At 35.5% G+C, this 72,089-nt stretch overlaps 1 protein-coding gene and 1 pseudogene across 1 annotated transcript; both read left to right on the forward strand.

The window, feature by feature from the left end:
* The first annotated feature begins 5,875 nt into the window (after nt 1–5,875).
* Nucleotides 5,876–29,950, forward strand: LOC122753338 (annotated as a pseudogene).
* A 3,049-nt stretch (nt 29,951–32,999) lies between these two features.
* On the forward strand, nt 33,000–34,387 carry LOC122753348 (pyruvate dehydrogenase (acetyl-transferring) kinase isozyme 2, mitochondrial-like). The gene is given in 2 exon segments (XM_044000710.1): nt 33,000–33,107; nt 33,110–34,387. Coding segments are annotated over 2 exon segments (1,386 nt in total).
* The last annotated feature ends 37,702 nt before the right edge of the window (nt 34,388–72,089 follow it).

Consider the following 72,089-nt stretch of genomic DNA (forward strand, 5'->3'; position numbering starts at 1 on the left):
TTTAAAAACTATTTAAATAGAAGTTCCCATTTTCATATAGTAAAAAAATAGCCTATGTTAGAAAGACTAGTGAACATTTTTCAGAACACTGCAAATGATAGTGAGCAATAATATATTGTTAACTGAGTTATAATATTGAGTAAAATATTGAGTACTATTCTAATCAAAATACCAATCACTACAGAACTTTTTTTTTGCAGGGCAATGAGGGTTAAGTGACTTGTCCAGGGTCACACAGCTAGTAAGTGTCAAGTGTCTGAAGCCAGATTTGAACTCAGTTACTCCTGAATCCAGGGTCGGTGTTTTTACCACTGTGCCATCTAGCTGCCCCACTACAGAACTTTTAAAGAATTATATTATAGAGTCCATAAAGTAAGTAAAATAAATACAATTTAAAATAAGAAAGAAAAAGGCTAGGAAAAATGAATAGAGTACAAAACTCTTCACCAAAAAATCTACAAAGGGAGGGAAGACCAAAACATAAACTCAGAAGACAACAATGTGAAAACAGCTACAAGAATAGGCCTCAAAGAAAAATGCAAACTAGACCCAGTCCCCCAGAAAAAGAATTCCTAGAAATTTTAAAGAGATAAGAGAGGGAGAGTAAAAATTGGAAAAAGAAATGGCATAAGTCATGTATTGTTTCATAAATGCAGATGAATGAAATTAATCAGCATTTCTCAAATTTGGGAGAATAAAGACCCTGAAATCTACTTGAACCCCTCCCAACTTGATTGAAACTCACCCTTTCCCTCTCCCAACTTTTAAAGCTCCTAATTTTCCTCCAATTGAGAATCAGGTTGCTTAATTTTGTATTCTGGTTTGTATCCTGGTTAACTGTTTTCTTTTAATTAATTGTTCTTATTTGATCATTTTTAATACATGAAAATCTGTCTTAGTCTGTATTCAGGGTCTTTTGGCTGCCTGGGAATCTACTGCCTCATTTATTATGCCTGATTTGCTAATCAATCATTTTGCTCAGTTTGCTTCCTTAGTTATTATTAATTAGCCACCACATTGTAAAGGTCAAAAGAAGCACTAAATTAGAAGTTGAAAGATGAAAAAAAAAAAAAAAGAAAACAACAACATAGTAGGATATTGTTTGTCTAACTTCATCAATTTTAACTCTCCACAAACACACTTTGCTATACATGCATATATGTAGATGAGTATGGGAGATGAAAGCAAATATATTGACATAAGTTATCACAATTTCCTATAAAAGGTTAAATTTTATAAATCACTAGCCACAGCAAAGCAGGGGAAGAGTCAATGGAAGTGCCTCACTCCAAAAATTTGACCTCTTTGGCAAGACAAGAGATGTGACAGCCACATACAACACTACTTCAGAGTATAACATCATTAAAATGTTTTAGAGAAAAAAATAAATAATAAATAAAAAATAATAATAAATGTTGTGGAGGAAGATGTTAGAAGATAATGAAGAATGAGTGAAGAACGATGGAAGGGAAAATAAATATGAAGAATAAATGAAATTATCTGATATGCGATCCAGTCCAACCAGATCATCCCCCAAAGTACACAAATGAAATTGAATAGATAAAAAAGAAATATGCCTGCTAACCTTTCCATAGTGAAATCATCATGATTGGATCCTTAAGGACTCAGTGTCTGATGTGTCCTCTACAGAAATAGAATAAGTATTAAATACAATTTAGTTTTCAAGAGCAAGTGGATCAGACTACATAAGCACTAAAGATATATGTGCTTGAAATGAGACTATTTTGAAAGAAATAAGTGATAAGGTCTTAAGATTTTTTTAAAAATCTAAAAGAGAAGAAAAAATGGATAAAAAATCACGAACACCATTAGTCCAAAAAAGGAAAATGGTGACTGTTGATGCTTCTGCTTACTTAATCTTCTCTATAAATTTTACTTGTGCAAGCAAGGGTGAGGGATAACATATGGGTTCTTCAATTTCTACAATGAAAAGGAAGATCTAGATTAAAGAATAAGGACCTATTTCTTTAGGAGGATGTATGAAAGAACAAGGGAGAAAATCATACAAGATTTTTTAAATAAAGCATGGAGGTATGTCTATCTATATCTTTTAAGGAAGATTCCTGGACCTATTGAATAATTCAATATTTCATACATATATGTATATGTGTATATATATATACATATACATACATATATGTGTGTATGTATGTGTGCATATGTCTGATATTAGAATGGGGTCCTTCCTTCTACTGTTTATATGGTCTTAAACAGTGTGTATGGCCCCAAAATTCATCATAATATTTCCCATCTAGTAATTGGCAGCTCTGACCTTACCTAGCTTTGCCTGCAGATATAAGACCATGGTTAAAACCTTTCTAAGTTTTGTAGCATTTGCAGTTTTTTGTAACCAGCAAATCCAGTCCAATAAGACAAGCTTTGAAAACTCAGGGCCATTACCAAAACAGCATGATGTATTACACCAAAAATTTAGGGGCAGTTTCCACCAAGATATTGAAGTTAATTTCAACTTTCTCAACTGAACCCACAATGCCAGGATATTACAATCCTTTTAAAACACATCTCTCAATCAAACCTAGTGGTATTATGTAATGAGAATCAGGGTTAGTCCTATGATTTCATTATTATAGGGGAACTGCCAAATGTAGAAAACTCACTTTATCAAGTCAGGGCAGTATCTTCTCTGCAATTTATAGCCTTGGAGATTCTCCTGTGACAGTGAAATATTAAGAGACCTCTCCAGGATTACAGTCAGTATGAGTCTGAAGCAAGACTTGCAGTCAGATTTCTCTGTCTCTGAGGCCACTTCTCTAGTCCCTATGCCATGATGATTCTCTCTACATATCATGAAAAATGTCATAGCCCCTACTCTTAAGGTGATAAGAAATGGAATTAGTGAGATAAGGCATGTAGAGAGATAAGAAAGATATAAGATCTTTGTCTATTATTGCAGGGAATTAAGAAAGTGCTTTAAGAATCATTAATTCCGTTAGGGGTGATGATGATTGTCAAATAATAATAACTGACATTTACATAGTATGCCATACATCATTCATTGCAATCTACCTCCCTTTGAGACAAGGGCTTCAGGTATTATTTCCATTCTGCAGATAAGAAAACAGCCTGAAATAATTCAAGTGAAATACTTCATGCTCACAAAGATTGTGTAAGGAGCAGTTGAATCTTGGCCTACCTGTCTCTAAAAAAGGCCACATGGAAGACATGGCAGCTGAGCTGAGACTTGATGGAAGAAAAGGCTTTCAGGAGAAAAATAAATGCAATATTGGGAGGTGTTGGGATTTTTAATTCATAGGACTTCCTGGTTCAGAAATATAATTATTTTATGAAAAACATAATGATCAACTAAGTGGTGCAATGGATGGAGTAATAGGCCTAGAATCATGAAAACAAATTCAAATCTACCATCAGAAACATACTAGCTATGATATCATGAATGTCACTCAATCTCTTTCTGCTTCAGTGTCCTCAACTTTAAAATGAAAATACTAACAGTTTTTACCTCCAGGCCTTTGTTATGAGATTCAAATGAGAAGATTTGTAACATATGAAGCATAATGCTGCATGTTTTAGGTGATTAATAACTGCTTATTTCCTTCCTTTTGCTGGGCCTGGAGTCCAGAAAACCTCAATTCAAATCCAGCCTCAGACACTTCTTCACTGTCACTAAACAAGTCACTTACCTCCATTTATCATTTTCTTTAACTGTAACATGGAGATAATAATAGCATGCACCTTGCCAGATTCTTTGAATATTAAGTGATATAATATTTGTAAAAACATTTAGCTTTTACACAACTTTTTACAGTGGCTATCACAAAGTAGATCCTATATAAATGTTTCTTTCCTTCCTTCTTTTCTTTCTTCTTTTCTTCCTTCTTTCCTTCCTCCTTCCCTTTATTCCTTCCATCCTTATTTCTTCCCTTTATTCAAGTAAAAGCAACCTTCAAGGAGGCTCCTTGGAAAGCTTGGAGGGGCCCATTTCAAGTCATAAAGTGACTTTCTCTCAAAGGGTCCACAGCTTCTTTATAGAGAATTCTGCCTGGAGAAAAAGTTAATTTTCACTGTATCAAGTTTTCCCCACAGTAACCTGACTCATAACAACCATGGATAGTGGTAGGATGAGAAGGTTAGCATAAGCTATCTGTGGAGTCTGTGTCTGGCCCAGAAAAGGGTATTGAGCTTACTGTGGATGCCCTACATCAATCAACAAGCATTTACTGTGAATATATAAGCTATAGATGGGAGAGCTTGTGATAGTATCTAGAAATAACTATAAGTCAAATTTTACTGGTTGGTAGAAAAAATTTATAAATTGTAATAATGTGAAATAATCCTGAATATAGTAGATATTAACAGAACCCAATTATAGTAGATATCAATAAAACATAACATCTATACAGAGCTTTAAGGCTTATAAAATGCTTTATGTATATCATCTTATTTGATTCACACCATAATCTTATGAAGTAGGTCTTATTAGTATATCTATTTTAGAGATGAGTAATTGAGTCAGATAGAGATTAAGGAACTTTCTAGATTCACATAGTTATTAAGTCTGAGGCAACATTCAAACTCATATCTTTCTGACTCCATGTCCAACATTTTCCCTAATCCTGCCCGAGGTAGAATAAATACCAAATAAAGGAGCTTGGATATTATATCTAAAGCAATAGAGAGATACTAGAGGATTTTGATCATAGCCCTCAGTAGTTCAGTCACACAACTGATATGTATTACATGTTAAATTTTAACCCCTGTTCTACCAACTCTCCACTATTCTGCATAGCTTTCTAACTTAGTACATAGTAGGTTCCTATTTTGTACTTAATTGAAATGAGGCCCTGATTGCAATGATAAAACACTTTAAATGTTTTCAAATTATTTTCATTGATTGTTTATTTATTTTCTGTTTCTTAAGTTGCTCCTCATGTCCAAAGCTAGACTCAAAATTTATTAGTTGCTTCCTGATTAACCACACCAGGACACATTATGCCACTTTGACATTGGGCTAGACTGTGAATTGAAAATGGATCAACAATGTGTAATATGTTAACCTTATATGGAGAGGAACTTAGAGCAGGATTTAGAGTCCTGGGCCTATAATACCAAGATTTAAACTCAAATATAACCTCAGGCACTTCTGAGTAAGGTGACTCTGGGTAAGTTTCTACATCTTTGTCTGCCTCAATTTCCTCAGTTGTAAAATAGTGACAACAGCACATATTTTTCAAGGTAATTGTGAAGATATGTGAGAAAATAATGGGATTTGGCAGATGCCCAGGGGCCCCACCTGAAGATTGATTTAGAATTGATTGAATTGGGTGAGATTGACTGACAACCTACTTAAGGTTGATTAAATTGAGACCACACCTGGCCGGCCCTGAGTGGGATGTTGTTCTTAGAGGCTGGGGACTATGACATCAACACGAGACTACCCTCAACCAATCAGCTTGAAGGACCTCCCCTTCTGGGGGAGTGGGACCAGAGATGTAGGAAGTGAGACTGGTTTCTTGGCTCTGGTCTTTTTGGTTGTGAAACCTCGAGTTGGTTGCAAAAAGGAAAGAAGAAAAAGGAAGATAGTCTGAATCCTAAGGGAGATAGACTTTTCTTTCTGTATTTTCTGTACTCCACGTGTTCTCTCTTTACTTTTTAATATGTGCTTAATGCCAAAAACTGGTGCTGACATTTTTAGCTTATAAGTAAACCTTAGATAGTTCTCCCCCACATTCTGGGTAGAAACAAGGCGACCACACATTAGATTTTAAACTTCATAGATAAAAATGTCATGATATGACTTCTAAACCATAAAAGTACTTTGCAAATATCAGTTACTTCTACTATTTCCACCACCACCACCACCACTACTACTACTATGACTATCACTACTACTAAAACTCCTGCTAATACTCCTGCTATTTCTACTACTAGTACTGCAGTTGGTGCTACTGCTATTATTGTTGCCAGCAGTGCTAATATTATTATTACTGCTATTGATACCACTACTGATAATGGTACCAGTGCTATTTCTACTGTTGCTGCTGGTGGTGGTGCTTCTTCTACTACTGTTACTACTACTACTGCTATTGCTACTACTACTATTGTAGTACTCCTATTGCTGCTACTATTACTACTACTTCTGCTGCTATTGTTGCTGTTTCTATTTCTACTAAAAATAAGCTATAGAACTAATGCAATATTTTATATAACTGGTTTTATGTTATACATTGCAACCATATTAAACATATTTCCACATTAGTCATGTTTTAAGAGAAGAATCAGAAGAAGAGGAAAAAATCACAAGGAATAAAAAACAACAACAAAACTCAAAATAGTATGCTACAATCTTCATTTCCGACTCCATAGTTCTCTTTTTTGAATGTAGAGATCATTTTCCACCATAAGTCTTCTGGTGTTGTCCTAGAGCATTGCATTGCTGAGAAGAGTTAAGTCTATCACAGTTGATCATCACAAAATGTCATTGCTACTGTGTACAGTATACTCTTGGTTCTGCTGATTTCATTCAACACCAATTTCTGTAAGTGTTTCCAGTTTTTTTTTTCTGAAATCCATTTGCTTATCATTTCTTACAGCAAAATAGCATTCCATTATATTTATATAACACAACATGTTTAGCCATTTCCCAATTGATGGGCATCCCCTCAATTTACAATTCTTTGCCACCACAAAAAGAGCAGCTATAAATAGTTTTGTACATGTGGGTCCTTTTACCTTTTTAATGATCTCTTTGGGATATAGAACTAGTAGTGGTATTGCTGGCTCAAAGGGTATGCACAGTTTTATATCCTTTTGGGCATGGTTAGCATTTGCTCTCCAGAATGTTTGGATCAGTTTACACCTCCACTAATAATAAACAACTAATGCAATATAGAGTTATTTTGAAAATCATAGATTCTAGGATAAGTGGTGATACTTCTATTCTATTCTACCTTTGTCAGGGAGTCATGTAGACTACATTTGCAGAGTGGGGTTCAATTCTGGGTGTCTCAAATTATTTGTAATAATCAGAAACTAGCTTTCTTATGAGGAAGTTAATTTTCAATTTATCTATAATAAATACTATAATAAATTAAGCACATAACTTCCAAAGATGTCTTAACCTCAATTTTTTCATCTGTAAAATGGTGGTAATGAATATGTAAACTACATAACATTGAGTCATGTATTATGACATTGGTGTGAAGGATGCATTTTCTATCCATTAAAGTTATATATAAATAAGAGCAAAACACTGGGTGTGTAGAGGGGAGAGAAAAGAGGAGAAGAAATTATGTCCAGGAAAAATGGGGATATTAAAAAGCAGTAATAAAAATTTTAAAATAATTATAAAAGGTGAGGTATTATAATAATAAGGCCAAATTTAATTATTCATATGGATGATGGTGACCATTTAATTTCATGGTAAATTTTATCATTGACTTCAGGCACCTTTTCTTTGGCAACTTGCCCTTCTGCATGATTTCCTCAGGAATCACTGCTGTCTAGGGCCCACTTATTTCTTATTTTCCTAGGTGGTGCCTTGTCATACAGATTTTTCCTACCTTCTTCATCCCTCAACAATTCATATTCATGAATACATACCTATTCTCATTTCAATTTTCTCTTTGATTCCAAATGCAACTAACCAACCTGATAATGTATTTGGCATTAGTATATAATAATATATTAATAAGAGAGAATTCACTTATCCCTTCTATTCCCTAACTCACACTAGTCTAACTTCCCCATCTCTTTCCAGCAACATTCTAAATTGGGGCACTTTTTCTTATTTCATGAGATTTTTTTCCCTCCTTAAAATGAAAATAGACTTGATCAGTTATCCCAGACTGTTTTAATTCCAACACTTAATGGTCAATACCTCTCCAAATGAGTGATTATGTGGTGAATCAATGCCCATGCCAGGAAAGGGAGGAGGATATGTGTACAAATAAGTAATACTGAAATGTATTCTGTTAACAGAGAGCTCCAGAGAAAAAAAAATGGGAGACATAATATATCTGCAAGTCTGTACCAAATCAAAGAGACTTGCAAGAAGGCACTAACAAATATGGCTTCCCTGGCTTTCTCCCCTTATATAGGAAATGTCCTACCTCTAATTTATTCCTTGCTTGCCAGAGAGACTATTTGGTAATAATTAGTGGCAATGTGAGGCATTATCTTTTACTTCTGTACCCAGCTATGTGCTTGGAGGTTTTAATTGGTTGCTGGAAAAAAGGAAGGAAAGATTGATTGAATCTAGATGAACATGTCCAACTTTGGGGTACAGATTTTCATGGGATCACAAAGAATAAAAGTACCAAAAATGCATTTATGGCCTGAATTTCTGATTAAATGCTTAACCCTTCTGAGTTAGTTTTCAGAATCTCAAGGATGAAACAGGTAAAACAAACAGATTAACAACAGTCGCTCAGAACGTTTTTGTTTTGTACCCCATATTCTGGCATATGTACCCCATATATATGGCATACCATGGCTAATGGTAGAGGTCAACTGAATCCATCAGTCACTTTACCATACTTGAATAAATGAACAAAAATCTCTAACCCTGATATCTCTGCCTGAGGAGAAAATTTCTATTAAATCAATTAATCAAGGATATTGTACTAAATGTTACCAACAAATGATGTTGGGCAGGAGTAGAATGCTTTCAGCCACTTGATGAAATGAAAGAACACCATACAAGGAGGGCATTGATTATGTTTAAAGAGACTCAGTGGTGCCTGGTGTATTTTGTATGAAACAGCAAATTAGCTAGGTGCCCAGGATTTGCGTCTCAGGATAGTTCAGTGATGGAAACCTTTCCAGGTAACTCCCTAGAAGGGAATCACTTAGGAGAGAAGGAAGAGAAAAACTTTGTGTTCCCCTGAATTTACAAGAGAATTTTCTTATAAACTTCAAAGGGGTGGGGGATTTGAGTTATTTAGTAGCATCCTAGGCATGTCTTCAGGAAAGGATTGGCTGGGAGAAATTTCCTCAAAATGGAGCCAAGAACAAACTATACACTCCAAGGAAAGGAAGGTTAGTGACTTTACAAGAAGCTCAGAGGAGAATTACACCATGGTTAAAGGGAAATAAGAAAAAAGAACTGGCAACCAAGAGCTGTCAGTTACTCATTAGTTATATGTACTCCCAAATCTCTATCTCCTTTTCAATTTAATGCTGTATATACTTCTAGGAGAATTCACAACCTAGTTTGGGGAAGTTGTTTTGTATCAATTATTTTATATCACCTCAGTAAATACCTATTACCAATTTAGTCTGATTCACAAACTGACATCATCTGTTAGGTAACATATACTAGTGATATGCATATTAGGATCAATAACTTTCAGTAAAGCCAAATTATAAAATTCCTAAAAATTCACAATAAAAATTCACATGAAATTATAAAGTCTCCAAAACCATGAAAAAATATAGGGAATATAGGGAAAAGTCAATTGGTGGCATTTATATGCATAATTTTTCATATTTTTGAAAGAATTTAAAAGGTAAATAACAACATCTAGCATTTATATAGCACTTGAAGGCTGACAAAAGATTTTACAAATAGGATCTAATTGAATCTTCACCACAACTCAGGGAAGTATTTACTATTATTATTTCTATTACATAAATGAGTATATTGAAGCAGGAAAAGGTTAAATGATATGGTAATAAGTCTATGAGGATGGGTTTGAATTCAGGCCATCCCTACTCCCAGTCCAGTGATCTATCCATAGTTTAGCAGCTAAGCATATCTTAAGTAAAACTAGATCTTTGTCAGAAAGTGAGATTATTGGTAGTGATGTTAGAATTTTTGCAGGTTTTTGAATTTGTACACATAATATTACTGTTCAAATAAATGCTTATACTTTTGACAAAATACAACACTCATTCCTCTTAAAAAAAAACACTAGAGAGCATAGAAATAAATGGAGCTTTCCTTAAAAGGATAAGCAGTTTCTACCTAAAACCATCAGCAGACATTATCCATAACAGGGATAAGTTAGAGCATTCCCAATAAGATCAGGGGTGAAACAGAGATGCCCATTATCACCTCTATTATTTAATATTGTACAAGAAATGGCAGTTTTAGCAATAAGAGAAGAAAAAGGAATTGGAATAGGCAAGAAGGAAACAAAACTATTACTCTTTGCTGATGATATAATGGTATACTTAGAGAATCCTAGAGAATCTTCTTGAAGCAATTAGCTACTTGAAACAATTAACAACTTCAGCAAAGTTGCTGGATATGAAATAAATCCACATAAATCATCAGCATTTCTATACATGACCAACAATGATCAGCAGCAATAGAAAGAGAAATTCCACTTAAAATAAATGTAGACAATATAAGATATTTGGGAGTCTACCTAAACCCAGAAACTATATGAACACAAATACAAAATACTTTTCACACAAATAGAATCATATGTAAATAATTGGAAAACTATAAATTGCTTATGAATAGACTGAGATAATATAATAAAAAATAACAATGCCAATCAGATTACTAAAATTTATTTTATGGAACTAGAAAAAATAATAACAAAATGAATCTGAAAGAAGAAAAGGTCAAGATATCAAGGGAACTAATAAAAAATGCAAAGGAAGGTGGGCTAATTGTATCAAATCTAAAGATACAGTATAAAGTGGCTGTCATCCAAACTATTTTTGTACTGGCTAAGAAACAGAGTGGTGGATCAATGGAATAGGTTAGGCACAGAAGAAATAATAGAAAATGCCTATAGTAATCTATTGTTTGATAAACCCAAGAACCCAGCTAATGGATAAGAACTCAATATTTGACAAAAACTGCTGAGAAAACTGAAACATAGTATGGCAGAAACTAGACATAGATCTTACAACATATGTCCAAATGGGTACATGATTTAAACATAAAGGGTGATACCATAGACAATTTATGAGAGGAAAAAAATAGTTTATCTCTGAGATCTATGGAGAGAAAATGAATTTATGAACAAACAAGAGTAGAGAATATTATGAAATGCAAAATGACTGATTCTGCTGACATTAAATTTAAAAGGTTTTGTGGAAACAGAAGCAATGCAGCCAAGATTAGAAGGAAATCAGAAAGCCAGGAAACAATTTCACAGCCAGTGTTTCTGATAAAGTTCTCATTTATAAAATATATAGGGAACTAAATCAAATTTATGAGAAAACACCCATTCCCCAATTGAGAAATGGTCAAAGAATATAAAAAGGCCATTTTCAGTTGAAGAAAATCAAAGATACATATTTCCATATGAAAAATGATTCAAATAACTATTTATTAGAGAAATGTAAGTTACAACAATTCTGAGGTACCACCTCAGACCTATCAGATTAGCTAATGTGACAAAAAAGGGAAAATAATAAATTTTGGAGAAGCTGTGGAAAAATTGGAACACTCATGCATTGTTGGTAGAGTTGTGAACTGATCTAGCAATTCTGGAGAGCAATTTGGAACTATACCCAAAGGGCTTTGGGGTTGTGTATACCCTTTAACCCAGTAATACTACTACTAAGTTTGTATCTCAAAGATATCATAAACAAGGTAAAAGGATCCATATGTACAAAAATATTTCTAGCAGCTCTGGTGGCAAAGAACTAGAAATTGAGGGGAGGCCCATAAAACTGGAAGTGGATAAACAAGTTTGGTATATTAATGTAATGGAATACTATTGTGTTATAAGAAATGATGAGCAGGCAGATTCCAGAAAAACCTGGAAAGATATAAGTGGACTGATGCTGAGTGCAGTTAGCAGAACCAGGAGAACATTGTACACAATAACAGCAACATTGTGTCATGATCATTTGTGATAGATTTAGCTCTTCTCAGCAATACAATGATACAAGACAATTCCAAAGGACTCATGATGGAAAATGCTCTCCACATGCAGAAAAAAAGAACTGTGGAATTTGAATGCAGATTGAACCACACTATTTCTACTCTTTTTTGGGTTATTTTTCTTTTTTGAGGTTTTTCCCTTTTTTTCTGATTCTTCTTTTACAACATGACTAATGCAAAATATGTTTAATGTGATTGTACATATATAACCTATATCACATTGCTTTCTGTCTTTGGGAGGAGGGAGGGAAGGAAGGGAGGGAGAAAGATTTGGAACTCATAATCTAAGAAAAACAAATGTTGAAAACTATCTTTACATGTAACTGGACGAAATACTATTAAGTTTAAAAAACAAATAAATGCTCATAAATTAAGATGAAGTAGTTCTATTAAAATATTTATTTTAATATAATTATTAATATTTATTTTTTCTTAATGAAAGTTGTGAAGACATTAGGAGACCATGTTTTCCAGAGCTAAGGTCCAGCAAGCAAGCTGTACACTGAGCTTGGCATAACAACACTATTTTGTGCTCAACCTCTGGATGTTGTCACCCTCTGACAAAATCATACAATTATTGGATTGATTTGTCCAGTACCAGGGGTTCTCTGAGTTTGGACAAGCACTAGACAAACTTGGACGAGTACCCATGTTCCAGTCATGAAGCCCTGCTATGAATCAAACCTGTATCATTGCTATTGGTATCCTTTATTCTCAGGGCTACAGCTCACTGTGTAGCCAGTGGTATAAGTATTGACATCTCCCCATACTTCCTCTTGTCACCCCATCAGGGGCAGGGCCCTGGTACATGGGTCATTGCTTGTAAACTGTTTCCCTCACTTTGAAATTAAACCTCTGTTTCATTCCTGACTCTCCTATCTTTAACTCTGTTCGGCTCCAGCCATCCACATGTTAGAAGCTGGTTCAATCTTGTTGACAGAGCCTCTGCACAGTAGATGTGAATGTGGTCATCAGTTTACAAATCAGTGAAAATATACATAGCTCTATGTGAGTGTAATGAAACAAGTCATAAAAGAAGACTTTCAATTCAAAACTAATGACACCTTTGGTATTTTTAAAAGATAGTGCTGTTAACTGAGAAAATAAAAGTCCTCAGAACAACTCCCAAGAAAGAAAACATTTTGTTATCCTCATAACATAAGAAAAATAATCTTTATTTTACTGAATGAAAAAAATCTCTGATGACTGTAACAAATAGTATATTTGGCCAAATAAAAAGAAACACTTTATCAAAGTAATATGGAAACAGGAAAACATTCTCTATACTCAAAATCTGAAGACAATTCTTTGGATTAGAATTTTTAACTTTGATAATTGCCTCAAATCCACAGAAGTAAGAACATTTTGTAATGGGGGAGACAATTTTATGTCTCTGTGTGTATGGCAGGTAATACTTGAAATTCCCTCTTGTTGGAATTTTTCAATATATATATATAAACATATATATTTATATAAATATACTACATGTGTGAATGTATATGTATATGTGTATGTATCTATATATACATATTCAGTTGTATATAAAAATGTAACATACCATATAGGGAAAGAGGAGAATAAGGGGACAAGAGAAAGGGTAAATAAAAAGGAGGGCAGATTAAGGGAAGCAGTGGTTAGAAGCAAAATAGACTTTTGAGGAGGGATGAGACAGATTAGAGAGACAGGAGAAGGAGGAGAAGAAAATGACGATGATTGTGATAATGATAATGATCAGGAAAAATACAGTTAGAAATCATAAATGTGAATGTGCATGAGATGAGCTCACCCATGAAGCAAAAGCAGATGGAAGAATGGATTAGAAACCAGAATCTAGCAATATGTTGCTTACAAGAGACATAGTTGAAACAGAAAGATACATACAGGGTTTCAGCTAAAGTAAAAAAAAAAAGACAAGGGTAGCAATCATGACTTCAGACAAATCATAAACATAAATTTACCTAATTAAAGGGATAAGAAGAGAAGCTACATTTTGCGAAAAGGTTCCATAGGCAATGAAATAATATTTTAAAAAATACAGCCAGTTGCTCAAATAAAAGCCTCATTTCTCAAATATGTGCTGAGTACATAACTGAGTGAAATTTATAAAATTGAGAACCATTCCCAATAGAAAAATGGTTAAAGGATATTAGCATGCAGTTTATAGAACACAAAACCAAAGTTATCTATAGTCATTTGAAAAAATGTTCTAAATTACTATTGACTAGAGAAAGGTAAATTCAAACAAGTCTGAGGTACCAACTCAAATCCATAAGGAGTAACAAATGCTGGAGAGCCTGAGGGAAAAGTGGTTACACAAATGAATTCCTGGTGGAGTTGTGAACTTGTCTGACCAATATGCAGAATAATGTGGAAGTACATCCAAAGGGCTATAAAACTGTAAACCCAGCAATATCACTACTAGATCTTTTTCTCAAAGATATCAAAGAAAAAGAGAAAAGAACTAAATATAAAAAAATAGTATTTATAGCTGTTCTTTTGCATGATGGCAAAGAATTTAAAGTCAAGGGGATCCTCATCCATTGGAGAATGGATGAACAAGTTGTGGCATATGGTTGTGATAGAGTACTATTATGTTATTGGAAGTGGCTAGGGGGTGGTTTCAGAAAAAAAAAACATAGAAAGACATACAAAGTGATGCAAAGTGAAATAAGAAGAACCAATAGATCATTGTGCACAGTAACAGCAATGTTAAAATAGTGATCAACTGTGAAAAATTTGACTACTCTGATCAATACAATGATCCATAAATATTTCAAAGGACGCATGATAAAAACATGCTATCCTCCCACAAAGAAAGAACTGATGATCTCTGAGTGCAAATTAAATTGTAATTTTCTCACTTTATTTTGCTTGCTTATTTTGAATTATGGCTACTATAGAAATAGGTTCTGCATTATTTCATATATATAATTGATATTACATTGCTTGCCTGCTTAAAATTAAAAAAGAATACTCTAATAAATAATAGAATTTTAAAAATATTAAAAATAGAATTTACTCAAATTCTACCGATAAAATAATGAAAAACCTCACTTTTAGAATTGGAATTATTCATGTTTTACTTTAATTAGTCTATTAATTAGGACAAGCAGTTAATTAGGGACAAGCTGTCAAACAGGAAAATTACTTGAATGATGCATATAGAACTTGGATGCTAACTAAACATTCTTTGTAATGCATACTCTCTTTAATGAGTGTGATGACTTCTCTGCCCTCACTTCAGCTATCTCATGCCATGCTAAAAGAATTACCTTATGTTTCTAGATTTTTCTGGCCACAGTTCAGCATTATTTCTTCTTTTTTCCCCCAAAGTAATACACAGATAAAATAAGTGGCTACAAATTGCATTTTTACAATGTCAGGAAAGCATTCTGCTCATTTCATGAAACTACATGAAGGTGATAAGCCAGGTCAACGGAAATTTTTTAATCTTGATTTTATTTTTATTTATTTTTTGAAACTTCTTTTTACATTTTGGCATCATAGTAATTTTTAAAGATAATCTGTTCCATCATCACTGAATTTTCCCTTGTAATACTGAAAAAAAAAGTTAAAAAAGGCTAGGATGTGTTGGTAAATGTTTATGTTTGAATATATGTATCTACATAACTTCCTTTCAGTTTAATTTTAATTATGAATATTTTATCTATAACTTTCTTCAAGTCTAGACAATCAACAAAACAAGAATGAAACTCTGATTTGCCATATGTTCCATGGTGTGAATGCTAAAGGAAAATTAAACAATCTAAGTCCAGGTCAATCTAGGTCCAGCACAGGACTAAGCAACTACAACAAAAAGGTGTGTCATCATCTTTAGCAATCTTTGTAAAGGCTTCCTTTTGCTGAGTTGTTACTAAATAGTTGTGTGTGTGTGTGTGTGTGTGTGCATACATATCATACATAGGCTAAACATTTAGATATTTGTGCACTTAGATGTATCAGTGATCCCATGGATGTCGACACTCTATTCATATCTACCAATTCTTTCTAATTCTTGTCTGTATCCCCCCCAAAAAATATTACACAGGGAATATATTCAAAATGCTAGATGTCAACATGGAATAATTGAAATTTCACTGGATCTGGAGCAAGAGACCATGTGTCTCAATCTCATTCTATCCTACTATCCTTACGCAAGTCATTTAAATCCTCTATGACCCAATTTCCACATTCATAAGAGGTAAGGCTTCCCCTAGATGATCTCTAACAACATTAATTCTAAGATTTTATTATCTTAATGATTTTTTCCATTGAATCTAATCGTGGCCTGAGTTCATGTCAATAGATCTTGGAATTCCAACCATATTCGGTCAATTGGTCATTATTTTCTTATCTTTCTAGAATTTTTCACAACTATTGACATTTCTGAATTTACACTAACACCCTAATCAAGATCCTCATTGCTTTTTTAAAAACCTAGAATACTTTAATAGCCTCCCAGTGACTTCTATTCATCAGCTCTTTCCTCTCTTCAATTCTTAATCTACACCACTCTTTGTCCAAAACACAGGATTGATGAACCAACTACCTGGACTCTACATCTACATTTTTTTAATGGATGATAAGAATTTTAAGTTTTTCCTTGTTGTTCTAATATAGAGAGCTAGGCTGAACTCTTTTAAGTGATTATTGATGCCAATCAGGAGTCCACGTATTGTTACTACACATGTAATCAGCAAAATGTCATCTGCAAAGAGAAGTATCTAGTGGCCCTCACCATTTATGAAGAATTACTCTTCCACTTCTACTGTGTTCTAGATTACCTTTATAATGTTGGTCAATATGTTTGGTGAATATGAAGATCCTTATATTACTTCCCAAACTTCTCCGAGATGGGGCAGATAGGTGGATAAAGCATTGGCCCTGGATTCAGGAGTAGCTGAGTTCAAATCCAGCCTTAGATACTTGGTTAGCTGTGTGACCCTGGGCAAGTCACTTAACCCTCATTGCCCTGCCCCAAAAAAAGTTATTTAAAAAAGAATATAAACACAAGAATAAATTAAGAAGCTACTGCATACTCCAAGCAGGGGATTTTTAATTTATGGTTTTATTTCACATGGATAGCATGGACAGAATTTGATGTGGGTAAATAAGGAAGTGAGAGAATGGAGTGCTAAACTGGGAGTCAAGAAGATATGAGTTCCAAACCAACATCAGTCACTCATTGGCTGTATCAGGAAAAGTTACTTAATTTCTTTAAATTTCCTCCTTTGCAAAATTTGACTAATAATATTTCCTAATTCACATAGGGCTTTAAGAATCAAATGACATAATAATGTATAAGCACAATAAAGTGCTATTCAAAATTTAGCTATTATTAATTTTATTATTATTATTATCCCTATCTCTAGAAGTATCAACAAAACAATTATCAAAGTATGCACATTTTAGGGCATTGTAGTTGGTGTGCATTTAGCTCTGATTCTGCTATTTTTGGCTCTTCATTATTTAAACTGTCTTCTCTTTGTATATATTTGGGTATACCTATGTATTTTTTATGTTTGTCATTTCATATAATATAATTATATTTCATCAGGTTAATGGGATAAGGATTGTACCAGTGACTTCATTAGTAGAAGAAACTACTGTATAATGAACTTTTCTCCAATAATGAAAGTCAGCATGTTTTTCTGTAATGCAAAATGAGAATTATCTAAAACTACAAAAAGTTAAGTGACTTGTCCAGCATTACATAGTCGTTATGTGTTAGGGGATTGACTTAAAACCTAGGTCTTCCAGTTTGCAAGGCCTGTTCTCTATCTACTCTGCCATTAGATTGATAGATAACATATTATTCACCCATTCTTCAGTGATGTGTTTTTTACTATAAATCTCCATAAGTTAATAGCTTATTATATGAGAATGATTTTGGGGAGTTTGGGGAATCTGGGACACTGGAAAGATCTCTTCAGTAGTATGACTAACAAGGTTGAAGATTCAATAATTTCCCCTTTTCTTCATTTTGATAATTTTCCATATGATTTTGATTAAAAAAGAAAAGGATTCTCTTCTGGATAGAACATGAATTCAAAATAGATTTCCCAAGTTTATTGCATGTAATAAAATTCTGTATGAACTTGTCAAATAAAATATTTTATAAATGCTACCTGCTCAATAACTATGATTAATTTTAAAATAAATGAAAATAGGCAAATTGCAGACCCCATAAAGTAAGAATTAGATTAATTTATAAAGAGCACCAGGATGAAAAAATATGACATATATAGAGGATAGCACCGAGTTTGGGGTGAACTGTCCTTGGTGCTAGTTATGTATGTGTTTCTCTTATCTGAGAAATAGCCTAGAACTTTTGAGAGGCTCCTGCAGTCTGTTCCTAAATTGTAGAAATATGATCATCTGTATTTAGATTGCAGGGAGTGATTGTTCATCCCAAAGAGGTTATTTATCCTTGGCATATTGAAATGCCATTACATAAGGAGTGAAATTTTAAATACAAAGTATATTTTCATTTATTCCTAAAAGACTTTAACAGATTTGAGAAAATGCAAAACATAGACTGTCTACCATGACTAAACCTGCAGTATATATTATAGTAATCTTATTTCTGGATATTATGTTAGTGATGATGATGGAAGTTTTCACTGTCATCAATTGTAATAACAAATACTCACAGTTATATAGTATCAGCTAAATAGTAAAATCATTAATAATTACATTTTCAAAATGACATATCTAAGTTCAATGAGGGTTAAGTGACTTGCCCAGGGTCACACAGCTAGTCAAGTCTCTGAGGCTGGATTTGAACTCAGGTCCTCCTGAGTCCAGGGCTGGTGCTTTATCCACTGTGCCACCTAGCTGCCCCTATTATGACTTCTTCTTTTTTATTATTACATATAAGGTATTTTATTTTTTCCGTTACATGTAAAGATAGTTCTCAACTTCTGTTTATACAAGCTTTACAGTTTCAGATTTTTCTCCCTCCCTCCCCTCTCTCTCCCCTCCCCTAGACAGCAGGTAATCTGATATAGGTTATATCTATATATCTATATATCTATATACACACACACACATATATATATATATATATACATAATAACATTAATCCTATTTCTGCATTAATCCTGTTATAAGAGAAAAAATCAGAGCAGTAATGCAAAACCTCAAAATAGAAAAAAAAAAACAGCACCCAAAACAAAAGAAATAGTATGGTTCAATCAGCATCTATACTCCACAGTTCTTTTTTTTTTTTCTTGGATTTGGAGATCCTCTTCTATCATGAGTTCCCTGGAACTCTTCTGTACCATTGCATTAGTGAGAAGAATATAGTCCATCACAGTAGGTCAACACTCAATGTTGATGATACTGTGTACAATGTACAATAGTATTCCATTGTGTTCATATACCACAACTTGTCCAGCCATTCCCCAATTGATGGGCACCCCCTCTACTTCCAATTCCTTGCTACCACATAAAGAGCAGCTATAAATATTTTTGTACATGTGGGTCCCTTTCCCCCTTCCATGATCTCTTTGGGAAAAAGACCCAAAAGTGGTATTGCTGGGTCAAAGGGTATGCACAGCTTTATCGCCCTTTGGGCATAATTCCAAATTGCTCTCCAGAATGGTTGGATCAGTTCACAGCTCCACCAACAATGAATTAGTGTTCCAATTTTCCCACAGCTTCTCCAACATTTATTATCTTCCTTTTTTGTCATTTTAGCCAATCTGATAGGTGTCAGGTGGTACCTCAGAGTTGTTTTAATTTGCATCTCTCTAATCATTAAAGATTTAGAGCATTTTTTCATATGGGAATAGATAGCTTTGGTTTCTTCATCAGAAAACTGCCTGTTCATATCCTTTCACCATTTCTCAATTGGGGAATGACTTGGATTCTTATAAATTTGATTTAATTCCCTATATATTTTAGAGATGAGGCCTTTATCAGAAGTACTGGCCTCAAAAATTGTTTCCCAGCTTTCTGCTTCCCTTCTAATTTTGGATGCATTGCTTCTGTTTGCACAGAAATTTTTTAATTTAGTATAATCAAATTCATCCATTTTGCATTTTATAATATACTCTATCTCTTGTTTGGTCATAAACTGTTTTCCTTTCCAAAGATCTGATAGGTACACTATTCCATTCTCTCCTAATTTACCTATTGTATCACCTCTTATGTCTAAATCATGTATCCATTTTGACCTTATTTTAGTATAAGGTGTCAGATGTTGGTCTAAGCCTAATTTCTGCCATACTATCTTCCAGTTTTCCCAGCAGTTTTTGTCAAATACTGAGTTCCTATCCCAGAAGCTGGAGTCTTTGGGTTTATCAAACACTACATTACTAGTGTCATTTACTACTGCATTTCCTGAGCCTAGCCTATTCCATTGATCTACCACTCTATGTTTTAGCCAGTACCAGATAGTTTTGATGACTGCTGCTTTATAGTAAAGCTCCAGGTTTGGTACCGCTAACCCACCTTCCTGTCAATTTTTTTTCATTATTTCCCTGGATATTCTTGATTTTTTGTTTTTCCAGATGAATTTTGTTATTATTTTTTCTAGCTGTATAAAATAATTTTTAGGTACTCTGATTGGAATGGCACTGAATAAGTAAATCAATTTAGGCAGTATTTTCATTTTTACTATATTAGCTCTGCCTATCCATGAGCAATTGATATCTTTCCAATTATTTAGATCTGATTTGCTTTGTGTGAAGAGTGTTTGGTAGTTGTGTTCATAGAGTTCCTGGGTTTGTCTTGGCAGGTAGACTCCCAAGTATTAAATGGAATTTCTCTTTCTATCTCTTGCTGCTGGACTTTGTTGGTCATGTATAGAAATGCTGATGATTTATGTGGATTTATTTTATATCCTGCTACTTTGCTAAAGTTGTTAATTGTTTCAAGTAATTTTTGAGTTGATTCTCTAGGATTCTTTAAGTATACCATCATATCATCTGCAAAGAGTGATAGTTTTGTTTCCTCCTTGCCTATTCTAATTCCTTTAATTCCTTTCTCTTCTCTGATTGTTAAAGCTAACATTTCTAGGACAATATTAAATAATAGGGGTGATAATGGACATCCCTGTTTCACCCCTGATCTTATTGGGAAGGACTCTAATTTATCTCCATTGCATATAATACTTGCTGATGGCTTTAGGTAGATACTGTTTATTATTCTAAGGAAAGCTCCACCTATTCCAAAACTCTCTAGTGTTTTTATTAGGAATGGGTGTTGTACTTTGTCAAAAGCTTTCTCTGCATCTATTGAGATAATCATATGATTTTGGTTGATTTTCTTATTGATTTGGGTGATTATGTTAATAGTTTTTCTAACCCATTATGACTTCTTGAATTGAAAACATAAAGGGATGCTTAGTTAATGTGACATATAAGAGTATGAATTTCCACTTCAATAAAAAGAAATAAGTCCAGAAAAATATAAGGAAATTCTTGTTCAAACATGAAGACAATATTTCCTTTTCCTGTCTTCCTCCCTTTCCTCAATGCTAGCATAGTCAAATTTGTCTTATTTCTGATAAGCAGACAAGTTGATATCACTGAGACTGGTTTATCAGAAACATGGACTATGCTGGCAACAGCAACGTGCTTATTATCTTCTTTTCAGTGTTAACTCAATTTGTATGCAAAGCTGAAAGGAGAAAAAGCCAAGGGTCAGTTGAAGAGATTCCCTTTTGAATAGGAGCTAAATGAAATGTGCTATGGCTTATCCTGTTGCAGTATAATTTTCTTAATGGGTACAAGACATTTTAAAGTTGTTGTGGTCAAGAGTATCAAAGCTGAGAGAGAACTACAGTCAGATTGGGTCAGTGGTGAAAGAAGGGTCATTAAGAAGTGCTAAATGATTGGAAATATTAGTGAGTACAGTGTTGAATTAAACATGGTCTGATCCAAGGAGTGAGTTATAACTTTGAATAGTCTTTCTTCAAATCTGTATATTTTCAAAGGACCCTACAAATAATTTTCTCTTATCCCATATCTCTCTAAATATGGTAGTCCTCAAATTGCTGGGAAGATTAATATTGTGAGAGATGATAGCAAAAATAGATTGTATATAGCATATATCATTTGTTTTTTTCAATTCCATAAGGAAATTTCATTCATTCCTTAGGTGTTAGTTCAGAAAGTGGCAAATTTCATAAGTCATTACAGCAAAAAATTGCCAAGTCATTTATGATCAACCCTCCAAACTTATGTGGGGTGGCCCACACACAACAGATATATGGTCTCCTTCAAATTTATACTAAAATACTTTCACATCCAATAGGATCAGCCAGGGGTTGTTCTCTAATGGAATAACTTTCAGTGAGTCAGATACATTTCTAGCATGATATATTGAAGGAGGGCCTTAACAGAGAGGCTAATGTTGTAATCCTGCACTATAGTGAGTGAAAGTTGACAGAATGCTGTATAGGAATAAGTACCAGATCTGATGTCAGGGAGGCCAAGTTCAATTCTGGCTTTGGCTCTTATTACTGGTGTTACATTAGATGTCATTTAAAGTTTCTTAGGCACAACTTCCAGTTCTCATAAAGTAATATTCACTATTCTTTACCAAATATTGGATTATATAGACATTATTTTGTTTAGGATATATCTATATATTTTATAGCTTTAATATTCTATTCTATTAGTATTTATGCATGGTAAATAACAGATAATAATTGAATTAACTCTAGCTAAAGGTTGTCCTTTGTATTGGGGAAATATATCACAGAAACAAATTAAATCAATTAATCAGCAATTATTTTTCAGTTCCACTGTGTGTCAAGCACTGCATAGAGTACTATGGGAACTTCCCCAAAATTATGATGTCACCTCTGATTATTAGAGAGTTACATTTGGCTTAAAATTTCTCTTCCAAATTCAGAGCTAACTCCACTGCTTACCAAGTCTTCATCTTTTGCTGATGGCCATTTTCTTGATTCTTCTCTCTACAGTCATGTTCCTTCTTTTGTGTCTACTTATGCTGTTTCCTCTAATCTCATCTATTTCCTCTTTTGATGGATTACCGGAATGATGAATTTGGGAATTGTGTACATATGGCCTGCTCATATTTTGTTGAAATACAAAATATCTCATGTAATTCCTGTGGACAAGATGGATGAGTGTGGGTTGTACTACAATGCATTTACGTAAGCTTAGAACTATTTTAATGACTAGATCCAAAGACTAAGTAGGGTTTCTTGTTTGTTTGTTTATGGGTTATTGGTGTTGTTGTTTGTTTGTGTGTGTGTTTGTGTTGTGTTGTGTTGTATTGTTTTGTTTTGTTTTGTTTTGATTAGTTTAGGCCCAAAGTGATTAGGAAATCAAATGCAGTGAAATGCTTATGGACAAAAAAAAAATCCAAATTTACTTGGGAAAAGAGATTAGAAAGGCATAAAATTACTAACTAAAGTAGATTCTGTCTTTCTCTGACTCTACATTTAAAATAGCAGCAACAATTGGTCAGAAAGTTATCCCGTGTGGCAGTGGAAATATTCCTAAACATCAAATACAATATCTCTCCTTAATCTGTACTTTGTATGTCTCAGGGAATAAGGAAGCAATGCCAGTAGTTCAAGCCCAATACCAACAGTATCCTAGGATTGCCACCTTGCCCTTTTGAATGGAGATTAGTTCAATCTACATACAACAAATGTTATTTCTGCCACAGTAGTTATTAATTTTTTGAGGTCACCATGAAAGAAAGTCTACAGTGCAGTGTTCCAGGGTCCTGTTCTGGTTAACATTTTAATCAATGGTGTGCATTAAAGTATAAATGGACTACTAATTAAATTTGTACCTGAACCAAGGTTCAGAAGGATAGCTAATATGCTATGTGACAGAGCTAACTCCAAATCACTTGACTTCCTGGAGTGGCCCAAGAGCAGAGATCAGAGACTCCTCCTCTGTCAAGCTTCCTGCCTAAAAGGTGATAATACGCACCACTTTTGAGTAGGGGACTAGCTATTTTTTTTTTTTTTGGTGAAAGGGGAGTGGGTGAATCAATTGATCCATAGCCAGCAAAGACACACAGAACAACTTATCACCAGGTCTCTGGACCACAGATTGGCATTAGTATAGAACTCTACTGTGTATTCATGAATTTCACCCAAAGACAATGTTTGGGATTTCACACACAGTATCTTCTGAATAATAGGAATGGCATGACAATTGATTGTTCTAGGGCTAGGTAAATACTCTTCCTCCTCTCTGAATTCTTCAAAGTTATAAGTTGTTTGGATAGAAACACTCTAACTCTTTCTATCTCCTCCTTTCCCTTCACCACACTATAGCTCCATCCAATAACCCTATTGTATTCTGTCCTTCTCTTCCACTATAACACTATTTTATTATTAATAAATTGAATGTTCATATTATACATCTTCCTTTCATACTCTCACTATCTTCTTTCAAGAATGGAAACTTGGCTTCCCTCTGAAGATACTAAATACTTTCCTTCCCAGTGCTTACTGCACCTTCTCTCATTCTCCTTAACACACTGGTCTAGGAGAAGGAGAAGACCTTGCTCCACAATGTTATTTCCTTAACTTTCATCCTTCTTATGCGTCAACTTCTGCTTTTATTGATTATAATCCAACACCATTCCCCATGTCTTGATGTACCAAAAGGATCCCTTATCATTTGTCTCTCTCCTGTCCATATATTCATCTCTAATATCTTAAAATGATTCTCTGGACTTACTGATCAATTTTTATTCAGATTATTCCCAAATCTACATAGCCAAACCTCATCCCTTGAGACTCATTTTCCTGTTTTTGTGTCTTTGTATCATTTCTTTCTTCATATAGCTTCATTCTCCTCCTGGAATGTTTTCCTTCCTCCTCTTAGTTTTCCTTATTTTCTTTTTTTACAGGTTAAACATTTTTAGTTACATTTTTCTATTCCAAGATCTATCCTTCCTTCTGTCCCTTCCCTCCCCCATTCACAGGGTGGCAAACAATCTGTTATGGGTTATACATATATGATCATGCAAAACATCAACATCATATTTGTCACAATGAAAGAATGTGAAAAGTAGCACGCATGCTTCAGTCTTCAGGACTCATGCTCTTCCTCTTCCTCTTCACTTTTTGGTCTTCTTTCAAGTCCCAACAAAAATCTCACCCTATGCAAAGAGTCTCCCCTAGTCTTTCTGAATATTAGTGCTTTACCTTTGAGGTTTTTTTCCAATCTATTCTTTACATATCTTATCTTCCATAGCTATTTGAATGTTGTTTACTCCATTAGAATGCGAACTTTTTGAAGGCAGGGATGTTTTTAGAAAAGGAAAATTACTGCAATGTTGAAATGAATTAATGCAAAAATATATTTACATTAAAATTAGCCCATGAAGATGAAATTAAAGAGATTAAGATAAAACCTTATACTTTTATTTTTTAAAAAGAGTTTCACAATTACCAAAGTAGAGATATATGGCTAGACAGTAAAATGAATTTTTTATTAAAAATATCAACAGTGTGAAAGACATATAAAAGCTCACATAAATTAACATTAATAAAAGCACAGTGTACAAGAAAAAGGGGGTTAATACTAATGCCATCATCTTCTTTGGAAGAACACATGTGAAGAATTAAGTACAGTTGAATAATCACATTTTAGGAAAGTCATTGATAAGTTGTTAAGGATAAAGAGAAGGAAATCTTGGTAAAACAAATTGATATTCCAAGGAAATAGTTGTACAATTTGAGGCATTTAGCTTCAAGAAGAAAATACTTTGCAAAGGATATGGTGAGTATGATGTGGAAATGAATTGAACTTGGTGTAGTTTGTGCTAGAGGGAAGGGCATTTGCAACAGGTGTCAGTTGCAAAAAAGATATTTTAGATTTGATATAAGAAGAAAATTGTTAACAATTAGAGCTTTTCTAAAGTAAAATTGGAAGCCCTGTAGCTAATGGATTTCTTGCTAATTGGAAGTCTTCAAGATAATGCTAGATTATAATTTCTTGGGCATAATGTGTAATATAGGTAGATATAGATAGATAGATAGATAGACAGAAAGACAAATGATGAATTTATTAAGCACTTACTATATGCCAGGTGCAGTGATAAATACTAGGAACACAATTACAAGTAAAAATGTCAATTCCTTTCTTCAAGGATCTAACATTGTAGTGAGAGGAGATAATAGATTTTTTTTTAATGATGGAAGGTTAGAGGAAGGGTTTTGTTGTTTTGTGTGTTTCTTGAACTTGATTCTCAAAGTGGACCATGAAATTGGGGTGATGTCATAAAAAGCAGTGAATTGAATTTAAGTGAGGGAGGACTGTACAAAGTCACCAACCTCACTCTCTCCTCCAGAGCCACCTGGATGCAGTGGCAAGATCGATAGATAGATAGATAGATAGATAGATAGATAGATAGATAGATAGATAGATAGATAGATAGATAGATCAGGACAAATGGAGATGGCTCTTAATATTTAAGACAATTGGGGTTAAGTGACTTGTCCAGGGTCACACAGGTAGTGTCTTTGGTGAGAGTTGAACCCAGATCCTCCCAACTTCAAGGCCAGTGATTTATCCACTGTAGTATCTAGCTGCCACAGGAAAGGAAGAGTATTCATGTAGAAAACATAGGAAATTCTGGAGATTCAGAAGTACAGCTAGAACAAAAGTGAGCATGGATGTACATACAAATCATAAGTGTATATTGGAATAGATGGCCTCTGAGGTTTCTTCTAACTGAATTCTTTGATTCTCTATATGCCAAAGGGAGGTGGAAGAAAGGGTGAGAACAAAACAAGGAAGAAGGAAGAGGATAAGGTAAAGGGAAAGGGAATGAAGTACTTTATACCTCCTGCAAAGCTCTTCAACATAGAGATGAGTACATGATTCCTTTCAGTATAATAAAATGCTTAGCTGAAAATAAACCAAGTTCCTGTTACTTTACTGAGAAATGTAAGTTATGTAATCTTCGTATTGGAGGAACCTTAAGAAGTAATAAAATCCACCCTATCTATAACTAGAAAAAAATGTAATATTTCTATAAGGGGCCATCCAGCTTTGGTTTGGAGCCCTCTAGTGGTAAAGATATCATTATCCTCTAACACAGCTCATTCCATTAATAGCAGATCTGATAAGCCCCTCCCCACCCTTCCCCCACTCCCCACCACCCGATATTGAACTATCTCTCTGAAACTTTTCACATGTTACTCTTAGGTCTTTCTCCTAGGATCAAAGCAGAACAAATTCACTCCATTTTCCTTGTTACAAACTTTCAAAGATTGTAAGACAAAATATCCAAAGTCTGTTTTCCTCCTTGTTAAACGTTCATAGTGTTTTCTTATTTTTTAAAGTAAAAAACCTTTCTCATCCTCTTATTGCCTTCAATTTAAAATTGAAAAAAAGAAAATTTTTGTAACAATTTTGAATAGTGAAGCAAAAAATCCAAATCTTTTCATTGTCGATGGCTAAAAAATTGTATGTCTCATTAAGTGTCTTGAATCAATCAACTAATTATTAGAAATTTAGCAACATGCTTCATCTTTGGTCCTCTGTAATAATGACTGAGAATTACATTGATCAGATTTTTAAAGCCTTTCAAAGTTGTTTATTTTTATACTGTTGTAGTTGAATAATTTCTGTTCCTAGTTCTGCTCACTCCTCTGCGGAGGGGTACAGTTATTCTAGAAAGCAATTTTAAACTATGGCCCAAAAGGTCTAACCTATATATACTCTACTGTAATACTGATATGTAAACCTGTATAAACTACATGCTAATTCTTCTACTAGACCCCAGGGCTTTCAATCCATACTCATATAACATTTTTTTCTGGTCTCCCCCCCCCCCCACTGACCTAGTTTCCTACACATTGTTACAGATCAGGAAAGTTCTTCCTAAAATGTGACATCCAGAACTGATGACGAGTCATTTCTGATCTGAACAGAAAAAAGGATACCAGAATTATTGCCTTCCTTCTTGGCATGTCAGGTCCTTTCTTAATAAAAACTAGATAACTTTTAAGCCACCAAATTAAATTGTTGATTCAAATTGAGCTTGCAATCCAATAAAACTGAGGATCTTATTTCACAAGAATCCTTTTTTGATCATTGTTAATCCACCTTACATTTATATAGTTGATTATTTTAACAAATGTGTAAGATATTACATTTCTCCCTGTTAACTTTCATCAGAGTACAAATGGGCCACTTTTCTGACTAGGGGAGGTCTTCATTTATCTTGATTCCATTTGTTGTCTCATTTTTCTTTCTAGCTACGATATAGTGATCATTAAAGGGCTTTGGTTGGGTACATGAGCAGTAAAGATAAAAGTATTATGCTATCAGTCTCTCTTTTTAACCTAGTTCTTATTTGGATATGTACTGTGAGAATTGATGGAATAATATCAGGAAATAGCTTTGGATCTTAGACAAATCTGCTTTATAAACTCAGACAATATTGAGCTGTTGTGTTTTATTATGGTTGATTGATCTTTCCCATGAGGGGACAGAAGGAGGCCTTATTTTGAAAATGTGCAGTTATTGGTAATTGATCTCCACTTCAATTTTTCAGAGCATTTTCATCTTTTTGGAAGCAGGAGGCTTATTGGAATACTTCTCATCACACTGGACTATGATTTTAAGATGGGAGGATGTGGTTGCACATCTGGTAGACAAGCTGGGGATTTAGTCAACCTTGTATTACAATTGTATCTTTTTTCTGAACTTTCTGGACTCTACCCTTCTCCTAATCAAGATAGTAAGTAAACTTTTTAGGTAGCAAGTAAAAAGGGCATGAGTAGGAATCAAGATTACAAAGGGGAACCTGGAAATCAAGTATAAACCATCCCAAACATCCAAAAAGCATAATTTGCTTTGGTAACCAAAATTAATATCCTAGTAATATGTACTGAATCAGTAGAAACCATCCAGGCACTCTTTGTCAAAGTTTTGGTTCTAGGAGCAGCTAGGTGGTGCAGTGGATAGAGCACCGGCCCTGGATTCAGGAAGACCTGAGTTCAAATCCTGCCTCAGACACCTAACACTTACCAGCTGTGTGACCCTGGGCAAGTCACTTATCCCCAATTGCCCCTTAAAAAAAAAAAAGTTTTGGTTCAATGTTATGTAAATTCCAGGCAAAATCCAGCCCTCCATAGGTCCAGAACAGTATTACATCAAAAAGGTACTTTGAAATGATGACTTTTATATTTTACCAATAGCTTCGAGATTATTTGAAAATATCACTATAAAATTGGAGAATTGGTCAAGAAGATCTTTGAATAGAGTGGTGAACATATCAACATATCAGAAGAGTATTGTCCTGAGAGAATAATTACTCAGACAAACTGGAAGAGGACATCAGCAACACTATCACAAATAGTACAGATTCTAGCAGACCACCCCCTACAGTCACACTGAGGCTTGTGGTCTTGGCTAGCCAGTGTGTCTTCTCATCAGAAAGTAAAAATGCAATATTAAGGAAATAATTATTAGTAAAGTGGTTCAGGTCTGGGTAGCAGGGGATATGTTACCAAACTCAATTGAGTGGGCCATCACTATTGCTGGCATCACACAATCTATCATTTTCTAAGTCAAACAGATATACTTGGTCTAATTGGAATCACCCTTGAAGGGTATTGCTTTCCCAAGCCATCAATTTCTCCAGTCCTCTTTGCAGGTGGTCAGGACAGGTATGGAAGAGGTAGTGATAGTGTGAGCTTTTCCCATACCACCCCATCCATCTTCCTCAACCCTGACCTGAAAGGATCATGTACATAGGCCCATACATTTTAAGGACAGTATGCCATTCCACAGTCAGATTTTATAAAGCTTTAGCAGTTGGCAATGCAACAGTATCACTTTCCTGTGACATTGAATCCAGCTTTCCAGAGAAGATAGGGTTGTGGGGTTTAGATGTATCTGGTCAGACTACTTCTCATGAACTCACTATTTCAAATAACTACTTGTCTGTATTATCAGGCACCAGAACCAATGGATTCATCAGATGTTTGGGGTTCAGATTAAAATTGCCATTCTGGTAGAAGGATCTACTGGTATGTAGATTACCATCACCAGATCTGGTGCCAGCATTAGCTTTGCCTAATATCTAATTTCTGTCAGACTTTCCTCAGAGATGGGTGGTGTGGAGAACAGCTAGAACAATGCAGACTCACCTATAACCTTTTACTATTCAACACTCACGATCCATTTATGGAGTTCCTGAACAGTCAATTACTAGTTTTAAATAGTTTGTAAATTTTCAGTTTCTAAACAACTTTATCATCCATTCATGATTTTTTTAAATTAGAGTGTTTTAATTCCTTTCTTTATTTAGGCATTACTTTTGAGAACCGTATTTAATTTTATAAGCTTCTCCCTGTTTTTATTTGTTTGGCTTTGTTGGTTTAGGGTCTTAGGAGATTGGGGCTCATGGATATTTTCCCTGTTTTTGTCATTGAAATGTAAGAGTGGAATATTTACACATTTCCATTTAGTTCTTTAATATTAAGATTTAAAAAAAAATTAAAAGATGGACTGCGGCTTTAAAAAAATGCTGTTGTTGAATCATTTTGTTTTCATTTATTTCTGACTCTTTGTGACCCCGTTAGGGTTTTTCATGGCAAAGATATTGGACTGGTTTGCCATTTCCTTCTCCAATTCATTTTACAGGTGAGGAAAGTAGGGCAAACAGAGTTAAGTAACTTTACCATGGTCACATACCTAGTAAGTATCTGAGGCAGGGGTCAGCTAGGTGCCACGGTGGATAGAGTACTGGCCCTGGAGTCAGGAGGACCTGAGTTCAAATCCGGCCTCAAACACTTAACACTTACTAGCTGTGTGACCCTGGGCAAGTCATTTAACCCCAATTGCCTCACCAAAAAAAAAAAAAAGTGAAGGATTGGACCCAGGCATAGTAAATATTGTGAGCAAAGCCAGGGGAGAATAAAATAAGTGTCTGAGGGCTGAGGAGTAAAAAGTACCTGACCATAAAGGCCTGGTAGAGGAAGTCAACAGTACAGCTGGGGGAGAGATGAGAAATGACTGGCCTGGATGCCATCCTTAAAAGGAGGTTCTTAGGAGAGCTATAAAATCAGAAGGAAAGGTCACAGAAATAGAGTGAACTTCCATGTCTGAATTCCAGGTTTGCTGTGAGGCTTTAGAATAAGGAGTTGGGGCATGGCTGGAAAAGTTAGGAGGGCAGCCTAATAAGAAATCTTCCCTTTGGTTGCTTTAATGGTTGTAAACTTTCCAGGATTCTCTCTTTTTGTTGTCCTTGGGCAGTGACTAATGATTTCCAAAGTCAAGTCCTTCTTTTAACTAGGTCTCTAGACCTTAGAGTTCTCAATGTGAAGCACTGGCAACTGATCATGCCCTTTGGCTTGGTCTTCCAAGTGGTCACATACAGCCTTATCACACCTCTAATGCAAATTAAGCTGAGCTAACAAGAGCTACTTAGGCCTGACATTTGGAGGTTTTATTAGGAGTGCCTCAATAAAGTAGTTTCTTTAAACATAAATAGTTCTTGAGAAGAGAAATATATAAAGGGTCCAACAACCTACCCTGTGACCCACAGGCTTTATGGGGATGTTGTAGTAAAGACAAGTCCAGAATTTAGGAATATGTAAAGTTCTATTTTCTGGGTGTCAAATAAATAATAATAGATGGCTATTAAGAAGTGATTTAAAATAACCAAACATGGGGCAGAGCCAAGATAGTGGAAGAAAGGCTGTGACTCTCCCAGCTCCCATACCTCCAAAAATAATGCCATGAGCCAACTCTTGGAGCAGCATAACCCACATAAAAACAAAGTGAGACTTTTCCAGCCAAAGATGTCTTAATTATGTGACTGGGATCACATGCTATTCGGGCTGAGAGAGCAGCACAGCACATGGAGCAGGACCAGCATCAAGAAGGCAGTGCCTCCAGAACCTCAGAATGTTTAGCTGCTTCTTCTGAAGCTCTGCTCATGGAGCAGTGAGAGGGTCTAGCCACTGTGGGAAATAGCTTCAGTCTGTTCTGGAACTGGGGTGAGGCACCCATGTTCTGAACCAGCAAGCAAACTCTAGGAACAGCCACCCAGTGGGGGAAGAACACAGGCATGCCAAGATTCCAAGCATAGAGAATCATATTTCAATCAGACTTCTGTTTCTGGGTCAAGGAGAAAGCAGGTCATGGTGACTCACAGGTCAGGCAGGCTGAGAACAAGCCCAATCACCCCCTGTACCACACTGTAGCTTGGAACAATGTTTCCTGGAAACAAGGCTACACTTTAAGATAGAGTTAAGGGGACAGCTAGGTGGCACAGAGGATAAAGCACTGGCCCTGGATTCAGGAGGACCTGAGTTCAAATCCAGCCTCAGACACTTGATATTTACCAGCTGTGTGATCCTGGGCAAGTCACTTAACCCCCATTACCCCACAAAAAAGGAATTAAAAGACAAGAAATAAGGGATCAAGATGAGTAGACAAAAGGGGGTGCAGAGACAGCATGGCAGAGGAAAGACATTAAGTGCACAGAGCTCCTGATACAATTACCCCCAAAACAGCAAAAAAGAACCCCTGGAGCAGAAAACCCCACAAAAATACTGGCTGAGATTATTTTCAAGCTATAGGCAGATTAAAGGGGGCCATGCTAAACTGCAAGTAAAATCCAATACCACAATCTAGCATACAGAGACCCCAGGAATGCCTCACCAGAGGAACTAACCCCAAAACCTCTGAATTAGCTGCAGCACAGTTGTCTTCTGCAACTGAGTTTGCAGTTGGGTGACAGGGCTGAATGGCTGGGGGGGGGGGTTGGGGGGGCGGTGCAAGGGTGTCAGCGGGACCTAGGGAGGAAATTGGCTATCCCACCCCAGCAGGGAACCAGAAAGAAATCCTGAGTGGCAGGAAGCCCAGGTGGGGGAGGGGCGCAGGCTCATCTAAGCTAAGAACCACCAGAGCACTCTGCTGGCTGGATAACTAGCAAGTTGGCTTGAGGTTAACTTTGAACCAGAGAACAAGCCAGATGAGAGAAAAACCTGCCTTCCCTCAAACCCAAACACTTGGCACCCTCTAAAGCTTGGAACAGTCAAGCTTAGAAGTAGGGCTCCAGAAGGAGCAGGCTAGGTGGCTGGCCCGGGGGTCGCGAGCCGGAGTTGAACGAAGCTGGGCACCAGAGTGGGGCCGTCGCCGTTGCTGCCACCTTCGCCACTGCCACCACTGCCATGCGCTGGGTCCGGGCGCTGCTAAAGAACGTGTCCCTAGCCGGGGCTCCCAAGTACATGGAGCATTTCAGCAAGTTTCTGGACTTTGGGTCTAGCAATGCCTGTGAAAAAAAACGTCCTTCACCTTCCTAAGGCAGGAGCTGCCTGTGCGGCTGGCCAATATAATGAAGGAGATCAATTTGCTTCCAGACCGGGTACTAGGAACTCTTTCAGTGCAGCTAGTGCGGAGTTGGTACATCCAAAGTCTTCTGGACATCATGGAGTTCCTGGACAAAGACCATGAGGACCACTGGACCCTGGAACAGTTCACAGATGCCTTGGTCACAATCCGTAACCGGCACAATGATGTGGTGCCCACTATGTCCCAGGGCATGCTGGAGTACAAGGAGGCCTACGGTGATGACCCTGTGTCCAACCAGAACATCCAATACTTCCTAGACCAATTCTATCTCAGCCGGATCTCTATCCGAATGCTCATCAACCAGCATACGTTGATCTTTGATGGCAGCACGAACCCTGCCCACCCCAAATATATTGACAGCATCGATCCCAACTGTGATGTTTCCGAGGTGGTGAAAGATGCCTATGATATGGCCAAACTCCTGTGTGACAAATATTATATGGCTTCCCCCAGCTTGGAGATCCAAGAGCTCAATGCCTCCAACTCCAAACAGCCCATCCATATGGTCTATGTCTCCTCTCATCTCTACCACATGCTCTTTGAGCTTTTTAAGAATGCCATGTGGCCAACTGTGGATAGCCATGAATACAGCCTCACACTCCCACCCATCAAAGTGATGGTAGCCTTAGGTGAGGAAAATCTGTCTATCAAAATGAGTGACCGGGGCGGGGGTGTTCCTTTGCGGAAGATTGAGAGGCTCTTCAGCTACGTGTACTCCACATCTCTCACCCCTTAGCCGGGCTCCGGGGGAACCCCATTGGCTGGTTTTGGCTCTGGACTCCCCATATCCCACCTTTATGCCAAGTACTTCCAGGGTGACCTGCAGCTCTTCTCCATGGAGGGCTTCAGAACTGACGCTGTCATCGATCTAAAGGCCCTGTCGACAGATTCTGCGGAGCATCTGCCTGTCTACAGCAAGTCCGCGGGGCGTCACTACCAGACCATCCAGGAAGCAGGCGACTGGTGTGTTCCCAGCACAGAGCCCAAGAACACATCCACCTACCAAGTCAGCTGGACAGGCTGCTACTGGCGGAGACCTTGGAAGGGTTTCCATTGCTGGCAAGTCCCCTTCTGGCTTTGCAATGATGACCATGAGGACAGATGGATCTCTTTAAGGACTGGTCACCCTGGTGACCTTCTCCCTGTGTCTACCACCCTAAGGGATCAGGGGGGATATGACCCTGATCACCTGTCTCTGTTTCCATAGAAACAATGGTGATGCCCTTTACTACACTGGCCCCCAGGTGCCAATTTCTGTCTCCATAGAGATCCCTAGGGAGGTGCTTCCCTTTGGACTTTACCCTCTACCCTAACCATCTCACGTTGGGGTGTGGGGAGACGGGAGAGAGCTCTCCCTGATTACCTGACTATTTCTATTGCAGCCCCAGTGATACCCTCGTTACAGTGGCCCCCAGGTGCCAATATTTGTCTCCATAGAGTCCTGGGGAGACCCCTAGGGTGGTCTACCTGGTGATTTTCCCCCTTACCCGCACCATGCTAAGGGAAGAGGAAGGGTCCCCTTGATGACTTGTGTTGTTTTCCTTGACTATGGCCTCTAGGTTCCAATCTCTTAATTGGCAAAACTGTGTATAATCTTGCAGAGGAAAAAATGTGACTTCAATGAAAAAGAGGACTTTCAGGCATTTGTGATGAAAAGAACTGAACTTAATAGAAAATTTGACTTTCAAATACAAGACACTAGAGAAGCATAAAAAGGTAAACAGGAAAAAGAAATCATGAGGAATATTAAAAGATTAAACTGTTGACACTGCTACATGGGAAGATAATACTTTGAACCCATAAGAACTTTATCAGTATTAGGGTAGCTGAAAGGAATAATACACTTAGAAGACACAGGTATGAACTTAATATGAAGGGATAATATCTGTAAAGATTTTAATTTTTGTTTATCCTTGTTCTTTGTGAGGCAAACTGGGTGGGGTTTCTTATGTCTGGGGATGGATTTGGGCTCAGGACATACTGGGTCCAGTGCTCATGCTTTGTCCACTGTCACACCTAGCTAACCCATTATGACATCTTTAAAATAGGGTTGAGGGGTAAGAGGAATGCATTGGGGGAGGGGGAAGGGGAAAGGTGGACTGGGGAGAGGTAGCTTACATGAAGGAAACAAGAAAAAAGCTTTTGGAGGAGAAGGGAAGAAGGGGAAGGAGTGAGATAGTGAGTGAAACTTACTATCATCAGAATTGACTCAGAAAAGGAATAACATACATATGCAAGTGGGTATAGTAATATACTTTTGCCCTGAGGGAAAGTGGGAGGGGAAGAAGATAATGGGGGGTGAAGAAGAGGGGAAGGAGGGAAGGGAAGTTTGGGGGAGGGAGCAGTAAAAAGCAAAACACTTTCAAGGAAGGTGAAGATGTTATGCATAACAGCAGATATATAACATATATTGAATTGCTTGATTAGATAGGGAGAGTTGAGTAGGGAGGGAGGCAGAAAAATTTAGAAAATAGAATTAGTTCAAAGACCTTAACCTCATAAGAGTGGGTTCAAGGGGGGAATAACATACATGCCCAATTGGGAGGGGTAATCTATTTAACCCTACAGGAAAGTAGCAGGGGAAGAGGATAAAGAGGGAAGGGTGAATGAAGGGAGGGTAGAGTGGAGGAGGGCCGGTCAGTAGCAAAACACTTTTGAGGAGGAATAGCATAAAAGAAGATAGAAAATAGAGTAAATATCATGGGAAGGGAATAGGATGGAGGAAAATAGTTACGTTGATTGACTACAATGGCAAAACATATGTTACCTACTCTGCTGGGATATTGTGAAGAAAATTCTTTGTCAAATTTAAGGTACTATATAAAAGTTATGATGAACAGGATGCTATCAGAAAAACCTGGAAAGACTTACATGAACTGAAGCAGAGTGAAATGCACTGTATACAAAAATAATAGCAATAGACTAAGATGATCTGCTTGGAAGCACGTGGTTATTTTCAGCAAAGCAATGATCCAACTTAACTCTGAAGGATCTATGAAAATTGGAATCCATCTATAGAGAAAGAACTTATGGTATCTGAAAACAGACTGAAACACATTTTTTTGACAATTCCTTAATGTGAAGTTTTGTTTTTATCTGTATTCTCTCACAACCTAGCTAATGTAGAGATGTTTTCCATGATTACTCATATATAACATATTGAATTGCTTGAGTTTTGGGTAGTGGGAAGTGGGAGGTGGGAAGGAAGGGAGGAAGAGAAGTTGGAACACAAAGTTTAAAAAAATATGTCAAAATTTGCTTTAACATGTAATTTTGAAAATAAAATTTTAAACCAAAAAAAATTAACGAGGCAAAATCAAATAAAGTATTGAAAAAAGAAAATTTTTAAAATTGTAATTCTAATTACTCAACAAGAGAATATACACACTGATGAGATTTCAGAATTACCCATCATTTGAAATCAAGAATATAAAACTATATAATAAATTATCAAATAAAAATCACACAAAAAAGAGTACATGTGGAACTATTGCTTCTCTGTATGGCTATTATAACTGCATTATGCCATACTCTGATGATGAAGCAAGGCATAATACAAAGAACAGTGGATTTTCATTAAGAAGAGAACAGAGTTAGAGCTAGGTGGCACAGTGGATAAAGCACTGGCCCTGGATTCAGGATGATCTTAGTTCAAATCTGGCCTCAGTCACTTGACACTTACTAACTGTGTGACTCTGTGCAAGTCACTTAATCCTCATTGCCCCACACCAAAAAAGATAGAAAGAGATAGAGAGACAGCTGAGTTCCTGTGTTTCCTCTGGTATTCATTAGATTTAAACCTCTTAGTACTGTAGTTTCTTCATGTGTAAAACATAGGCAACTATCATAATTGCACTGTCTACCTCTGAATGTTGTTGTGAAGAAACCGTTTTGTTATTTTTATTCTTTTATTTTTCCATAGTATTTTATTATTTTCTAGTTATATGTAGAGATAGTTTTCAACATTTGTTTTTGTAAGATTTCTAGGTTCAAATTTATCTCCCTCCCTCCACCCTCCCCAAGACAGCAAGTAATCTGACATAGGTTATATATGTACAATCACATTAACCATATTTCTGCATTAGTCATGCTGTGAAAAAAGAATCAGAGCAAAAAGGAAAAACCTCAAAAAAGGAAAAAAAAACAGAAATAGTATGGTTCAATCTGCATCTAGATTCCACAGTTCTTTTTTCTGGATTTAGAGAGAATTTTCCATCATGAGTCCTTTGGAACTATCTTGGACCATTGTGTTGCTGAAAAGAATAAAGTCTATCACACTTGATCAACACACAATGTTATTGATACTGTGTATAATTTTCTCCTGCTTCTGCTCATCTCACTCAGCATCAGTACAAAAAGAAACTTCCAGGTTTCTCTGAACTCCTCCTGCTCATAATTTCTTTACATTGATTTTTTTTTTAACTTCACGGTTTAAATATTCTTCCTCCTTCCCTCCACAACCTTCCCTATGGAATCAAGCAATTCAATATAAGTCATACATGTGCAGTTATGCCAAGCATCTTCACATTAGTCAAGTTGTGAAAGAAAATAGAATAACTTTAGAAAGAGGAATTGACAAATAAAATTATACTTCAATCTGTATTCAAATACCATTAGTTCTTGCTCTGTTGATGGTTTACATTTTTCATATGTCCTTATGATAGCATCCTACTCATCATTTCTTTCACAGTTACTATTGCTAACTATATTACCCTCCATCCTATTCCCTACCCTTGATATTTACTCTATTTTCTATCTTCTTTTACCCTATCCCTCCTTGAAAGTGTTTTGCTTTTAACTGCCCCCTCCCCCAATATGCCCTCCCTTCCTTCACCTCTCCCCTCATTTCCCCTTCCCCTGACACTTTCCCTCAGGGCAAAATATATTTCTATACCCACTTGAGTGTTTATGTTATTCCCTCTTTGAGCCAGTTCTGTTGAAAGTAAGGCTTACTCACTCCTCTGCTCCTTTCCCATCTTCCCCCCCACTCCATAAGCTTTTTCTTATTTCTTTTATGTGAGCTACTTTACACCCTTCCAACTCTCCCTTTCCCTTTCTTCCAGTGCATTACTCTTACCCCTTAACTTTATTTCAAAGATGGCATCATGGGTCAGCTACATGACACAATAGACAAAGCAAGGGCACTGGACCCAGGATGTCCCAAGCCTAAATCTGGCCCCAGATATAAGACACCCCACCCAGATTGCCCTGCAAATAACAAGGATAAACAAAAAATAAATGCTTTACAGATGTCATCCCTTCAAATTCATTTCAGACCTATTTCTTCTGTCTAAGTGTATTATTCCTTTCAGCTAATTCATATTATCTTCCCATGAAGGAATGTCAACAGTTGAATCTTTTAATATTCCTCATGATTTCTTTTTCCTGTTTACCTTTTTAAGCTTCCCTAGGGTCTTGTATGTGAAAGTCAAACTTTCTATTCAGTTCAGGTCTTTTCATCACAAAATTCTTCTTTTTCATTGAAGTCCCATTTTTCCTCTGAAAGATTATATTCAGTTTTGCTGGGTATGTGATTCTTGGCTGTAGTCCCAGTTCCTTTGTTCTCTGGAATATCATATGCCATGCTCTCTGGTCTTCTAATGTAGATGCTGCTAAATCTTTTTTTTAGCCTTATTGGAGCTCCACAGTATTAGAACTCCTTTTTTCTAGCTGTTTGCAATTTTTTCTCCTTGACCTGGGACCTCTGGAATTTGGCTATAATATTCCTGGAGGTTTTCCTTTTGGGATCTCTTTCAGGAGGTGATCAGCAGATTCTTTCAATTTATATTTTACCTTCTGTTTCTAGAACATCAGGGCAATTTCCCTGGCAATTTCTAAGAAGATGATGTCTAGGCTCTTATTTTGCCCTCTATTTTTTATTCATTTGTATTTGATTTACTGTGTCTTGGTTTCTCATAAAGTCACTAGCTTCTATTTGTTCAATACTAATTTTTAGGCAATTGTTTTCTTCTGAGAGCTTTTGTACCTCCTTTTCTATTTGGCTTTTCAAGCTGTTGACTTTTTCTCATGACTCTCCTGCATTGCTCTTAGGTCCCTTTCCATTCTTTCCGACACATCCCTAAATCTTCCTTCTATCTCTCCTACTTTCTCTTCAAAGTCCTTTTTGAGTGTTTCTATTGCCTGAGACCAATTCATATTTTTGGAAGCTTTGGATGCAGGAGCTTTAAATATGTTATTATCTTCTTCTGAGGGTGTATTCTGGTCTACCTTGCCCTCAACGAAGTTTTTGATGGTTTGCTGTTTTGGGGTTTTTTTGCTCATCTTTTTTTTCTGCTTAGAATTTTATTTTATAAAATATATATAAAAACAAATTTTGACATCATTTAAAAAAAACTTCGCCCTGTCCCATCATTCTACACATACTCTGCCCTGGTCAGACCATAACTGAAGCATTTTGTTTATTTTTGGTGAAGACGTTTTTGGAAGACTATTGACAAGCTGAAGTATATTGAGATTAAAAATGCTGGCAAAAAGAGGATGGCAGAGTGGAAAGAGCACCGAATTTAGAGTTGGAGGACCTTTATTTGAATTTTGACCATGGGCAGGTTACTTAACTTCAGGCCATACTTCCTCCATGTGCCAAGTGAGAATTTGGAAAAGTAGATTCCTGCCTCTTACCTTTGCACCTTGGATGATCATGGGCATAAAAGTATCTTTGGATCTTAGTTTCCTTATCTGAAAAAGGAGATGTATATAGCATCTATACACCCAATAGTTAGAAATATATGATCCTATAATCTTTTGATTTCCAATATCATTTTCAGTTTTAACTTCTATTATCTTATGAGTATGTGATGCAATGATTAGATGAAGAAAGTAGGAATTTTTAACCTGGGGAAGATAAGGCTTTGGGGAACAGACACATAGCTGTGTATTTGAAGAGTTTTCATATGCGGGAGGAATTATCTTTGTCCTGCATGAATCATAGAAGATAAAACCAATAAAAATGGGTGGAAATAAAAAAGCAGATTTACTTTTCATATTTTTTTTTTAATAACATAAGCATTGTAGGTTGGCATTTCTTTTCATCATGATGCAAAGTAAAGACAATTTTACTTGGGAAAGTGATCTTAGAGTCACCAGGCCTGAGTTCAGATATTGATTCTGCTGTTTACTACCTGTATGAACTTGTGTGTGCAAGTCATTTAAATCATCTAGGCCTTGATTTTCTTATATTTAAATGTGAGTGTTATGCTAGGTGAACGAACTCTGAGGTGACTTCCTGCCTTAGAAATATAAGCCTATTGCTACTGAGTTTACATGAGCAATGCATGTGGAAAGGCTAATATTTTCATAGGACAAGCTTCAATTCTGAGAGATTAGTCAGTGCAAACACCACAAAGATGTAGTCTGAGCTCACTTTCCATTTTTACCCCTTCCTACTTTGATATACTACTCTCTCTGGTACAGATATAGACTTGGTTGACTTTTTGCAAAAGATACTTGAGCTAACTGCCCTACCTTTACCCCCCAGACCAAATTCAGTAATATTCTTAGTGCATCTTGCCATTCTGGCTTGACTCATTTATCATAAAGCATAAGATGTACAAACTCCCACCCTATATTTATGTAGAAACTTTCTTTCCAGCAAGATTCTTATTTTCTTTCCAACTTCATGTAATCTAAAAGAATATACCATCTCACAGATTAAAAGACCTTTGATCTATGTAATTGAAAATGAAAACACATCAAAATTCTTGAGTAGGGTAGAAACCCTCCCTAGCAATATCTGGAATCTCAACATCCTGACAGTTATAGCCACCGTCGGTGAGAGCTGAACTCTCAATTTAATCTTTTTTCTGAGGGGGAAGGGGCAGAGAAGAGTTATCAGAAATTCCCCTCCCTGACATACATACACCTCAGCACCACCCCACATCAAATACACCAGGAGGAAGGAAATAGTTTCATCATATGGCAAATGGTGAAGCCTATACTCCAATTCTTTTATAAATGATATCTCCATCCTGACTGATTTCCAGCTAGTGCTCTCCACTTCTGATGGTCATCAGAAGGTTTCTCTTGTGTCACTAGCATGGCTTTGAGCTACCCCTGTGGGCATGGAATGGAAGGCAAATGTAAGAGGCATAAATTAAATACATTCTAGGTTCTGGGCAAAATTCAAAATGCTTTACAAATATCCTTTCACTTTATCTTCGTAAAATCTCCATGAGGTTGAGTAAGTACTTAACAGAGGTTAAGTTACTTGTCAAGGGTTGAATAACTAATAAGTGTCTGTATTTGGATTTGAATGCAGACACAGTGGGCCTAGAAACAGGAAGATCTAAGTTTAAATCCATCCTCAGAGATTTACTATGTGATTCTGGACATGTCATTTAATCTCCGTTTGCCTCAGTTTCTTCAAATGTTAAAAGGGGATAATAATAGCAACTATCTTCCTGGATTGTTGTGAATATCAAATGAGATAATATTTGCAAAGCACTTGACACAGTGCCTAGCACCTATTAGCTGCCTAATATATATTTGTTCCCTTCCCTATAACATTCCCTGTACACTTATCTACCATAGATTTTAGAATCCTCTCAAATTCTTGTGAAAATGCTGTCATCTAAGTTGAATCACATTACTGCCTCCCTTATATCCTTATTTGGACCTTTTCTGGCCTACATGATGAAAAGAAGTTCAATATCTTTGTTTTAGGATGAGCTTGATGATATACTAGGTAAAGTGCCAGACGGGGAATCAGGAAGACCAGAATTTAAATGCAGCCTCAGATTCTTTCTTACTAGCAAGGTGACCCTGGGCAAATCCTTTAAAATTTCAGACTCAGTTTATTCATCTGTAACATGGGGATGATAACATTTATTCCTCATTGTGGGTGTAAAAAATAAATATGATAACATCTTTAAAGGGCTTTGTCAATTTTAAAGAACTACACAATACAGTTATACTATTATTATTGCTATTACTAACACCATATCTTCATTGTTTTATTATATTATTATTCTTTCAAATCTTATAGGAGCATGAAATCATATAACCTTTCCCTAATTCTCTCTGTTTCATGAAATTACAAAGTCACAGATACTCCCTGTCTTTCTGATTCCCTCTGAATAGAAATTAAAGAAGGAGATATAAATGCTATTTGGTTCCCAGAACCAAAATAAGTCTGGGACCCAAAGTTGGCAGTGAAGTAGAACAGCATATCTGCTTCTATCTTTTCTGTGTGAATGAGTAGTCCAGAACAGACTAGATAAAAACCAAGTCAACAAATTAACAAGCAATTATCAAGTGCTTACTGTGTGCCAGATACCCTGCTAAGTGCTTGAAGTACAAAGAAAAGGGGAAAAAAACAGTCTCTGCCATGAAGGTGCTTGCAATTTTTATAAAAGGGCCTTGAAAAAAATTAGCAAATAAAGTTTTTCATTATAGTATTGAATAGGCACTCAATTTCATTAGTCAAGAAGCATTTATTAAAACCCTATTAAATGCCCAGCACTATGTTACGTGTTGGAATAATTAGAAATGTAAAAACACCTAACATTGTCCTCAAGGAACTCAAATTGTATTTGTGGAAGCAACGTTTAAATAACTCGACCTATAAAATATACATATATACACATGCATATGCATAAACACACACATGCATATATACATATATACATGTACATACATACATACATTTGAGAGAGAGAGAGAGAGATTGAGAGAGTGCAAAAGGCAATCTCAGAGGAAATACAGGGAACTAGGAAAGGCCTCTTGCAGGAGATAGTAAGTATTTAAGATAAATCTTGAAAGATTCCAGAGAAGTTACACTTTGTCAGGAATGAGGGGTGAGTATATTCTAGGCATGGAGGGAAAAAAAAAATAAGGTCAGAGCAGAATGATGTTTGAGAAATAGCAAGGAGTTTAGCATAGTTGGATCATAGATTATATGAGGTACAGTAGGTACAAGAACCCTGGAAAAGTAAGAAGGGCCCAGATTATGTAGGGTTTTAAATGCCAAATAGATGAAATTATATTTCAATTTACAAAGAATAGGGAGGCACTGAAGTTTTCTGAGATGTGGAGTGACATGGTCAACTCATGTTTTGGGTGAACCTTTTCAGTAGGCAAGTAGAAGATGAATTAGAAAGGGAAGAGATTTGAGGTAAAACCCAACTAATAGGCTATTTCATTAGCATAGGTGAGAGATATTGATGATTTGAATTTGAATGATGGCTATGAATGTAGAGATGGAGTTTATATAAGATATGATTGGGGGCAGCTAGATGGCACAGATAGAGCACTGGCCCTGGAGTCAGGAGTACCTGAGTTCAAATCCGGCCTCAGACACTTAACACTTCCTAGCTGTGTGACCCTGGGCAAGTCACTTAACCCCAATTGCCTCACTTAAAAAAAAAAAAAAAAGATATGATTGAAGGTAGAAATGACAGGATGGAGAAAAAAGAAAATTGTACCCAAGTACTTTCATTCCTAGTTTGGCATCTGTCACTTATCAATTACATAAACTTACAAAAAATAAAAAGTTCATCCTCTCAACTTCAATTTCATAATCTGAAAAATAGGGATACTTCTCTTGACTTCATCAAAACCTGGTTGTGAGTATCTTATGCAATATTATATTTGAAGGTGTTTTAGAACTATAAAATACTACGTAAATTTAATTGAACTTATAAGATTAAAAATAAAGAAATTATGCAAATAAAACATCAAGATCATTTGCTAATCATAATCATTATCATAATCACGGAACAAATTTCTGTATACAGAATTGGAAAGAAATTAACTTAGAAGACCACTTCATGAAGAACTTCTCCATATTTATCAAAATTTGTCCTTGGAGGACACTTGAAGTCCATTACTTGACCCATATTAGAATCTTTTTAACCATGGCTTGTGTTGTACTAGAATAGATTTCAAGAGCTTGAGGTGACCTCTGTGCCATAGAGAACCACTGATATTGTACTTTAGAAATAAATAATATTGTATGGGTTAAGAATTAAAATGTAGGGGAAAAAAAGTTTTAAAAAAATGGCCATCTAGGTGGTGCAGTAGATAGAGCACCCGCTGGAGCCAGGAGGACCTGAACTCAAATTCAGCCTTAGATGCTTAATACTTGCCAGCTATGTGACCCTGGGCAAGTCACTTAATCCCAATTGCCCCCATACACACAGACAAAAGTTTAAAGAATTAAAATATAGAAATTAGAACATTAATGACTCAAGAATATCTATTTGGTCCAAATTCAGGGAAAATATTTTGCTATCCAAAAGTGGAATGGGTTTCAGAGTTATACCTATGAGAAGTAAATAAGTTATTTGTTCCATGGCACTGAAATTTAGCAGTTACTTCTGGATGGTTCCTGGAGGCTGCTATGCCACCCTTTTCCCTGTGTAAGTGTCCCAGTTGAACTTCTCACAGAATGGTATGAAACTCTTTCTCCTTCCAACACAAACAAATGCTTGCCAATAATAGTTATTATTTTAGCAGCATAGAGACATCATGATATCTCAGGACATGTTTCCTCTGTGTTGGGACTGCACACTAAGTTACACACCTCTTCTTTCCAATCGGGGCAAAAATTCCTAACACCAAATCAGAAAGAAGCTTCCCCCTCATTGACATTTTAAACAATGTAGGTGACCACTTGCTGAGTATGTTACCAAAAACAGTGTTCTTCATGTATAACGTGAAATAAATGAGCACTTGGGCCCCTTACAACTCTGACAGTCTATGTTTTGTGATACTTTCTCTTTTTTTTTCTCCAAGGAAATTAAAATATCAAATCAGACAGTATGAAATAGAAGAAATTAAAAATCAGCATATGCTCTGAAAAACCATACAAAGATAGAACTTGCCCAATTTGGGTCTTCTGTTTAATTTTTTAAGTTAATGATGAATGAAATGTATTTATCAATTAATGTAGTAATTTGGCACCTTATATATTAACTCATTAGGAAACAGTAAATGATAAGTTGCAAGCAATTTCCCAGTAAGTAAATATGAATCTCTCAATGCAGAAAGTTATGTTGCTCTGTTATTGAATAACATTTAGAATTGAGATATTTGCATATTTAGCAAGCAGAGTATTTCTAATATATTATTTATTTGTTACAATTCATTTCTTCTTATTAAGCTTCTGCAATTCTTACTTTCAGAGTAAATAAAATGATTTATGGTATACTCTACTTATGATATTACTTTACATATTTATGCATATATGACTTAGAAATATGTTTCTAGAACTTAAATTTCACTGAGTAGTCATTCTAAAGGAATATTTAGCACAATAAAGTGATTTTATGTGAATATTTAAAACTCTCTCGATTTTATGATTTGACATAAAACGTTTATTTGTCCTTCAAGTGAAAAATAATTTTATTTGATTCAATTCAATAAATATTTATTAAGTGCCTATTATGTATGAAGCCCTGTGATAGGAACTCCATATGCCAAGATGAAAAATGATACAATCTTCCTCCTAAAAAAACTAAATGTGAAATGGGATTGGAGAGGTGGGAGACCCACATAACATGAAATATATATTACAAAAAAGTAACATGAAAGAGTCAAATTTGGGTCAGTCATTCAAAGTTTGGGTAAAAGAAAAAAAGCAAACTAGCAAAATTTGAGAAGTTAGAGACTCCCCTTAGCTAGAAAAAGCATGCAAAACTTTATGAAAGACAATTCACCTTAGCAGAGATTTAAATGGAATAATAACAGTTCTAAAGGACTTGTGAAGAAATATTGCATTCCAAGAATATAAGATATTATGTGAAGATTTTTAAGCCATACAATAGTATTTATCCCTAAAGTACAAGAGTGTTTCATAGTGGCATGGAGGTCACTATGTGCTCCTGAAGACTATTGCAGTGAAACATAAGCTATATTTAAAAACAACAGCAACAACAAATAACAACAACAACAACAACAACAAAAACAATTTCTAGTGTAGGTCAAGTGATGGAATTGAAAGGTCCTCTAAGGAATAATCTAGTTAGACATGGGATAGGGAAGCACTTGATCAGAAAAGACAAGCAAACCAACAAAATAAAATATAGTTTTAATTCTAATTGGCTGGTTTATAGTATGGATAAAGAAGAAGGTAATGGGCAAAAATCAAACAAGATGGAAAGGTAGGTTATAACCCAACTATGAAGGGTCCTTTTATTAAAAACAAGAATAAGGAGGAACATTAACACTAATGTTGTAAGAATGTACTACAGGGGTAGCTAGGTGGTGAAGTGGATAGAGCACCAACCCTGGAGTCAGGAGGACCCGAGTTCAAATCCTGTTTCAGAAACTTAACACTTACTAGCTGTGTGACCCTGGGCAAGTTACTTAACCCCAATTGCCTCACAAAAAAAAATGTACTACAGATCACATGAGAAGAAGAAATTTGACAATGAATTTGGGAACTAGATTACAAACCTGGAAAAAAGACAAAACATCGCAGTGATGAGAGGATTTAGTTATCTCAACATTGGCTGGAATTTGCTTATTTTCAAAAGCAGAGTAGCAAAAATAATTTTCTGATTCATATATTGATCATTCTTTCCTCTAAAAATGTTGATGAACCAATAAAGGAAATTGCTATTCTGTATCAACAAGAAGAAGTTATTGAAGTAGAAATAATAAAAACCTTGGAAAGAAGTGATTTATATGTCTTAGAACTTCTGTTGATAGAAGGAAAAAAAAATCTAGACACAATCTGATGTGAATATCTGATTTTGAAAAGGCGGAATGCAAAGTGTTAAGAAAAAGCATAAGGATGCCATAGACTAAAATTCAAGCAAAGCAGCATATGAATACCTAACAAAGTAAATACTGGATGCACCAAAAGAAATGATTCTGATAAAATGGTACAGAATTGTTTAAAGAGAACAAAGTGAATACACAAAGGATTCATTTTTTTCTACTATTTTTAATGTATGGAAGATAAAAGTAAGATCAGACAAAAGATGATGAATACAAAAAGATTGTATGTTCTTGTAAGAATGGCATCAATGGTGCTAAAAGCTCAGAAAGAATGGAAGATACAAGAAGTTCCAAGGGTGATAAAATAAGTGTCTATTTTTAAACTACATTATGGATAGGTAAGGCTCAAAAAATAGGATTAGAATTGTAACATAGGTGGGTACAATAAAAAATAGAGTGTTAATCATTTAAAATGTAAGATAAGGGTGGACATAATGAGAGAAGACATACATATTTTTCATGCATTAAACTTACCACTCCCAGATGAGCTGCATCTTAAAACATTTAGAGAAAAAAACAAACAACTGAAGCCACATATACTGAGCTATTTTCAATGATCCTTAGAATGTGGAGAATGGGATAATTGAAGGATTATAGATGAGGAAATGTCTCAATTGTTTTGATTTTGTTGTTGTTCCTTTTGGTGGGGGTAATGCACTATGCACTATAAGAAAGTGAGCTTGCCTTCAACTAATGGTAAATTATAAAATATTATTATAATGATTTTGGTGAATACCTAAAAATGGAAAATGATGACTAGAAAGGGTTCTCATTTTCTTAAAATAAAAGTGAAACGTGACTACCCTTCTTTTATTTTTTTTTCCTATAAGAATTACAATAAAAAAAAAGAGAATTACTATATGGACCCAATATCAAATTGGTACACAGAAGAATAAAAACTGTGACTAAAGAGAACACAGAAATGAAGCTGAATTAGAAAAAATACACATATATGTATATGTGTGTTTGTATATATGTATACTCACATACACATACAGAGATATATACATATGTGTATATGTATGTATGCATGTATACCCTGGATATATACCTGTATAGTTATGCATGCATACATTATAAATGTGTGCATGTATATGTATATATGTATATGTAAATTTAAATTCATAAGGGCAGGTTAAATTTTTAGAGATAGTAACAAAATAAATTAGTACTTTATCTTTCTGGCTCTGTGTCTCTGTCTTTGTCTCACTCTTCCTCTCTCTCTCTCTCTCTCTCTCTCTCTCTCTCTCTCTCTCTCTCTCTCTCTCTCTTTCTGTCTCCACTCTGGTGTCTGTCTCTTTCTTGCCTATACCCCATTTTGAAGCATGAAACTCTAGCTTTCAGTCATTTGTTTAGGCTATCCAATAGAATTATCAATAAATAGCCTCCTCAATTCATCAATTAATAAGTATTTATTAAATACCCATTATGTAAAAGGATCTGTGCTACTTGTTAGGGATACAAAAATAAGGAACGAAACAATCCTTACTCTCATGTCTCATGATTTCTGTTATCTTCACCTCTTTTGTGCCAGAAGACATCTGAGAATGATTCTTTTGAATGAGGGTTAGGGTGGAGGAGCAAGAAGTGGCTCCAGGACATCTGAGATAGAAGGTATATAACAAGAGAGGACTTACAGGGATTGCATAAACATGGATTCTGGTATTCCAGGCAATACGGGGTGTCCCTGTAATTGAGAAATTACATTCAGGTCATTTTTTTGTTGTTTTGGGGAATTGGGGAACTGTTCCCAACAAATATTGCTGAGTATTTTGTAACTAATATGTTGGATGAATTTACCATGTCACACTTTGTGTTATAATTATATATCTTTGTGTCTTATTTCCCTGTCACACTGTGAGGTTTTATGGGAGAATTTCAGAATAGTGGGAGGTATTGGCAAAAATGACCTTGATTCAAAATCCAGCCTCAGACACTTGACACTTGCTGTGTGACCCTGGGCAAATCACTTAACCCCAATTGCCTTACCAAAAAAATAAATAAATAAATAAATGAACAAAAGTGACCTTGAAAAAAAAAATAAAACCGTGTGTGTGTGTGTGTGTGTGTGTAGTGTATATATACATCTGTTTTCTCATTTTCTGATAGATCGACATTTTTAAAATAAAATGTCTCAGGTTTTCTATTGTAAGAAATGGCGGTCCTTTGCCACTTGATTCTGCTCCATTACAAACAAAACAAACAAACAAAAACCCCTCATTCTCAAACCTGCTACCTACTTATATCTTTATTTTAAAAGCAACAATGTTATTTAGGTTGCCTGTTACTCAATTTATCTGATTAGCAAGTTGAAGGAAGGAGAAAATACCACTGATTAACCTGTGTCTATAATATATTTTTTATAAAGTATTAAATATAGTTTAAATTTATTTTTTGCTCATAGCTATTGTCTCCAAAATGAATTAGCTCCTAAATGGGTCATATTACATAATGCCACATGATAAATAAATACTGCACCATTTATTCTTTTAGGATTAATGTGACCCTGATCATCTAACCTGTCCCAGATTCATAGAGTCTAATAAGACAGGCAGCAGGCATCCACAGCTAATAAACCTTAAGATCTAAGCTGAAAACAACAATGGGAGGCAAAGGACATGGGCTGTGTGCCAGCTGGAAGTGTCATTGGAGCTCCTGGAAGCCTGAAATTATCTTTAGAAAGTCCTAGAAATCACATTTTGCTCACTATGATGTGTATTTGCATACTATTTTCCATTTCTCAATGCTCCAGAGATATTTCCTACCTTGCCCTTCATTCTTCCCGTCCTAGCTCAAAATTGTCTAATAAACATTTCAATTTCAAATAAACATTGTGTTATTTAATACAATAGTCCTTCAAAATTGTTTTCAAATAATTTCTTTTGGTCCATGGAATATTTGTTGATTGCTTTAAACTAGACATTTTTTCCATTATGCCTTTCCTCCTTCTCAAATACAGTTTGTCTATAAAACAAAGAATATATTTTAAAGATTGTATTTTTTCTTTTGATATTTAATAATCACCCTTCAATACATTTCTTTTTTCAATGAAAATACTTGTATCGTTCTTTATTAAAAAATCATTTCCTTGCCCTTCACAAAATAACACTTGTTACCCTTTGTTCATTCCAATGACCTTTACATTTCAATGATTTCCTATTCATAAATTCACTGTTGAGAAAACAAAGCAGTATAAGACTTTGGAACCTAAGGGTTTTGTTTTTGGTGTGTGGGGGAATGTGTCTTTTTGTGTGTTCATGCAAATGTGTGCATGTCTGTGTGTCTGTGTCTGTCTCTATTTTAAATGTATAAAGGCTCTGGTGGAAGATGGAAGTGGAGATGAAAAGAGAGGAAACTAGTAAAATCAGCAAAGATCAGATCCCAACATATTTATTATCTCTCTGACACATAATTTTCATTCTAGTAATACCAACCTCCAATGTGGCCTATCAACAGCTATTTTGTCTCTCAGTTCCTGGTATTCTTTCTGGTATCCTCTCTGGTTATCACCCTTCCCCAAATGCCTGGAATATTCTCCCTGCTCTCTGACCACTGAGTTATCTGGCTTCCTTTAAATCCCTACTAAAATCCAAACTTCTACATCAAATCTTCCCTAACCTCTCTTATTTCCACTGCCTTCCTTCTGTTCATTATTGCCTATTTATCCTGTATATATGTCTCTTTGTAAATATATTTGCATGTTGCCTTCCCCAATAGATCATAAGCCTTGGAGAGAAAGCACTATATTTTATCCCTTTTTGTATTCCCTGTATTTAACACAGTGCCTGAGACATAAAAGGTACTTAAATTTTTATTGATTGATTGATTATAGGAAAGAAGGCAATTATGTAAAATTGTGTTTGGACAGACCAGCAAAGTTACAAATTACTTAGCATTATCACAACTTACAATGAAAATCCTTTATAATAAGGTATTTGGGAATTGAGAATCACTTTCACTGACTAGAACAATATCTGACATTATATGGACTCAGATATAAGTACTAGGTTGTAACCATTAGTATATCTGAATATACATAATTATAATTTTTCCACAGTGTAGCTAAACTTCATATATCTGCATAAGATTATCCTATTGATAAGAAATATGGGATTATTTTAAAGGGTCTATGAAACCAAATATATACCAAGTATTGTCATTTGGATCTTTATATAGCTTTAACAATCCCAGATGTATTACATTTTTTTTTCAATTATATAATAAAAACAGCTACCTTTGATGTACTTTATGTTTGCAAAATGTTTCACATATATTATAACACTGTATTCTTATAACAACCTTAGGAGGTAGGTGTTATTATTCAGGTTTTATAGATGAAGAAACTGAAGCAGACAGTGGTTAAGTGTCACAAGGTTAGTAAGTGTCTGAAGCAGGATTTAAACTCCTGTCTTTCTAATTCCAAATCCAACAATTTATTCATTATGCCACTCTAACTTCTCCATATGTAGTTGTTACTGTGATAGATAAAATTAACATTCATGAAGTATTTCTGAATTCATAGTCACTTTTGTTGATATTAAGTCATTTTCAGTTATGTACAACTCTTCATGAATCCATTTTATTTTCTTGGCAATGATACTGGGGTGGTTTGCCATTTCCTTCCCAGTTTATTTTATAGATGAGGAAACTGAGGTAAACAGGGTTAGGTGATTTTCCCAGGTCACACAGGTAGTAAGTCTCTGAGGCCAGATTTGAACTCAGGAAGAAGAATCTTCCTGTCTCCAGGACTGGTGTTTTATCCACTGCATAATCTAGTTGCCTCTATAGAAGCTTTGGCTAGTTTATATTTGATTGATTTTCTCAATCAAAGGTTATAAATAATTAATGTCATTTGAGAGTGAGAAATTTGTTAACATTAACTACCCACTACCTCATACTAAAAAATATCCACTATTCTATACTAATAATATTTATGTATATTATCAGTCTAGACCTATTATTATGCTTTAAAATCATGATATGCATAATTAATCATATTGTTGATTCTCTCAGAAGAAACTCATAACTTCTACCCTTCATTAGCTCTATAATATTCAGCACCAAGATATTACCCCACAATTTCTATGTTATAATTTGTTGTTCATTGTTATTAAATAATTTCTTAATTATATGATAGTACCTAGATGGTTAAAGTTTTCTACTTTAAATTATTTTTTGGAAGTAAAATAATTTATCCTTAAAGTTGATTTAGATGGTAAACTTGTGAAATTGGTCTTATCACACTATAGTAACATCTCTTGACTTCTTAGAACCCTACTTTTTGATGTCCAATACTCATAAGGGATTCAACAGTAAGAACACTATTAACAATAAGATGTTTATGCAAGGTTTTATGGTTTACATAGCAAATTTCCTAGTTGAGCATTTTTTTCTATATGTCAGGCTTAATGATTAACAACCCTAATTTTTGGATGACAATAGTAAAAACATGTCCATTTTCTCATTTCAGTTTTTATGACAGGTATGATTGTATTAAAAGCACTGGATCAAAACAGTAAAATTGGATTATATCCCTATAGATCACTTAACTAACAATATCTTTTTTTGTACCCTGGTCATTTATTCTCAGAAAAATAAGGATTTTAAAATTTTTTTTTGTTGATGGTATGGACCCCTTGGGCAGTCTGGTGCAGACTATGGACTCATTCTCAGAACACTTTTAAATGCATAAAATACATAGAATAATGAAGAAAATTATATTGAAATGTCCTTATTTCATTATCTCAGAATAATTTCATGTGCCCCAGGTTAAGAGATCCTAGTCTCTTTTTATCTTTTCCTGTGCTTTCTTTATATTCCTCTCATTAATTTTCTAGTTCTTCCTTTTATCTATAACTATGCAATAGAATTAGGGGCAGCTAGGTAGTACAGTGGATAGACCACTGGCCCTGAAATTGGGAAAAGCTGAGTTAATATCTCACCTCTGATTCTTTTTTTTTTTTTGGTTGAGGCAATTGGGGTTAAGTGACTTGTCTAGGGTCACACAGCTAATAATTGTTAAGTGTCTAAGGCTGGATTTGAACTCAGGTCCTCCTGAATCCAAGGCCAGTGCTCTATCCACTGTGCCACCTAGCTGCCCCTCACCTCCAATTCTTACTAGTTGTGGGAACCTAGGCAAGTCACTTAACCCCAATTGACTTAAATATCCAGAGTAATCTCCAGCCAAAGTACAAAGGCAAGGGGGAAAGTCAGTGAAAAGACATGGAACTATGAGACAGAATGTTGCATATGAGGAATAGCAAGATGGCCAGTATTTTTAAATTGTAAAATATATGGAAGGGACCAGAGTATAGGAAGATTTGAAAGGTTGGGAAAGATGGGGTTGTGAAGGGATTTAATTATAAAATAGAACATTTTATATCTTATCTTGAATTTAATAGGGAGACACAATTCATATCACAATAGAGTGAGATGGACAGTTCTTTCATTTGGTATAATAAATTTCATTCATCAAGTAAATATTTATCATGTGTTAGCCATAAGAGGCAGTTAAGTTGGTCAGGGACTTAGAGCATGGGGCCTGGAGTCAGGAAGACCTGAGTTCAAAACTGAGTTCAGACATTTACTACCTGTGTAATCCTGGGTAAGTCACTTAACTACTTGCCTCAGTTTCCTCATATGAAAAATGAGCTTGGGGGGGCAGCTAGGTGGCACAGTGGATAAAGCACTGGCCTTCGATTCAGGAGGACCTGAGTTCAAATCCAGCCTCAGACACTTGACACTAGCTGTGTGACCCTGGGCAAGTCACTTAACCCTCATTGACCCGCAAAAAAAAAAAATGAGCTTGGGAAGGAAATAGTAAACTTCTCCAGTTTCCTTAGCAAGAAAACCCCAAATTGGGTCACAAAAAGTTGGACATGCCTAGCCACTGTGCTAAGTGCTAGCAATACAAAGAAAGGTAAAAGACAGTCCCTGACTTCAAGCAGGTCATACTCTAACCAGGGGGAGATAACACATGAAAAGAAGCTGAAAAATGGGAGGTGGAGGATGTACCAAGCATGGGGGAATGATGAAGTTCATAGAGGTACAGCCAGGTGAGAAATGAAGAGATGGATGTCCTGGGCACCTTTCTTAAATACAGGATTTCTTCTTCCTCCTTGAAGATAGTTTTACAGATAAAAAAAAGAATGTAATAGAGTGGTAGACTTGAGGCAGAAAGACTAAGTAGAAGACTACTAAACCATTAAAAGTATAAGATGGTGAGGGCCTGCATCATAGTTTCCTTTGACTTTGTGAGTGAAGAAAAAGGAATGCTGCCATATTAAGATTTAAGGAGGGATCTTTAATACACAACTTTCTAGTGCTAAAAACTTATCCCCGAGGGGCGGAGTCAAGATGGCGGAGAGGAAGCAGCAAGCTGCCTGAACTCTCCTTCTCTTCCCTCAAAACGAACATTAAATCAAGCCTCTGGACAGATTCTAAAACTACAGAACCTGCAAAGAGACAGAGAGACACAGTCCTCCAACCAGAGATAATTTAGAAGACTTCAGGAAAAGGTCAGTCTGACTCGGGCAAAAGGGAGGCCCAGCGCAGGGCAGCAACCCAGCTCCGAGGGGGTCGGGGCAAGTCAGCAGGAGCTGCGGGCCACAGCCAAACAACTGAGGCCCCTGGAACTGGGTTCAAAAATCTGGTGGCCAAGAAGGACAGTGGAAAAACCTACCTGCACCAGCCGAGAGGGCCACGAATGGGTCAGGCGGGATCAGACGCCAGGTCCAGCGCCTGGCTGGCCAAACACAATCAGACAGGAAGTGCAGGGTGGGGGATCTCCACACACCATAAAGGCCTCAGAGTAAAAACCCGGTCACACAGCACCTATACCCCTGTACAAGAATCCCAAAACAGGGACCCTGGTGCCCCCAGAGCAGACCTCTACTTAAAGAATAAATAAATAAGCTGCAATAATGACTAAGAAGCAAAAAAGGGCCCTCTCCATTGAGAACTTCTGTATCAATAGGGAAGAAGCCAACACAAACTCAGATGAGGACAATAGCCTCAAATTGCCTACATCTGAAGCTTCACGAGGGAAGGTGAATTAGTCTCAAGAACAAAAAGCCCTCCTGGAAGAGCTCAAAAAGGATTTTAAAAATCAATTGCGAGAGGTAGAAGAAAACATGGGGAGAGAAATGAAAGCAAAACAAGCAAACTATGAAAAAAGAATCAGCAGCTTGGAAAAGGAAGCACATAATTTCACTGAAGAAAACAAAGCCTTAAAAAATTCATTTGGCCAAATGGAAAAAAAGGTGCATAATCTCACTGAAGAAAACACTGCCTTAAAAAATTCACTTGGCCAAATGGAAAAAAAGGTGCATAATCTCGCTGAAGAAAACAATGCCTTAAAAATTAAAGTGGGACAGTTGGAGAATAAGGAATCCATAAGACACCAGGAATCAGTCAAGCAGAATCAAAAAAATAGAAGAAAATGTGAAATACCTCACTGGAAAGACAACTGATCTGGAAAACAGATCCAGGAGAGACAATCTGAGAATCATTGGACTGCCTGAAAGCCATGACCAGAAAAAGAATCTAGACACCATATTCCAGGAAATTATTAAGGATAATTGCCCTGATATCATAGAATCAGAGGATAAAATCATCATTGAACGAATCCACTGATCACCTCCTGAAAGAGACCCCAAAAGGAAAACTCCAAGGAATATTGTAGCCAAATTCCAGAATTATCAGGTGAAGGAGAAAATACTCCAAGCAGCCAGAAAGAAGCAATTTAAATATCATGGAGCCACAATCAGGATTGCTCAGGACCTGGCAGCTTCAACATTAAAGGACCGCAAGGCTTGGGATATGATATTCCGGAAGGCAAAGGAGCTTGGATTGCAGCCGAGAATCTATTACCCAGCAAAAATGTGCATTCTCTTTCAGGGGAAAAGATGGACATTTAAAGACATTGGGGTCTTTCAATCTTTCCTTGTGAAAAGACCAGAACTGAATAGAAAATTTGATCTCAACATACAAGACTCAAGAGAAGTTTAAAAAGGTAAACAGAGGGAGAAAAAAAAAAAAGGTTACCCTATTAGGTTAAACTGTTTATATCCCTACACAGGAAGATAATACTCATAACTCTTAAGAACTGTAAATGTATTTGGGCAGAGAGAAGGACTTTACACAGAGGCTATAAATATAAATTGTCTTTGATATGATGATACAGAAGAATTAAGGGGTTAAAAAGGGAGTCTATGGGGAGGAGAGGAAAGGGGAGGTGGAATGGGATGAATTATATCATATGAAGAGGTAGAAAAAACCTATTACAATAGAGGGAAAGAAAGGAGGGGGGAACATTGTGTCAACCCTATTCTCATTAGATCTGACTCAGAGAGGGAATAACATATACATTCATTGGGATAAAGAAACTTAACTCATTCTTTAGGGAAGCAAAAGGGGAAGGGAAAGGGGGGGACTGATAGAAGGGAGGACAAAAGCAAGGAAGAAAAGGGTAAAGAAAAGAGAGGGTGGTGATAAAAAAGGAAGGCAGATTGGGGGAGGCAAGGGCAAGAAGTAAAATGTCGGTGAGGAGGAATAAGGTGAAAGAAGGGGGGAAAAGTACAAAGGGGGTAAATAGAATGGAGGGGAATAGACAGTCAGTAATAATAACTGTGAATGTGAATGGGATGAACTCTGCTATAAAACGGAAGCGAATTGCAGAGTGGATTAAAAACCAGAACCCTACAATATGCTGTTTACAAGAAACACATTTGAAGCAGAGAGATACAGTAATACTATACTAGTGGGAGATCTGAATCTCCCCCTCTCAGAATTAGATAAATCTAGCCAAAAAATAAATAAGAAAGAAGTGAAAGAGGTGAATAGATTACTAGAAAAGTTAGACATGATAGATGTCTGGAGAAAATTGAATGGGGATAGAAAGGAATACCTTTTTCTCAGCAGTACATGGCACATTTTCAAAAATTGACCATGTATTAGGGCACAAAAACATCATAGTCAAATGTAGAAAGGCAGAAATAGTAAATGCATCCTTCTCAGATCATGATGCAATAAAAATTACATGTAAGAAAGAGCCAGGGAAAAGTAGAATGAAAATCAATTGGAAACTAAATAATTTCATTCTAAAGAATGAATGGGCCAAACAAGAAATCATAGAAACAATCAATAACTTTATCCAAGAGAATGACAATAATGAGACAACATACCAAAATCTATGGGATGCAGCCAAAGCAGTGCTTAGGGGAAAATTTATAGCTCTAAATGCTTACATGAATAAAAAAGATAAAGAGGAGATTAATGAATTGGGCATGCAACTTAAAAAGCTAGAAAAAGAACAAATTAGAAATCGCCAATTAGACACTAAATTAGAGATCCTGAAAATTAAAGGAGAAATTAATAAGATTGAAAGCAAAAAAAACTATAGAATTAATCAATAAAACTAAGAGCTGGTTTTATGAAAAAACCAATAAAATAGATAAAATATTGGTTAATTTGATTAAAAAAAAGAAAGAAGAAAACCAAATTACCAGTATCAAAAATGAAAAGGGTGATGTTACCACCAATGAAGTGGAAATTAAAGCAATAATTAGGAATTATTTTGCCCAACTGTATGCCAATAAATTTGACAATCTAAATGAAATGGATGAATATTTACAAAAATACAAACTGCCCAAGTTAACTGAAGAGGAAATAAAATCCTTAAATAAACCCATATTAGAAAAAGAAATTGAACAAGCTATTAATGAACTCCCTAAGAAAAAATCCCCAGGGCCAGATGGATTTATGGGTGAATTTTACCAAACATTTAACGAACAATTAATTCCAATATTATACAAATTATTTGGAAAAATAGGTGAAGAAGGAGTTCTACCAAATTCATTTTATGACACAATTATGGTGGTGATACCAAAACTAGGCAAAGCAAAAACAGAGAAAGAAAATTATAGACCAATTTCCTTAATGAATATTGATGCTAAAATCTTAAATAAGACATTAGCAAGGAGATTACAGCAAGTGATCACCAGGATAATGCACGATGACCACGTGGGATTTATACCAGGAATGCAGGGCTGGTTCAACATTAGGAAAACTATTAACATAATCACCCAAATCAATAAGAAAACCAACCAAAATCATATGATTATCTCAATAGATGCAGAGAAAGCTTTTGACAAAGTACAGCACCCATTCCTAATAAAAACACTAGAGAGTTTTGGAATAGGTGGAGCTTTCCTTAGAATAATAAACAGTATCTACCTAAAGCCATCAGCAAGTATTATATGCAATGGAGATAAATTAGAGTCCTTCCCAATAAGATCAGGGGTGAAACAGGGATGTCCATTATCACCCCTATTATTTAATATTGTCCTAGAAATGTTAGCTTTAACAATCAGAGAAGAGAAAGGAATTAAAGGAATTAGAATAGGCAAGGAGGAAACAAAACTATCACTCTTTGCAGATGATATGATGGTATACTTAAAGAATCCTAGAGAATCAACTCAAAAATTACTTGAAACAATTAACAACTTTAGCAAAGTAGCAGGATATAAAATAAATCCACATAAATCATCAGCATTTCTATACATGACCAACAAAGTCCAGCAGCAAGAGATAGAAAGAGAAATTCCATTTAATACTTGGGAGTCTACCTGCCAAGACAAACCCAGGAACTCTATGAACACAACTACCAAACACTCTTCACACAAAGCAAATCAGATCTAAATAATTGGAAAGATATCAATTGCTCATGGATAGGCAGAGCTAATATAGTAAAAATGAAAATACTGCCTAAATTGATTTGCTTATTCAGTGCCATTCCAATCAGAGTACCTAAAAATTATTTTATACAGCTAGAAAAAATAATAACAAAATTCATCTGGAAAAAACAAAAAATCAAGAATATCCAGGGAAATAATGAAAAAAAAATTGACAGGAATGTGGGTTAGCGGTACCAAACCTGGAGCTTTACTATAAAGCAGCAGTCATCAAAACTATCTGGTACTGGCTAAAACATAGAGTGGTAGATCAATGGAATAGGCTAGGCTCAGGAAATGCAGTAGTAAATGACACTAGTAATGTAGTGTTTGATAAACCCAAAGACTCCAGCTTCTGGGATAGGAACTCAGTATTTGACAAAAACTGCTGGGAAAACTGGAAGATAGTATGGCAGAAATTAGGCATAGACCAACATCTGACACCTTATACTAAAATAAGGTCAAAATGGATACATGATTTAGACATAAGAGGTGATACCATAGGTAAATTAGGAGAGAAAGGAATAGTCTACCTATCAGATCTTTGGAAAGGAAAACAGTTTTTGACCAAACAAGAGATAGAGTATATTATAAAATGCAAAATGGATGATTTTGATTATATTAAATTAAAAAAATTTCTGTACAAACAGAAGCAATGCATCCAAAATTAGAAGGGAGGCAGAAAGCTGGGAAACAATTTTTGAGGCCAGTACTTCTGATAAAGGCCTCATCTCTAAAATATATAGGGAACTAAATCAAATTTATAAGAATCCAAGTCATTCCCCAATTGAGAAATGGTGAAAGGATATGAACAGGCAGTTTTCTTATGAAGAAACCAAAGCTATCTATTCCTATATGAAAAAATGCTCTAAATCTTTAATGATTAGAGAGATGCAAATTAAAACAACTCTGAGGTACCATCTGACACCTATCAGATTGGCTAAAATGACAAAAAAGGAAGATAATAAATGTTGGAGAAGCTGTGGGAAAATTGGAACACTAATTCATTGTTGGTGGAGCTGTAAACTGACCCAACCATTCTGGAGAGCAATTTGGAATTATGCCCAAAGGGCGATAAAGCTGTGCATACCCTTTGACCCAGCAATTCCACTTTTAGGTCTTTTTCCCAAAGAAATCATGGAAAGGGGAAAGGGACCCACATATACAAAAATATTTATAGCTGCTCTTTACGTGGTAGCAAGGAATTGGAAGTTGAGGGGGTGCCCATCAATTGGGGAATGACTGGACAAGTGGTGGTATATGAATATAATGGAATACTATTGTGCTGTAAGAAATGATGAGCAGGAGGAGTTCAGAGAAACCTGGAGGGTCTTACGTGAGCTGATGATGAGTGAGATGAGCAGAACCAGAAGAACATTGTACATAGTATCATCAACATTGAGTGTTGACCTACTGTGATGGACTATATTCTTCTCACCAATGCAATGGTACAGAAGAGTTCTAGGGAACTCATGGTGGAAGAGGATCTCCAAATGCAAGAAAAAACAAAACAAAACAAAACTGTGGAGTATGGATGCTGATTGAACCATACTATTTCTTTTGTTTTGGGTGCTGTTGTTTTATTTTTTTCTATTTTGAGGTTTTGCATTACTGCTCTGATTTTTTCTCTTATCACGGGATTAATGCAGAAATAGGATTAATGTTATTATGTGTATATATATATATATATGTGTGTGTGTGTATATCTATATCTATATGCATATAGATATATAGATATAACCTATATCAGGTTACCTGCTGTCTAGGGGAGGGGGGAGGGAGGGGAGGGAGGGAGAAAAATCTGAAATTGTAAAGCTTGTATGGACAAAAGTTGAGAACTATCTTTACATGTAACGGAAAAAATAAAATACCTTATATGTAAACTTAAAAAATAAATAAATAAATAAATAAATAAAATGTATCCATAGCATTTAAAAAAAAACTTATCCCCTCCAAACCATTTCAGAGATAAAATCCTATTGTTTTCCCACAGCAAAGTTTTTTTTTTCCTTATAAAAGAACTAAATCATATACATTTGCTAAATATGAATCAAACCACAATTAATTTTGTTGAGAAACTTCTGGAAATTTAAGAACATTCCTTAAGAGTTTTATGGAAATATGAAGGCCTATAGGTGATCATCATGAGACAAATCTTGGAGGAAGGCAACAAATTCTGAAAAGGCTATGTCAGACCAAATAATTTGTTGTATACCTTGGACACCATAGGGAATCACTCAATATTATGAGCAGAAAATGACATGAACAAATATGCACATAATAGAAATTAATCTGGAAATACTGTGAAGGACATATAGATCAAGGGATTACAGAGAGTTAAAATATATTAAGAAACTATTATGGGGCAGCTGGATTGCGCAGTGGGTAGAGCACCAGCCCTGGAGTCAGGAGGTCCTGGGTTCAGGTCCGCCTCAGTCACTTGACACTTACTAGCTGTGTGACCCTGGACAAGCCACTTAACCCCAATTGCCTCACTAATAAATAAACAAACAAATAAATAAATAAATATTTTTAAAAAGAAACTATTATAATGGTAGAAACATTGGAGGAAGCTTAGAGGTAATTTCGTGAAGCCTTCTCATTTCACAGAAGAAAGGACCTTTTTTTTTGCCTTTCTTTGTATCCTCATCACTTAGCACAGTTCCTTGTATACAGCAGGCACTTAATACATGCTAGTTGACTGCCTGATTGATTTATTAAGTCCAAAATAAGGGGCAGGGAATACAGATAGGATAAAAGCTAGGGAAAATGCTGAAGCACAAAAACAAAGGAAGAATATTCAGAATTAAGTGATTACCCAAAGTATCCATGTTGCTCTTGGACATGTTGAGCTAGAGGTTCTAATTAGGACATTCAAGTAAAGATTTCTGGTGAAATAGGCTCAAAATAAATTAGAAAATGAAAAACATTTAGAATATGGTTGGCTATAATGTTTTATGTTGTTGTTGTGGTGGTTGTGGTTGTGGTTGTTGTAGTTGTTGTTTCCCCCTCTGAGTTGAGGGATTGAAAATTTGTTATCCCAATTGATAGGTTTCTTGTGACACTTCCCCCATATCCTTATCCATTATTTCTCCATTTAAATTCCTTTAGTATATTACATTAATGACCATTAAGAAGGAAGAATGACAACTTGTGACATGCAATTTCAAAATATATCACTTCTAATTTGGACTTACTTAACCTAATTAGTGAAACTTCAAAAGGATTTTAGAAGCTCTGACTGAAAGAAGCTGGAAAAGCAAAATCATTCGCCAAAGATAGAACCAATCTGTGTAACTGGGGGCACTTTGTTTCATTCCTTGGGAAATACTTAAATGGCTGACTATTAAAGGGGACTTCATAGCTATTAGCTGGTAATGTTTGGAAGAGAGATTGATTCATTGATTTTGATGGTGTGAATGTGCTCTTTGTGTTTCGCAGATTGCTGCTATTTATTCATCAAGGAAAAGACATGATTTACCAATCAATTCTAGCATTGACATCAATCATGGGTGAATATTGTGAAGCCTCTGCTTAACTGCCATCAAAACACTAAAAAGCAAGAAGCCCTGCAATTTTTACTGCTACAGAAAGCACTAAGGAGAGGTTTGTTTTGTTGTTGTTGTTGTTGTTGTTTTTTGGGGGGAAGAAAAAAGAACCATACACTTTGTGCTCTGTGACATTTTGTTTTTGTGAAGAACCTTCTTAATCTGAAAAAAAAAAGTTTAGGTAAGGGTGGAAGGTGTCAAGTGAGGATGCATAGAAAATTGAGATAACCTGTAAGAAGGTCATAGCACCTTTCAATGCTTTTTATGTAAAATCAAACATCATGTGAAATACTATGCTCATGGGTACAGTAATTCCTATCCTTTCTGAAGTTCCTTGGCTTTGGTGATATATTATTTCTTCTTCTCCTGACTGAAAGTGGTATATGATATGTTTTTATAATAAAGCATTTAAATTATTTTTGTTTTGAGAATTTGTTGATACCACTTCAATTGTGTAGATAATACCTAAGCGATTGCACAATCAGAAGGACATATATCTGCTATGCTCTATCTCTAAATAAATAGTTTGCCATTTTGACCCCAGATACAGTTACATGTGTCTTCACTGTGTCATTATGGCAAGTGTGGCTGAAATCGACATCATCAGGATCTGAGCTGTATTTCCAATTCTTAGCAGTCATTCAAATTCTCTGAGCCTGAATTTTCTCAGTTTTAGAATAAAGATAATATACACTTATTATCAACCACACAGAATTATTCTAAAGACCAAATTTAATAATATATGTAAAGCATTTTACAACTTCAAAGAACTATATTAATGGCATATCAGGTTATGCCTCTATATATAATATAGTTAATGAAATATCCACATGAGCATTTTACCTATATCAAGAACCAGAAGATTTTAGAGGGGAAAATACTACTAGGGTGTTCTCATGAATCCTGCATTGATATCACATTGCACATAGTTTAGAAAATGCAGATTTAGAGTTCACTTGCTATGTTGCATCTGATTCACTGAATGAATCTGTATATGTGTATACACACATATGTATACACACATAAATACATATATACATTGTAAGGTTGCTAAAATTCTAGCTAGAATATCTAAAATCTAATGAGTGGTCACCCCAAATTAGAAGCTTTAGCAAGAGTTTAGACTTTTAAGCATTTATTAAGGTGGATTAGGATCTAGTAATCAGAGAGAAAGAGGCCAAAATGCTTTCATCTATCTATCTAAGGGAACCAGCATCTCTGCTCCACTCCAAATGAGGTCCCGGGTGAAAGAGAGCCCTCCTCCCTGTCATCCTCCTGAAACCACCTGTGAAACCAGAAATAGGGCCATCCACACACACAGCCCCAAGATAATTGGCTGGCAACTCTGATTGACAAGTCTAACAGGAGGCTCTATAGATGCAAATTCTTGGATGCTGGCTGGCCAGCTTCCAGATGTTAAAGTCACATATCTTCCAAATCACATCCCTTCTCCTCATGGTGGAGCTTCCCTATAGTATCTCTCCAGTAGGGGCTGCCATATCAATTCTCATAACATTGTTGTTCAATGTTTTGTTGTTCTGTCATTTGACTGTACATGACTCTTGATGACCATATTTTCCATGAGGTTTTCTTGGTAAAAATACTAGAATGCTTTGCCATTTCATTCGCCAGCAGATTAAGGCAAACAAAGGTTAAGTGGTTTGTCCAGAGTCACACAGTTAGTAAGTGTCTGAGTACAGATTTGAACTTGGGTCTTCCTGACTCCAGACCTGGAATTCTATCCACGAAGCCACATAGATGCCTCATGCTTACATGTGAATATGTCCAAATAATGATGATATTAATGATGATGAAGCATTCAAGTCTGAAGAATGCTATACATGTCTTTCCATAAAGAGTTCATATTATTCAGAAGATAACAAAGAACTATCCCTGCAATCAAAAGATAGTTGATAGCTGCTTATTAGCAAAAGAAGAAATTAACTCATTATGGTTGTGCTGAGGGTCAAGAGGTAACCAGAATTTCACATGACAAAGAGAGACATTCTGTCTTCCTTGGGTAGGTATCTGGGACTGGTGAGGAGAATAAAAATGGTTAAAAAGGAGCTGAAACCAATGATAAGTGATGTAAGAAATCAAATAGCTATTCTCAGTGGGTTCATGTCTCAAAGCCTGAATAAACTTCATCCCTGGTATGCAAATAGTTGGTGAATGTGAATGTTGAGGGATGCTAGGGATCATTAGAAAAACAGGAGTATTCAAGAGGTGCCATGAGACTGAAGACAGGTAACTGTCCACATGTTTAAAAGAATGAGAATGGACTAAGAAATAATATATTTTATTTTGATTTTTGGTAAAAATTTCCTAAACCAAAATACTAGATGGTTTGCAAAGATTTAGAAGGAGAATCAATGCTTGATCTGAGGCAACTTGAATTCAAGAACAAGACATGCCAGTATAATTTTACTTCATATTTTGGGACAGGATGACCAGACTAAAAAAATAGAATAGAGTTGATGCAATATATTTAGATATTATCAAAGAATTTGATAGATTTTCTCATGTCCTTGATGGAGCAATATTAAAGATGGAATAATGAGATAGATGTTACTATCATTAAGTGAATTGACAAATGGTTGACTAGACACAAAGACAAAGAAAGACAAGAAACAAAGAGTAATAATTGATGTTAAAACATAGGGTCTTAAAAATATTCCATGGAATTTCCATGAGTTCTCTTCTTATTAATATTCCTAATTACAAGTTGGAGGATGGTATTCATAGAACAGTTATCAAATTTTCAGATGATCTAAAGGTGGAAGAGTTTGCTAATTTATTTCATGTGAGTCAAGCTCAAACAAATTCTCAAGACACTTGAATTGTGATTTATTTATAAATATCGATAAAATTAAAGTAATAGACTTTCCTTCAAAATAATCAATAATTTACAGAAAGGAACATATGGGAGTAAAAAGTAATTCACCTAACAATGATTATTGCAGTCATAATCATAGTTATTTTTGTCATTTTTTGATCATTTTTGTAGTAGCTGTAGTAGCAGGAAGAGAAGTTGACATTCATATACCACTTTAAACTCTGCAATGTGCTTTATGTATATTATCTTGTCTGAAAAAAAATGGGTCTTAGAGGACAGGCTATAAACATAAATTGAATCAATAGTCTGATCCAGCAACTGAAAAAAGTGAATGTGAACTTAATGTGCAATCATAATGCATAGTATCCAAAAATTAGGTTATAATACCATTTATACTTTTCTTAATAGATTATATCTGGAAATATTATGTTCACCTCAGGTTACCACATATTTGGAAGGTATTTGACAAATGATCACATGTCCAAGGCAGGGTGATTGTGATGGTTTGGGCAATGGGGACCATGACATATAAGGACTGGTTGAGGAAACTAGAGAGAGATGTTCAGTTTTGATAACAGCTTACAACAACTACTTTAAAATGCTTGAAGAACAGATATATGGAAGTATGTTTAGATTCCTTTCCCTTCTCCTTGCTTTGCTTTTAACTCTTTGGACTGGGATCCCTGAAAGATTGACCTTCCTATGAAGCCCTCATTTTCTGAGTAGTGTGTTACTTCTAGAACTACATATTGAAGATGTGTCCAGGCCGATCACATTCTCATTCCTTCACTCCTGTCTCATCTTCTCTCCTGGCTCTCTGGATTTCTCCTCCAGATTAAGTACCTCACCTCTATCTGTTTATAAGCTTCTTTCATATGTATTACCTTCCTTCATTAGAATGTAACCTCCTTGGAGGCAGCTAGGTGGCACAGTGGATAGAGCACAAGCCCTGGATTTTGGAGGACCTGAGTTCAAATCCAGCCTCAGACACTTGACACTTACTAGCTGTGTGACCCTGGGCAAGTCACTTAACCTTCATTGCCCTGCAAAAAAATGTAACCTCCTTGTAATGTGGAACTGTCTTTATTTTTTTGCTTATATTTGTATGCCCAGTGCTTAGCACAGTGCTTGGAACATAGTGAGCACTTAATAAATGCTTATTGAGTTATCATTGAGGAATTTGACTTGAGCAGAGGAGCAGAGAAAGAGCCAGAAGGAGTGGGTAGAAATAATAGAAAAAAGTTTTTGAGTGGACTTAGAAAAGTAACTGAAAAAACAGTTCATTTGTGGAATAGGATGCCTCAACAGGTAGGACATTTTCAATTTTTGTGGGTCTTTTAGTTGAGACTGGCTGATTCTAGTTGGTGATGATGTAAAGATTCATGTTCAGTTTTGGTTTTCAACTGAGATTTTATAATACTTATCAATAGTGGGGATAAGTCTAGTGGACTCATTTGAGACTATATTATGGAGGAAAACCTTAAAAGCCAACTTGTGTTTTGAATTCTGTTCTGATTGACTGGTATAAGTTTAGTACATCTCATTTTCCAATATTATTGAGGCAAATAGATCCAAGTTGTTCTTTTTTTCACAGTCCAACTCTCTACTAAAAATCGGCCAATATAAAGTAGAAGATACCAACAGTGGGCCATCTTCTAAATATATTCTGACTATGAGAGGAATCAGGAAAGCTTTCATATAGAAAGTGGTACATGAGTTAAATTTAAAGGAACCCAGGGACACCAAGAAGCATACATGAGGTCGGAATATATTACAACCTATATGGCCAATGCCCATCTAGAGGGTTTAATAGGAGCAGGTGTTTTGGGAAGACTTTCTCTTCAATCTACCCACCAATGATTCCTTTTTTATTTCCCCTTCCTTTTAAAATGTTGACCTTACTGAATACACCCATAAAGAAGGGAGCCCAGAATCCCCATTCTACCCCAAACCATAAGTTCATTCTCTGATACTCAATGATTGTGTGCTTCACTACAAAAAAAAAAATAACAAAAAAAAAAAACAAAAAGCATCACCTTTAACTTTCCTCCACACTTCACCACCTTGGTTGGTGGGCATGTGTGCTTATTGTGCTTCCATGAACAAAGACAATCCTTGTAGTAAAATGAATGATCATTGGTCTCATCACCTTATCCACCACTATACCTTTCTGAACCAACTTAACAATGAATCTTAAAGAACTCTAGGCCTTTGCATTCACTGTGATACTGAGGCCTCAGGTTCAGTGCAGCCATCCAGCTGTCTTACAGGTAAAAAGTTCTACTATTTATGCTTTCCCTTACTAAAAAGTAATCTTGAAAGCCAGGGAATTCTAGATTTTCTATTTGTATTCCTAGTGCTTAACAGTATTTAGCTCATGGTGACTACTTTTTCATGCCCTTTTATTCATTAATTTCTTCTTTTTTTCATTCTAGACTTAGAGGATAAACAGTGAAAAGTCACAGAGAATGTAGAGAGAATGTTGTTTGTGCAGAATAGTAAGCAGGATGGCATGACCAGATATCAGGCATGAGCAGATCTTCAAGGGACAATTTATCAATTGGGAAATGGCTCTTAGATTTATAAATTTGCCTCATTTCTCTATATATTAGAAAAATGATGCCTTTTTCAGAAAAAAAAACTTGCTGTAATTTTTTTTCAGTTATAATTACTATTTATTTCCCTCCATCCCATCCCCTCTGCTTATCCTTCTCTTTCCCCTTCTCTCTCTCTCTCTCTCCTCTCTCTCCCTCTCTCTCCCTCCCTCCGAACCTCTCTCCACTCTGTCCATTCTATCAGCTGGCCCTTTGCCAAAATAATATTGGAAAATAAGATGCACTAAACTTATACCAGTGAATCAGGACAGAATTCAAAACACAGTCTGGAATTTACGGTTTTCCTTCATAATATAGTCTCAACTGAGTCCACTAGACTTATCCCAACTATTGGTATATATTATAAAATCTCAGAGTTGAAAAGCAAAAATTAACATATACACACAGATAGAGAGAAAGAGAGAAAGGGGGGGGGGTCAGTATCTATACCCAACTGACTATGTATGTTATTTCCTCTTTGATCCATGTCTGATGAGAGTAAGGTTCGAGAATACCCTTTACTGTAAAATTTCTATTGTACATCTTTTATATAAGATCATTTGCCTCATTCTACCTTTCCCTTTCCCCTTCTCTAGTGCATTCCTCTTTCTCACCCCTTAATTTTATTTTTTTTTAGTTATTATTCCATCATTTTCAACTCAAATTCATGTTCTTTGTCTGTGTATCCTTCTAACTACCCTAATAATGAGTGCTTAGGCACTATAAGTTTCATCTTTCCCTCAAGAAATATAAAAAGTTTAACCTTATTAAATGATCTGAAGAAGGAAATGGCAAACCACTATTTGCCAAGAAAACCCCAAATGGGGTCACAAAGAGTTGGACATAACTGAAATGAATCAACAAGAACAATACTTTATAGGAGGTAGAAATGCAAAGATGACATAACTGCCTTTCTGAACCCCAAAAAAGTCAATGAAGGGGAAAAGATTAAAGGGAAAGATTCACAATCACTATGTCAGGACTAGGAAATAGAGGCTTGGCTGAATGGTGTCAAATAGAAAGTGTTACACTTCACCTCAAGAATCACTTTGTAAATTGGGGCTATAGGACCCAATGGTTAAAATAAAAAAGAAAAATTATTGAATATCACTTTGACTAATTGGTTTCAATGTAAGTCCATGACAATTCCACTATTTTAAAGCTTACAATATTTTCTGGGGGAGAAGAAATAGCTATAGACAATGGAGGATTGAAAACAATGACAAGGATCAATATGCTGGCTTCAGGATGAGGTCTGCTAAAATAGCAAGATGGAGTGGTAGATATTTATTTGGAATCAAGCTAATTTATGAGTGATGAGAAGCAAAACCCTTACTTCCCACCTAACTGAACCCTCATCCAGGGAGGTCTTATGGGTCCGAGGAATTAATCCATTTCTGGAGGTAGATTGGAAGAAGACATTTCAAAAGGAAAAGGAAACTATTCTGACTATTAGGCAGAATATACTAACATACTTTAGAGACTTATATATTTATCTGGCTTATTAGAATCTAAGGTACTGGGAGTTCTGTTATGTTTTTTACTGATTACATAAAATTATGCTATATTTCATGATTTATGATCTTAAGTTGTTGTAAGGGGTGTTAGCTACCAACCAAATACAATTTTCCCAGGTTCAACTAGATATGGACTAGTAAGTCATATAAATTTTGTAGTCTCTAAAGTGAATCTGGACCCTCTATGTCACAAGGCACACTTTGACACAAAATGCATATAGATAATTAAAAGTAATAAACAAAATTTAAATGTTAGGTAAATTTTTATTAAACTGATATGTAGTGTATAATTAAGGCACTTTATTTTTTTTATTTAAATACAGCCATTAAAAACAACAATAAGAAAATAAACCACAGGCCTTTAATTCACCAATCTAAATCCAAGTGGTTTGATTTGATTGATGGAATTGGGAAATGTTTTGGCCTTTTTATCTTTGATATGTGGTTTAAAAAAAAAAGATGAAAGGAATTAATTGAATTTCAAACATGATATGGAGGGAAAATAATTAAATAAAGAAAAGTCTGCTTTTAAATACATGTAAAACATTACCAATCCAAAGCATTAAAATTCAACTACTGCTGAACTTCCACATCACTTAATGAAGCCTTCCGTGTATTAAAATCCTTTTGTTTTTTGCACAGATTTGATAGCTGTCACTTCTTATGGGTTATGTAAAGCTAAAGGTCTAATCAAACCCATTAACCATATGATCTCTTTGCCAGTTTCAGTGTTGCACACAACACTCACTTTGTTGAAGGTTTTTTGTGAGAGAAGAAAAAAGAGTCTTCAGTACATGGTTCTGAGAAGACATAGATGTATACTCCAAAAACATGTTATGAAATCTATTTCATGGTGCTTCCTTAAATTGGTAGGCCAAGTCAAACTAGATAGATATAGATATAAAATTTGTGTCCAACTTTAAGTTGGCAGAGAGTTGTGTAACTAAGTATGTGAGAAAGACATAAATAGAAAAGGAGACTGGGGTCAAGAGGGAGAAAAAAACACAGGTGGGGATTAGATGAGAGACATGGTTGGTCAGTCAATAAGAAGGCTGAAAGGGCTAAAATTTGGTCATAAATGGGAGCCATGCTAAAATGTCAGAAGTCCAACTGAAGCTTCTTTATTAAAGAGAGTTGGCAGAAAATATCATTTTGATTTTTATTGCAAAGTTTTTACCTAATCCTATATTCTAGGCTTCTGGATCAGGTTCAATTTAAAGCTCAAAGGTCCCAGAACTGTTAAGGTACATTATGATTACCATTGAAGAAAGGGCTGGGGGTGGTATTGGGGCTGGGGAAGGCAGTCATTCTTCAGGGCTTATTAGTTCCTCTTCACTAAAGTCTTCTTCTTTTACTGAGTATATATTTGGGACTAGGAAATCAAGGGACATTAACCAGAACTATTTTCATTAAATGTAAGTAAATTCCTTAAAGATAGAAAGATAGAACTTTTACTCCCCCCACACCTCTCTCTCTCTCTCTCTCTCTCTCTCTCTCTCTCTCTCTCTCTCTCTCTCTCTCTCTCTCTCTCTGATATTTGGCACAGGGAAAGGACTCATCAATATTCATTTGAATTGAATCCACTGTAACATTACATTTATCTGAGGCTTTTACCTCCAGAGATATCCTCAATCTTTCAGAACACATTCCTCAATGAAAAGGGTCTCTTTAATTTTCTAAGATAGTCCTCCCCAAGTAATTGCAATGAGATGCATCCTTCACTTCTTAAGTCTCTTGCTGAAAATATTATTGATTTTTATTTAACTTATACTTCTTAGCAAGATTAGTTATCTTGTTTCTTAGTCCACATTTGATTAAAAATAGAAAAACAGAGGCAGTTTAAAGACTATTATGGTCTGTAAGAAGCAAGTATATAAATGGCAGAAGAGATAGTAGAAACTCTGAAAGCAGATAACCCAGAAAAACTAAGGTAAACAGAATAAAAATGAATGTTCATAATGATGACTATGAAACATGCAGAAAAAAAAGTTAAATGATTTCCTATATTTGCTTAATGGGGAAAAAACTACATGTGACAGTCACTTAAATTCTTGTTTAATTAAATTTAGAAAAAATATTAAAATAATTTAAATATACAATCTTGATTTTGGAGCCTTATATAAATCAAAAATGCATTTATGCCTTTTGTGGAACATTTCATTTGCTGATGAGTCTGGATAAATCTGACATTATTGTAGGAAATGATACTGGAGATAAATCAATATTGATTTTTATTATTGAGAATACTTCTAACACATTTCATCCCCCACCCCCATACTTTATGAAATATGCTTCATAAGTTTCAGTCAAAAAATAATGAAAAAAAAAAATAACCTGGTGTCCTAGTTCTAGTGAGAAGCCACTTCACTACTTGAGAAACCAACAGTCCATTGTGCGACATTTATTTCATGATTGCCTTTTTCCTGGTTTAAGACTATTTTAATATCGCAACCAAATGAAATTGAGTCTCTGTTTTCTTACCCAGTATACTCCTACTCAGACATAACATAAGTAACTGAATTTCTTATTTAATCCTCATGACTAACCACCTAAAATTTGACATTTCACACTTGGGTAACACTGTTTCAATTAAATTTAGATTCATCGTTGTTTCCTAAGGAAAAGGCTCCTGCTAAAGAGCCTTCCAGGTCATTGCCTATTCTTAGTGATGTAGACTGTCTTTTGTGATCTTTTTTTTTTTCCCTACAGGATCATGTATCTGATGACAAAACTCCCTAAAGTCCTTGGCCCACAGTTTTTAAGTACAGAAAATCATATGTGTGAAAAATACATTAGAGACATATAAAAGACAGTGAAATATGAGTCCTAAGGGGACTGGATTATTTATTACCAGAAGGAATGATCAAGGAAAACTTTATTGAAGAGGCAGCATTTGAATTTTCATTTATGGGATGGATAGACATTTAACTTAGAAAGAACTT

Source organism: Dromiciops gliroides, chromosome 1 (assembly GCF_019393635.1).
Source record: "Dromiciops gliroides isolate mDroGli1 chromosome 1, mDroGli1.pri, whole genome shotgun sequence".
In the NCBI taxonomy this organism is placed as follows: Eukaryota; Metazoa; Chordata; class Mammalia; order Microbiotheria; family Microbiotheriidae; genus Dromiciops; species Dromiciops gliroides.